Source organism: Petaurus breviceps, unplaced genomic scaffold (genome assembly GCF_028583685.1).
Source record: "Petaurus breviceps papuanus isolate PSGF00001 unplaced genomic scaffold, PetGlider_PUasm1.0 90416, whole genome shotgun sequence".
Taxonomy (NCBI): Eukaryota; Metazoa; Chordata; class Mammalia; order Diprotodontia; family Petauridae; genus Petaurus; species Petaurus breviceps.
The window spans coordinates 1817312-1889400 of NW_027187244.1; the positions used below are offsets into that span (position 1 = coordinate 1817312).

A 72089-nucleotide genomic window follows, 5' to 3' on the forward strand; every position below is an offset into this window, starting at 1 on the left:
TGATTGACTCTTTTTTGTTTGTTTGTTTTAACCAAAACCAAATGATTTTGATCTTTGTCAGGGTATAATACAGTTTGTCTGGATATGCTATTCCCCCTTTATTCTTAACCGATTTACAATTTTTCTCCTTCATAGTACAGACCTTGGATTTATCCAATTGTATTTTGTTATTTTATTAAGTTCTATGAAGTATTCTGTTAGTAGTTTCATTGGTATAAAATTAAGTATGTAAATTAACTTTGGGAGTATTGTCATTTTTATCATATTGGAACAGCCCAGCCATAAGCACTGAATATTCCTTAAACTACCTAAATTGCTCTTTATTTCTTTAAAAAGAACCTTATTGTATGATTTGATAGATTGATTTTCTACATTTTCATTGTCTCCTTCCCTCTCATAAAGCAATGTGTAATAGAGGAAGGAGAAAGTGAGAAGACTTGGACAAAAATTCTGAATCTGACACTTGTTATCAAGGGCAAATCTCACAGTTTTTAACTATTTCATGAAGATAGCCTCAGGTGGGAGATGGACTATGGGCTCCTGATATCTATCTTTGCCTTAGTTTCTTCTATATTGTAAAAGGTCCTGGGGCAAAACAAAGTTAAACAAGATTCCATAGTTACCTGCAAGAAGCTTGCACTCTAATAGGGAATAAAAGACCCACACGTGTGTACACACATACATACTTATATACATGAATATATATGTATATACATGTACACACACTAATATATATGTGTGCTTATCCAAAGAATATTGAAATTGTTTGAGTAGAATACTGCTTTTTTAAAAATCTCTTTTACTTATGAAAGTCCATTCTCTCAAAATGGACAATTCTAAATTATGGGAACCCTATTAAATGTTCAGAGTTTTCAGCCTGCTGAGATTAGAGCAATAAAACTCAATGGCAGGCTGTATTCAGAAATCTAGAGAGTAGTAAGTGTTCTTATTTTCAAAACATTTTAACCATAGATTGTAAATGTTGCCAGATTGGTTTGTTGATAAGGTCATAGCAATAATCATTTAAATTAATACCACATGACAATGTTCTAAGGTTACTTACCATGTACTGCTTTTAAAAGGACTTGACAAATTGAACTTATGGGCTGATTTTTTTTTCTTTCCTACAGTTATTATCATACAGATGATTGCTTGTCCTTTAGAGTACAGTGGTTGAAAAGTCCATGCTTCCTTCAGTTTCACAATGCATAGCAAAGAAACCAGTGAGAATGGAGTCTAAAAATGAGACACTAAGTTATTCTCTACATTCTGAACTGAATTCTAAGATATGATTCTTTCCAATTACTATTTTTTATGAAGCTGAAGAAATTCACCTTTTGGTGACTCAGTTGCCAAAAAAATAAAATAAAATAAAACAAATATTTTGAAAGCTGGAAGAGATCTCAGATATCCAACTTGTACATGTATCATGTCTAGAACATGCTTGCCAAGTGCCCATCCAGTCATACTTCAACATCTCCAGGAAGGGGAAATGAGGTTGGTCTAAACAGCCTCTGGAGGAAGCTGATTACATTTTGGGACAACTTTGGAAGTTTTCTTTGTTTGTTTTCTTTTATGAAGCTTAAATCTATCTCAATGTATCTTTTCCTCATTACAACTTTTACCTCCTGACATTGAAGGATTCTTGTAAGAGACGCAAGGCCAAGGAACCATTGGCAACTTGCTACCTGGCTTTCTCTTAATTTGCATTTTTACCTGTAACACCAGTTTACAGGCTATAGGGAAGTCCAACCCTGCTCAAACTCTGTTACAGTACCCTCTCACTAGTTCCTTCATACAACCTTCATTCTTCAACTCACCACCACTATCGGTCACCCTAACTATTGTTTCTTTATTTTTGCACATAAAATATTCTCTCTAAATATAGGACTTTCTCCCCTGCTAAAAGAAATGTAGAAACAATGAGAGGGTTGGGAGGAAGGTTTGCTGAGAACAGAATGTTTCCTTAAATCCTTCCAGTCTCCCTTCTTTCTTTGGAATAAGAGAAGTGTAACCTTTTAGTGTAACCCTTCTCTTCCTTTCCATTATCACCAACTCCATCCCACTCTTCACATAGGTTTAGGCCATTGATCTCCACAAGTAAAGAGAGTCCCATACCAATGAGATTTGGGTTTTGGGACTAGAATTACATTTGCATCAGTCTTCTCAAGACATAAATAAGCAGTCACAACATTGATTAGGGTTTGGAAAACTAGGTATTTTTTTTTCCTTCACACTATTGTGGTCATTGTGGAAATAGTATTCCTGGTTATGCTTACTTCATTCTGCATCAAACTATACAAGCTTCCTAACTTCTGCTGAATTCTTCATAATCCTCATTTCTTATAGCATTATATTATTTTGTCATATTCATATATGAAAGTTTGTTCACACTCCAAAAATGATGGTTATCCACTATTTCCCATATTTTATATTGCAAAAAGTATGCACGCACACACAAATATGCCTACACAGGTATATATATATATATATATACACACACACACACACACACACACACATGCACACACACATATATAAACACATACATATATATGTACACATATATACATACAGAGAGATACACATATGCATGCATGCATGCATACATATATATAAAGTAGGTATAGACCAACATCTCACATCATATACCAAGATAAGGTCAAAATGAATAAATTATTTAGAAATGAAGAATGATATCACAAGTAAATTAGGGGAGTGTGGAAAAAAATGTATCTGTCAGATCTATGGATAAGGAAAAAGTTTATGACCAAATAAGAGACAGAAGAGATTATGAAAGAAAAATAGGTAATTTTGATTACATGATATTTAAAAGCTTTTGTATAAACAGAAGTAATATAGCTAAAATTAGAAAGAAAACAAGAAACTGGGGGAAATTTTTGCAACAACTTTCTTTAACAAAAGTCTCATTTCCCAAATATATAGGAAACTGAATGAAGTTTTTATAAATAAGAGCCATTCCCCAGCTGATATATGGCCAAAAGATTTGAAGAAGTTTTAAGAAGAAAAAATCAAAGCTATTAATAGACACATAAAGAAAGAGTCTAAATAACTATTGAGTACATAAATGAAAAGTAAAATAATTCAGAGATAATACCTCACACATCTAATTGACTAATATGACAAAAAAGGAGGAGAGGATATGGAAGAAAAACTTGGACATTAATGCACTGTTGTTGGAGTTGTGAGCTAGTCCAACCATTCTGGAAAACAATTTGGAATTATGAACAAAGGAGTACAAAACTATCTATATCCTTTGACTTGGCAATAACTCTACTAGGTCTGTATCACAAAGAGATAAAAAAGAGAGAGAAAAGGTCTTATTTGTACAAAAAATTACTTATAGCAGCTATTTTTACTTTGGTGGCAAAGATTCTGAAAATAAAAAGCTGATATAGGTGGTTTTGTACTCCCAAATTTAAAATCTATTGCAATGTACTGTGACCAACACTATTTGAAAGTGAGAAAAAACAAAGAAAGAAATGGCAATAAAAATGAGATACACATGCTATACAGTTAAGTATATGAAATATCAGTTTATTTTATAGGAAATTAAAACTGGAAAAAGTTTATTGTAAAGTGAACATACTTTGGAATTAGCAGTTTATTGGAAAAGAGATTAGGACACACATACCATTATATATATATATATATATATATATATATATATATATGTATGTATGTATGTATGTATATACACACATATGTATGTATATATAAAATATATCAGTAAATTCCAGCTGTATAATAGTATTTGGAGGAAAAAAGATGACTATTCTTTTTTATTAAAGCAATCAGGGTTAAGTAACTTGTTCAAGGTTACACGGCCAGGTGTTTCTGGGTGGGTGCTAAGTGTCAGAGCCCAGAATCGATTCCCAGGTCGTCCCGACACTGGAGCCAGTACTCTTACTCGCTGTGCTAAAAGATGACTATTCTAAAGGATAGAACATGAGATAAAAGACTTTTTGACATAAAAATAATCATATAAAAGGTAAAAGAAAATAGAACAATTAATTTATCTTAGTTGTGAAAGGGAAATTACTGTATTTAAAATGTAGACTTATTGATTAAGGACACACACACATTTATGTCTCATGATAGCTAACACTAGGGAAAGGGGAGGGAAGAAAAAAGTTACATGATGATTTTAATATATATTTTGAAGGAATAACAAGTTGTACATAATAGATTTACAGTTTCATGTGTAATCATCTTCTTTCTTCTGATTCTTCTATATTATGGAAATGCTTCTTTTATTTCTTAAATTCAGAATAAAATAAAAATGCTTGTTTTATCTCTTAAATTCAGAATAAAATAAATGAATAGATAGCTAAATAAATGAATGAAAGAAGAAATGAATAAATAGATAAATGAAATTCATAATGGTAATTACCAAGCCAAGTGGTTAAAGAATAAGAAAAGAGTTTCCAAGAAGAAACACAAATTGTTAATGATTACTTTAAAAAATGTTCAAGTTCATTAATTAGAAATATATGTACATTTAAAGACCTTTGAGGGATCATACTATCAAATTGACAAAAAAATTTGTTAAAAGCAACAAAATTCAGAGTTGGCAAAGTTATGATAAAACAGGTAAATCCATTGATCACTGATGGTATTTCAGATGGTAGACTCCTTTCAATCATAAATTATAGATTTAGAGCTGGAACATATTTCAGAGTTCATTCATTCCATCCCCTTCAATTTTTACATATGAAGAAACTAAGACCTAGGGGATTAAGTGACTTGTTCTAGACGATACTGGTAATAATTGCCTGATGGGATTTGTACTCAATCTTCTAATTCTATGTCCTATGTAACATGCTGCCTTTTAAAGAACAATTTAGCTGAGAGGAGTAATAGTTATGAAAATAGCAGTAACTTCTGATTCAATGATTCCATTTTATGGATTCTGACTTGCTTATAAAAAAAATGTGTTTTTGTTTCAAAGACAAAAGCAGCAATATTTAAAATTGTAGAAAAACTGAAAGCAATTTAAATATGGAAAAAATAAGAGAATGGTTAAATAAATTGTGATATTAATTTAATTAATGCAATTGCATAAAAAAGAGTCATAACAGATAATATAAAGACTGACAAGTATGTAGGATTTAAAGAAATCTGAAAAGTTCTTTTCAAAATAAAGCGAAGTGAAAAAAGTAGCAGGAGAGCAGTATGAATATATGAGCAAAAGTGATTAGAAAAAAGACTATTGAAAGAAATTTAAGAGGGACTGAAAGTGTATGCTTTCTATACATTGAGATTAATTTCTTTTAATATACATATATAAAGCAAATTAATTAATTGTATTTATATTTATGATTAAAGTCACATTCTAAAATGTAATAGTCAATCAGATCTGATCTAATAGCTCTAGAGATGAAAAATAACTGAGAAATTTCTCCTATGGGATCACAAGAAAGAAGAAAGTAAGGAGGAAAGGAGGGAAGGAAAGAAGGAAGGAAGGAAGGAAGGAAGGGAGGGAGGGAGGGAGGGAGGGAGGGAGGAAGGAAGGAAGGGAGGGAGGGAGGGAGGAAGGAAGGGAGGGAGGGAGGGAGGGAGGAAGGAAGGGAGGGAGGGAAGGAGGGAGGGAGGGAGGGAGGAAGGAAGGAAGGAAGGAAGGAAGGAAGGAAGGAAGGAAGGAAGGAAGGAAGGAAGGAAGGAAGGGAGGGAGGGAGGGAGGGAGGAAGGAAGGAAGGAAGGAAAGAAGGAAGGAAGGAAGGAAGGAAGGAAGGAAGGAAGGAAAGAAGGAAGAAAGGAAAGGAGTAAAAAGGAAGGGAGGGGAAGAGAAAGAGGAAAGGAAAAGGAGGGAGATAAACAGAAAGAGAAAAAGACATAGGCAGGAAGTGGGTAAGTGATATAGATAGGAGAAAGAAATAGAAAGGAGAGATTAGGAAAGAGGGGAAGATTAAAAAGAGGAAGAGAGAGAGAAAAAGGGGCAGAGGAGGGGAAGAATCAGAGGGCGACAGGAAGAAAAAAAATGGAGGTTGGGAGAGAAAGGAAGGAAAAGGAAAATAAAATTAGAGACATTTTCCAAAAGTGGAATTTTCAAGCTGAGCAGAACTTTAGAGACTGTAGGATCCAGCCTTCTCATTTTGCATGTGAGGAATGAATCTCAGAAAGAAAAAAAAAAGCCTTAACAAGGTCAGACAATTGACAAGTGACAAGGCCAGAAAGGCAATCAAATCTTAGGACTTCTTGACTATCACTCTGCCCTTTACTATTCATGAAAATGCCAACTTCTCTACCTGGAAGACTCCACATTTAAATCATCCTGCTTTAAAGTGCTCTGTTCCTTGTTTCCTAAGGAAATCATCTTAGACCTCATTAGTTTTACAGCTTAAATTAGTCTAATTACAAGCTTTAGATAGGGACCGAAGCTCTAACAATGTATTACTTGGAAGCTTCATCAAATTTTATCACCAGATCCTACGATCTGTGAAAATTTCTCAGGCAGGATCATGTAGGGAATACAGAGTAGTATTGCTGGTGTGATTTGATGGGGTGCTGGGCAGGACTAAATGATATTAACCCCATTTTCTCTTATTCAATCATAATGGCTTCAGTCCTTTAGGTACCGAAAGCATTTTGTGTTGTTCCAACAATACCTTTAATAACTATGCTTGGAAGAAGGTATCCCACCTTAAATAAACACCTTAGAATAAGCAAACATGTTATTCTATTTATCTGTATTTATTCTTAGATTTTCATTCCTCTCCTGGCTATATTCCAAACCTCCTCTACCATGCCTCACTTTTTCAACCTGAAGCCTCATTCTAGCCCTGAAAGTCCTATTTTGCAAGTACACTTTACCCCTGTTGCCTCTCCCTCTAATTGGATGGCTTCTGCCAGAACATCCTTTTAAGAAGGGCACCCAGACCAACCATGTTTTGTTCCTCTCCAGGCTGCACTCTGAACTTGCTCTACTATGCCTTGCAATGGAAATCCCTGCCTCCTTTCCTCACTTTTTTTCATGTGTTGTCTTCCCCGATCAGAATATAAGCACATGAAATTTAGGGACTGTCTTTCTTCCTATTTAAATTTGTATTCCCCTTACTTAAAACAGAGTATGGCACATGGCAAGTGCTTAATAAAATTTTATCGACTGATGCAGATGAGTTTAATATACAATATTAAACTTATCTCAAAAGCCTTAGAGAGGCATCAGATCAAGTATTACATGTCTAAAGGCAAAAGTAGGGAAATAGGAAAAGTTTTGTGAAGAAGACATTTGAGTTTGGATTTAAAAAAAAGGAATTCATACATAGAAAGTTAAGGCAAAGGGAACAGATTGAGTAAAGATGCAGGCCTGCAAAAATAGACTGGATTAGAATTCAGCTCATCCTAACTCCAGACTTGGAGCTCTATTATATGTATATGTATACATATGCATATGTATGTATGTATACATATGTGTGTGCATGTGTATTTCACCCAGTTATCCAGTTTGGCTAGAACATAGAGAGTGTTAAGAATAATAGTAATATCTAATAAGATAAAAAAGTAGAATATGGCCAGATTGTGGGAAATCCTTGAATACAAGGCTGAGCATTGAACTTTATTCAGAAATGAATAGGGAGCTACTGAAGATTTCTAAAAAGAGGAGGAACTTGAAAAGTTCTATGCATAAGAACAATTATGTCAATGATATGAAGAATGAATTGGAGAAAGACATGACAGGAAGGTAATAGATTATCAGGCTGAAGGTCATATGTGAAAGAAAGTTACAAAGTGAAGAAGAGTTTATTGTAAGTAGACTGGTAGGGTAGGTTTCCATCAGACTCTCCATCACCAGAATGTTCACTGCAGGCTATGCATGGGCAGCCCTGCCAACAGATTGATGATCTATAGGCCCTGAACCAAAAATCCTCATTTACCATGTACCTCATCTTGGGCATTAACTTTTTAATTACTGGAATACATTGCAGACCCTATTGACTACCAATCAGAAATGTCTTTGAGCAATTGGCATCACAACCTAAAGACTAGGTGGACCCAAAGTCCTCCCTTGTAGAAGAGATTTTCATCCCCCTATAGGTTAAAAAAATACAGGGCAGTTAAGTTTTATTTTGTTTTTATATTATTTTTTCATCCTGAGGCTAGTGTAATAGGGAAATTCTCACAGTCTGAAAAATAAAGTTAAGCCTCATGACCTATCAATGCCATAGATGATAATATTCTTCATAAGTTATTAATTTTGTATAGATTATAATTTAGTGTGGTGGTAGGAACTGAGGGTTGCTGATATATGAGAAGCAAGACTTTAATTAGGAAAGGAAAACTTGTTAGAGATGTGAATACATTTTTTTTCTGTGGGATAGGAGGGATATCAGGAGTATAGGATGAATAGTACACATCTTTCATGTTGGTGTCTATAGAGTGGGATTGAACTTCTGATGCCCACAACCCATTTGTTTGTGGCTGACACCTATGTTTTGGTTTTATAAATGATGCTACGGGGGCAACTAGGTGGCACAGTGAATAGAGCACTGGCCCTGGAGTCAGGAGGACCTGAGCTCAAATGCGGCCTCACACACTTAACACTTACTAGCTGTGTGACCTTGGGCAAGTCACTTAACCCCAATTGTCCTGCCTTCCCCCCTCCAAAAAGACCAAAAAAAAAAAGAAAGAAAAAAGAAAATGATACTAGGAGTTGGTAAGACAAAATAGTCATGTAAAATTTATCCGTTAAACATATAATGTTAGTATTTACTAATAATGCTAGTAAAAAATATCTTAAGAGTCATGGCTTAAAATTTCAGTGGTCAGTACATATCCTATTTCTCTAATTCAATGGAATGTCAGAATCTTTAAGGCAGGGACTATTTCATTTTGTCTTTGTATCCCCAATACCTAGCACAGTGTGTGGCACATAGTAGAGGCGATTAGAGGGCACAGTGGATAGAAATCTACACCTATATTCAAGATGACCTGAGTTCAAATTTAACCCAAGTTATTAGCTGTAGTAGTAGGAGTATTTTTAATTGCTGATTTTTCTGTTGATAAATGCTGTGGCAGTCATTGCCATAAATAAAATATACAAAAAGAAAAGAGACCAATACAGAGATTTTTGTAAGGGTCCAGGCCTTTGAACTAGGCTATCTCAAATGTTAAAGATCTGTTTATCTATTTTATGTTATTGAAATGAAGTTTCTGCATTGTCAGCTAATCCTGATCAAATTAAAGATTCATCTAGAATTAGGATAGTATACCCCAGAAAAAAGTCTGCCCTCAAGGAATAATTAAAGCAAGATCTATAAACAAAAGTGTCAGTGTAGGAGGGAAACATATAGACATTTAAAAATTGTTAAAGGGATATCCTCACATCCTTAACTTCCATTACCATGGATTGTCCTCGGTAGGAAGTTTTAGAAGTGCTTTCCTTTCACTGTATCCATATCTAGTTCAGTTTAGCCTTTTAAGCATTTCTTTTACCTTCACATATGCAGGTATGTATTTTTACATATACATATATGTGATACATATACATATGTATCTAAATACACACACAGCAGACTGTGATAGAGGAAATAGACCAAGTATTTATTAAGCACTTCTAAGTGCTTTATAAATAGTATTTCATTTGATCCTTACAAGAACTGTATGAGGTAGGTGCTATTATTATCCCCATTTTACAGTTAAGGAAATTGAAGCATGTAGGAGGTGAGTAACTTGTCCAGGCTCACAAAGTCAGTGTCTGAGACTGGATTAGAATTCATGTCATCCTAACTCCAGATTCAGAGTTCTGTCCACTGTGCTATCTAACTTCCTCTTCATTTTAGAGGATTCAGAAATGTTTACATAGTGATATTGTGTTCTGCCAGGTTTGGGCCTGGAAATTACAAGCTAGCCTTTGTGTGATTTTGCTGCATCCATTTTTTTTTTAATTTGTTTTGAAACTGGGCAGTATTTGCTTTGATATTTTTCAATTCATGCAACTTGACATCATGGTACCTTTGAAGTCAAGCCTATTGTCAGATTTAGATATGTCACCAATTTTGTAAGACTTCACCAAACCTTTCCAGTTTTCCTATTGGGATGTGCCACACAAGAACATCATTATAGTTTAAGTATGTCTTTTGATGAGGGCTTAAATAAGTACATAGCTAAATTCTTTCCTTCTTGGTACATTTTTGATTTACCAACATGATTAACAATAATTCTTTGCACCAGTTTGATCTTCAAGTTTAGTGAATCTACTAAAATAGAAGTGTTCAACCTAAGTTAAAAATTCTAAGATCAAAACTAGGTCAAAATCAAATGGTGAGGAGTTCCAAGAGGTGTCAGTCCACCCAGTGAGTTCCAAAATTTATCATCATTTAAAGTATGTTGACGTTATGTGGCAGTTGATTAACCATCACAGATCTAATACATTGTTAGCAAATGTCCAATTAGTTTGCAGCTGTAACAGTCAGTAGATGATTCATCTACTGTTCCTCTTAAATGTTTTAAAACATCTCTCCAAAGCTTCCAGGCTCAGCTTCTAAGTTAATTTCCAATGTACTGCATGCTCATCATAGCAAAATCCAAAATAACCTGGACATCGGTGTAGAACAAATTAATGACAGCACAAAGTGAAGCAAAAGTATTGCATGATGGTGATAATACAGGGGAAATAGAAGAGCTTATAATGAATTGCAACCACTAAGCCCATTAAGTGGCATCCTTCAACCACTTTTACTTAAGTGTCCATGTTGCACAAGGTCTGATATGGTCCAGGTATAATCTGTTCTCTAGCCCTGTTTCTAGAAAGCAAATCACAAATTTCATTATAATTGGCATTTTTTAGTCCACAGTGGAGGCACATTTTTCTTTTGTATATCAAAATAATGTCAATTAATTGCTACAGTTTAATTTTAGTGCCGAAGTCTTCAACATTTTTTTTCTAAATACTGACTCACCATGACCCTTTCACGTTTCTGATTTATTATGGATATTCCCAATTCTTGGAAGCTGCATTATTTTTTTTTTTGCTTTTTTTTGGAGGGCAATTGGGGTTAAGTAACTTGTCCAAGGTTACATGGCTAGTTTTTGTGTGTGTGTGTGAGTGTTAAGTGTCTGAGGCCAGAATTGAACTCGGGTCCTCCTGACTCTGGGGCCAGCACTTTACTCACTGTGCCACCTAGCTGCCCTAACTTGCATTATTTTTAAGAAATGTTCTTTCTTTATCTTTAGTTGGAATCACTTGTCAGGGTACAATCACCTCTGAACTTCAAACCTTTTGTCATATGCATTCTATCCTCTAGATTTAAATATATAGCTTGTAACACAGTAATAACTACATAGTTCTTCAATAGGGTATACACACACACACACACACACATACACCCCTAGGCACACAATATACCTAAACACATATAAGTATATGTTTATAAATAAAAGTATGACCACAGTTTACATTATTGTGGTGCTTCAAAGTTTACAAAGTACTTTACATACATTATGCTCAACCCTCATAATTTAGTTTTTGGGTCATCAGATTTGTAGCTGCCAAACTGTCAAAGGCATCATCATCCTTTGTTTGTTTGTTTATTTTCCTATCTCTCCCAATAAACTGTTCTTATGTATATGGAATATCTTCTTTTTTAGATGGTTGCCCAAACTTTTCTATGTATTACAATTTTTTGAGTTCTTTACTCTTCCAATCTTGTTCAATTATCCAAATGTGTCTAATAGCCAAGTCTATTTTTTTAAATTAGGCCTGCATATATTTAGTTCCCTTAGATTCACACATGTATCTTCAAAATTAATGTTACAAGGGGCGGCCAGGTAGCACAGCGAGTAACAGCACCGGCCCCAGTGTCGGAATGACCTGGGGATCGAATCCAGGATCAGACACTTAGCACCCACTCAGAAATACCTGGCCATGTAACCTTGAGCAAGTTACTTAACCCCAATTGCTTAGGGGCAGCCAGGTGGCTCAGCGAGTAAGAGCATCGGCCCCAGTGTTGGGATGACCTAGGGATCAAATCTGGGCTCAGATACTTAGCACCACACCCAGAAATAACTGGCCTTGTAACCTTAAGCAAGTTACTTAACCCCAATTGCTATAAATAAATGAATGAATAAATGAATGAATTAATTAATTAACTAATTAATGCTACAAGGCTTATACTCTCCTGTTATGAAATTTTCAAAGTTTTGGGTTGTTATTTTAAAGCTAGGAATTCCTATAGCTTAATAAAAAAATCATTTTATTCATGTTCTGTTTTTCACTCTGTCACTTCCAAATAATGTACACCTACTGCATCCCCCAACCTCCCTCCACACAGATATATACAATTCTTCCATAGAATACCTCCACCATAACTGTAAGGTTAAACACATTGGTATAGAAACTTTATTGGACAGTTTAAATAACATTCTAGAGAGAAGGGAAGTGTGCATCAACATCAGTCCTGTGGAAAAAAGACCAGTTGTAAATTCATCTGAACGTGTGTGTATGCATGTATGCATACTTTCCATTGGTTCTTTATGTTTTATTCAATTTCTTTTTCTGAGATTGGGTTCCTTAGATTCTTTTTTTTTGTTGTTGTTGACTTAATCTGGATTTGTTAAATTTGATTAATATTTATCTATTTCATTTGTTTTAGTTTTGTTGGCAAGTAATTGGATACAGTGATTTCTGGTAATTTTTTTTATTTCTTCATTTATTGTGAATTCAAATATATTGTCGTTATCAATATGTATTTTTCTTTTCATTATTTAATTGTCTATTTGATTGAGTTTTTTTAAAAGCTTAATTTTATTTATTATTTCAATGTTATTGTTATTATTATATTATATTGTTATACTGTGCTTTAATGTCAGTCTTTCTACTTTCAGGTTTATTTTGAGTTTGTTAATTTATTGATTTCCCCATTTCTTAGATGTTATATTTATGGGTTTACTTTCACATTTTCATTAATATAAGTGCTTAGAAATTAACATTCCCCCAGCTCCCCTGCATTGGTGCCTCTTAATCTTCATCAAAGGGACTCTTGCAGCTGTTTAGCAAAAGAGATAAGGAAACATTAAGTCCAGGAGTCAGATGCCTGAGGACATGACTGACTGCCAAAATGGGAGAACAAACACGAGTCAGACTCAGGAAGAAAGTTAGAGAAAGTGAGAGAATTTATTCAAAAGTTGATTAAGACCCAAGTCCTAGAGTTATTAAACCAATGGTTATCCGTGATTCCTATTCCTTAACAGTTTCTGGAAAAACCCAAGTACAGTTCAAAATAAACCAGAGAGAAAATTAGATAGAGTATTTTAGGGATGGTTATTGTGAGATATTATGAAGCCAACATTCTAAAGTTTTGTAGTCCAGTAGCCACAGAAATTAGCAGTCATTAATTTCTTTTTTTTAATCAATATATTTTATATCACCTTCATTTCCAAATATATTAATTTTCCAATTCCCTAAAATAATGCTTTAGACACTTATAAGTGTCTGACTTATTTATATTTATAATTAACATTTATATTTACATGAGATATAAACAAGCTAATTAAGGATTGTTCACTTTCCAATTTTGGTCTTAGGACTTGAAACAATATTATGCACTTCCATAATTCAAGCAATATGTATTCTGAATCCAATTAAATCATATATTAATAATCATTTTTGGGACATTCGACCAAATGGAATTGAAAATTAGCTCAATCACATAGCTTTTAAGTAGGAATTTTATTTTAAAAATTCTAATAGTAAATAATAAGTATTATAGTCAGAAAGAGAAAACAAATATGAGATAAATATGGTCCAAATTTCATGATAGTAAGTGTACACAATACAGAGTATTAAGACAGAAACAGTTTAAAAGTAAAGTTCTTATGTAAAGAAAGTATAGAACAATAAATATACCATTCCCAGCGTATTTAAACCATTCTCATACAGTAGTTTAGGGTTGTTAATTCACCAGCACCTCCTTATGGCTACTATCAACATTCTGGTACATTTCCCTATTATTTATATCTCTCTATATCCATTTTATCTATAGTTATGCCTCTAGCAGTGTCTGTAATTGTATTCTATATTTATATGTCACATTTGTATATAAGTAATCTATTTCTATACTACTGATCTGTAAATATGTTAGTATCTGTATCAGCAATGCCATATTCACAATGCCTATGGAGATTACAAATATGCTGATATAATTATCCATTACAAAATACGTCATGCTTGCCATATGGGGAAATAAACTAGAAAATTTATTAAGATACCAAAAGACTGAGTCCCAAAACCAGAAAGTGAAAGCCATCAGAGTAGTTATGACATTGGCACAGGTAGATAAAGTAGAAAGCACCCACATTTTAAAGCCTTTAAAACAGAACAGGCTACCTCAGGCAAAGGTCCTCCTCTCCCCACGCACAGCAACCACCCAGCATCCTGGAAGCGGGCTCCCAGCAGCTCCGGCCCCTGGCAGTCCTCAGCAGGAGTCCTTAGCAGAAAGTCCTTAGCAGTCCTAGCTAAGGGCTTTGCGCTGCCGCTGCCTCTGCTGCTGCCGCAGCTGTCACCACCACCACCAGCCGCCTCAGGAACACTGGCTTGGCTTTCGCTTTCTCTGGCTTTCGCTTTCTCTGGCTCCGCCCCTTCCTGCTACGTCAGCACATCCAATGGGGCATGGAAGATCTTTAAATCCCATAACGCTTACAGTATCTATAGACAAAAATAAATAGACTACCTATATATAAATGAAAGAATAATGCCCTAGAGTGGGAATAGGGGCAATGCAACAAAAGAAGAGGGCAGTATCAGGTTGAATTGCTATTAAAAATTATAAAACAACTTTTACCAGAAACAAAGACCTATATTCTTAATACTGATAGTTTCTTGGTATTGTTGCATAGTTGTGAGTCGTGGAATATTACAGTCAGTCTCCAAATGATAAAGTATGACTGTCTGACTGTTGCTCAAAGGGCAAAAATTAGTCATATGGTTCATATGAGACAGGCAGCCATCAATGTATTACAAATAAAGTACTATGAAAACAATTAAATAAGATGTCATCAAAGAAATATAAGATCAATAAGAGCAAAGGACAATCAGTGGGCACCCTACGTATCAGGAGAAACCCAAGAAAGATCCTAGCACTTTGGGTGATGAGTACAAGGATTGGAGAGGAGCAGAGAAGGAGTAAGTAGAAAAGAGGAGAAGAAAATAAAGGGAATATAAAAGGAGTGGTGAGAGAGAGAAAAGGAAAGGAGAGGAGGGGAAAAGCAAGAAGAAAGGAAGAAAATAAGAAGAAAGGGGAAAGAAAAAGCAAAGCAAGGCAAGGTTTAGGGAATGTGATGCGAAGAAAGGAGAAGAGGCAGAAATGTACACAGTGAGATGGGAAAACACATGGGAAGATAAATTTGGCCTGAGCAAAAGGGACTTATCATAAGGGAATTAGTGGGAGATAAGGTTGGAAAAAGCATACAGGAAGGGGCTAGATGATGAAAGATCTTAAATGTCAGTGAAGAGAAATTGGATTTCATTCAGTAGACAAAGGGAAATCTTTAAAAATTTTCAGGAGAGTGATGTATATGATCAGAGCTGAAAGTTAAGGTTATTAGTTTTGTCTTGGTGTGTAGGGAAGATTGGAGTACAAATTGACTAGCTAATGGTCATTGTTTTCAAGTTGTAAAGTGATGAAAATCAGTACTAGCACGAGTGCAGTGTGAATAAAAAAGAACAGATGGATTCAGGAGACATAACAAAGAAGAAAATTGATGAGAAAATTAGTGACTGGAGGTGAAAGGGAAGCAAAAATTAACTGTGTGTATTGATTATAAAAAAATATTCCTTATTAGATACTACATAGCTCTGAGCAGACAACAAAATACTATGTAAAAGATAATCAACTCAATAAATTTACCTTTTCTTTTTTTCTCTCTTTTTTAAATTTTTTAATTGATTTGTTTGTTTCCTTTTAATTTACATGAATCAATTCCACAATTCCTTGAGTTTCACATTTTGTCCCCCTCTCTACCCTCCCCCCCATGATGGCATATAGTCAAGTATAGGATCTGTAAATACTTTCACATTATACATTAGTCAGGTTATAAAGATGGATTATATAAGATGGAATGAAAAATGGTAAAGAGGACATAAAACCAAACAAGTGAAGGAAACAGATCAGGTATTTTGCTTCCACCTGGATATAAACTCAGTTCTTTCTAGTTCTTTCTCTGGATACACACATTTCTCTCCATCATGAGTCTTTTGGGATTGACTTATATCACTGAATTGCTGAGAAGAGTCCAGTCTTATCAAAGATGGTCATCACTCATACGTCGTGTCTGAAATTTTGTATAAATTTCTCCTGGTTCTACTCTTCTCACTCAGCATCAGTTTGTATAAGTCTCTCCAGGTAAATATGAAGACCATCTGCTCCTCATTTCTTGCAACAAAATAGTATTCCATAACATGCATGTACCACAACTTGTTCAGCCATTCCCCAATTGATGGGCACCCCCTTAATTCCCAATTCTTTGCCACCACAAAAAGAGCTGCTATAAACATTTTTGTACATATGGGTCTTCCTCCCACTTCTATGATCTCTTTGGGATATAACCGTAGGAGTGGTATTGCTGGGTCAAAGGATATGAAAGTATTTATAGCCCTTTGGGCATAATTCCAGATTGCTCTCCATAAAGGCTGGATCAGTTCACAACTCCACCAACAATGCATTAATGTTCCAATTTGCCCACATCCTCTCTAGTATTTGTCATTTTCCTGTTTTGTCATCTTAGCCAATCTGACTGGTGAGATGTGGTACCTCAGAGTTGTTTTGATTTGCATTTCTCTAATCAATAGTGAATTAGAGCATTTCTTCATGTGCTTATAAATTTCTTTCTCTGAAAATTGCCTGTTCATATCCTTGGACCATTTATCAATTGGGGAATGACTTGTATTCTTATAAATTTGACTCAATTCTCTGTATATTTTAGAAATGAGTCCTTTGTCAGAGACATAGTTTGTAAAGATTCTTTCCCAATTAAATTTACCTTTTCGATAACAGCATATCCTACCTCCTAGATAAACCAGTCATTTATTCTTTTTCCACTGCCTATTCAGCTCCCAGACTCTACGTAGCTCAAATTAAACCCTTAAACTGTCTTGTTTCCTCATGGAAAGAAAAGTCCTTCTGGATTTTGTACTCCCATTTATAACTCAGCTACAAAGCTATATGATTTAGTGCTAGGTGGGGTCTAATTTTACATTTTTAAAGAAGGAAAGTGAAGCCCAGGGAAGTTAAATGACTTCCAAAGTTCACGTAGCCAGTTAAGTAACAGAGTCAGCTTGGGAACCCAGGTCCCTAAATGCAGTGGCCTATCCCAACTTGCAAGGGCCAATCTCCTCTTAACAAGCAGTGCTCTTTTTTCCATGAATAACTGGAGCTATAGTAAGATCATTCCCTGTGTCCTAGCATGCCGCCTGGACCCAGGAGTGTGCTAGCAAATGGTGGGATAGTGAGGAAGGAAATGTATGCACCTACACTTTTAAATGTAATTTGCATTAATGCTTCCTTATGTTTAGACAGTCAACAAAACAATAAATCAAGTCATAATTGGTAGGTTGGTATTCTGAGATATAAATACTCACACTGAACATTTAATATTTGGCTTTTACCAGTCAGTTAAAGTCAGTTCTAGCACATTCACACTGCTTCTAATGCTCCCTGACTCCTCTCTCCTCTTCTCCCCGCCACCATGTAAAAATATTCCTAGTAATGGCTCTGCTCTGCCAACTACTACCAAATAAAACTTTCAGGTAGCACACTCTTCACTTTCAGCCTGAGATCCAAGCTAATCTTCTAGTTCACTAAGTCCATTCCTCCCTGTTGTTCAAAGCAGAACAAATTGGCTATAGTAATCTTAGAGACCATCTATTTCAATTTTATCAGTTTACAGATGAGGAACCTGAGGCCCAGGGAGGTTAAGTGACTTGTCTATATCATCCTTTGTCATAGAGGTACAGAAGCCCAGTGAACTGTCACTTCCTGGCCCTATATAAGCCTCTCCTTTGCTAATCCTTGTTAAACAAATTATTTCCCAAGAGGAAAACCCACTTTACCTTTTGTCACTTCTTGGAATTTGTTCATCATCCATCTGCCCTTTAGTTTCCTAAATTCCTAATCCTTCTGTGCCACCCTCTTACATTGTACCCCTCTGGAATTCCCAGTTTGTTGTTTGTTAACTTTCCCCACAAACTTTCCATCTTCTTGCAGTCATAGAAATCTGACTACCTCAAAAGATACTAGATCTCTTGGCATTCTTTCCACTACTTGGGGGACTTTCTTTATAGTCTTCTGATGTTCTAGGAAAAGAGAAGAAATAAATATATACTCTTTGACCTTATTGCCCATTGTAGCCATCATTCGGTACCTCTCTCCCTTTAACTTCACACCATTAGTCTATATTGTTTTATACAATTCAATGTCACAATCATCTAGTGCCTCCTCCCACCCCACCAAGTCATTCTCCCTTCTTTATCAAGGAGTTCAGTGCCTGGTAATCTAGCTTCCAACCACATCAGTTAACTAAAATCTCTCTATGATTATAATATTATTTAACTATTTAATATGATAATTTCTCCCAATCATCTATCTTACATCTGCCTTTTTTATCTTGACCTCTTGGTGACTTTTGATCTGTCTTCCTTGCTACTCTTTCTTCTTCTGGCTTCTGTGACACTTTCTCATGATTCTCCTACCTATCTTACCACTACTTGGTCTTCTTTGCTGGATTATCATCCATTTCCTTATCCCTTAATTATGAGTGCTCCCCTGGATCCTGCTCCCCATGTGGGCTAATTATGGCTCAAGGTGTTGGCTCACCATCTTTCCATGACCAGCAAGGAAAAAGGGCATGATTACAGAGAAGTGACCCCCAAAGATTGCACAACCACCAATAATTAAGTCAAGCTGGTTAATCACTTTTCCCATGAGAAAACTGTATGCACCTGTCTCTGTTATAAAAACCCTTGCCCTAGGACAAATAAATGGACTACCCTGCCACACCCATGCATTTGGGCCCACCCCCTCGGTGCCTGGCATCATATATACATACACATTCCTTTTCCTTGGAGACCTCATCAGTTTCCTTGGGTTTATTTATCATATCTAAACAGACAGCTCTCAAATCTATATGTCTGGCCTAACCTTTCTCCTACTAGTCAATCACTGCCAAATACCTGGTATGGACATCTCCAGCAAATTGTTGGCATTCCAAACTCAACAACACCAAAACGGAACTCATTCTTTCTCCTGTCTCCAACCCTCCACTTTTCAAATTCCTTTATTTCTATTGAGGATACCAACAGTCTTCCAGTCACTCACATTCACAGCCTCGAGGTCATCCTTGACCCTTCCCCCTCCCACACCCCCTAATTCTAAATAGTTCTTAAGTCTGATCTCCACAACTCTTCCATCTGACCTGTACATTCACATTGCCTGAACCTTGTTCAGGCCCTCAGTTTTTCTCTGCCTACAGTGAGAAGCCTACTAAATGGCTAGCTTTCATCTAGTCTTCCTGATCTTCAACTCATCTTTCACAGGTTTCAATCTAATATTACTGAAGCCCAGGTATAAGCATTATCTCATCTCTGCTGAAAAATCTTCAGTAACTCCCTATTTTCTCTGAGGTATAATACAAATCTCTTAACTTGATGTTTAAAACCATTTACAATCTGGTGCGAGGCTACCTTTCCAGACATCTCATATTACCTCTCCTTCACAAACTCTGTGTTCCAGCCCAACAAACTTACTTGTTTTTCTGTGAATGCAATCTTCTATCTCCCATCCTTGCGCCTTCACACTTCCCACCTGAAATGTACTCCCTCTTCAGTTCTGCCTCTTAGATACCTCAGCTTCTTTCGAGGTTCAGCCTTAAGTAGTAGCTAGGTGATGCAATGGAGAGAGTGCTAGGCCTGGAATCAGGAAGATCTGAGTTCAGACTCAGTCTCAGACACTTAGCATCAATCAATAAACATTTAGTAAGCATCTGCACTGTGGTTAGTTTTGGGGATACAAAAAGAGCCAAAACACAAACCTTGCACTCTGGGAGCTTATAGTCTAACAAGAGAGACAGCATGTAAACAAATACAAACAAAACAGGCAATATAATTAACAGAGGAATGCACTAGACTTACCCTATAGAAGGTGCAGTTTTAATTGGGACCAAGGAGGTCAGTAGTTGGAGTCAAGGAGGAGAGCATTCCAGGCATTGAAAACAGCCAGAGAAAATGCCCAGAGTTCAAAATATGGAACTGGCAGGAGGCCAGTATCAATGGATCTAAGAGTTTGTAGTGGGGGAATATAAAAAGACTAGAAAGATAAGACAGTGCTAAGTTATGAAGAGCTTTGAATGTCAAACTGAGCATTTAGTAATTGATCCAGGAGTCAAGAGGGAGCAAGTGGAGTTTATTGAATGGGGAGTGGGGGTGCTAAAACCTTATCAGACCTGTTTGGCAATCTCATTAGCTCCCAAGGATTTAATAATCATCTCTATGCTGATGATTCTCAAATCTATCCATCCTGCCCCAAACTCTTTGCTGACCTCCAATTGGATGTCTAGTAGACATCTTAAACTCAATATACATAAAACAAAACTCACTATCTCTCCCCTTAAACTCCCCAGCACCCTTCTACCTCCCCTATTATTGTTGAGGACAATACCATCCTCACCCTCTCCTCAGGCTTGCCACCTTGGAGTCATCTTGCATTCCTCACTATTTCACACCTGTCATATCTGAATATTCCCCTCCTGTCCCTTAACATTGCCACCACTCTAGCCCAGGCCCTAGTCAGTTCACTCCTAGATTAGTGAAGTAGCAGACTGGTGGGCCTGCTTGCCTCAAGGTTCTCCCCACTCAAATCTATCCTCCATTCAGTCACTAAAGTGATTTCCATAAAATACAAGTCTGATAATGTGTAAACACCCACCCCACCCCATTCAATATACTCCTTCCCTATTACCTCCAGGATCAAATACTAAATACTCTTTTGGGCATTCAAAGTTCCTCATGCCATAGCACCTTCCTACCTTTCCAGTCTTTTTATACCTAAGGACCTAGGAGGCCACTTGTGGCCTCAAGGCCACAGGTTCCTCATCCCTGAGCTTAAACCACAGTAGGCACTTAATACTTATCGAATTGAATTGCAGCTATTTGCCCCATTTTAAAATATAAGAAAGCTTAAAAAAAAGTTATAGATTTGAATCATTAAGAGATTCTATGCTTTATAAAAACATCTATCACCCTGGTTCCTTTAAATATGTTCCAGTAGAATATTATTCAATTGGCAAAGATTTGATTTACAAGAAACTTTCTAATAATATATCTTTAAAGTGAGTTACAGCTGTGTACTGTAATTTACTTGTTCTAAAATAGAAAAGATTCCCTAATGATGTAAAAGTCAATGCATACATATAAAATAAGCAGCCTATTCCATACTTATTATTAGAATAACACAGAAAAACAATGCTGTAGAGCAGCATTTCTCAAAGTGTGGTCTGACGACCTCTTGGGGTTCCTGAGATATCTTTAGGAGACCTTGTGAGGCCAAAATTATTTTCATCATCATCATAAACTATTTTAATGTCTAATATAATAATTATTGATAGCTACAACTGACATAAACCAAAGCTCTTTGGGTGGTCCCCAATAATCTTTTAGAATATAAAGGGATTAAAAATAGAGAATAAAAAAAATGAGGACTCCTGCTATGGAGGAAAGAATACTTGGGTTCCATTCTTCTAGATAATTACTGTGGGACTTCAAGCAGGTCACTTTCCCTCTCTGTAGATCATTTTCTTTTTTCTTCTCTAAAATGAGAGGGTTTGACTAGATGTTCTCTAAGCTTCCTTCCAGCTCTAAAGCCTCTAATTTGTTACTTCAAATGAGGTAAGTGGAATGTGGTAAAAAGATGTGCAGAGACAGCAAGATAAATATTATTGAAACATGCTTATCCAATACTTCTCAGTTCTGGTGTTTTATTTAAATAGGACCCTGAAATGATTGCCTATATTCCCTTAACAGTAGCTACTCAGTGAAAAATGAAATGCTGTTAAAAATCAGTAAGGAGCACATGGACTTTGTCAAGAGATGGGGACACCTGGGAGAGGAAAAATAGGAGAGCCAGCTGTGTTCTGGAGGGTTCAGGCTGGGGAATGGTGAAGGTGTATGGTGGGTGTGGGGAAGACACAGCTGCTTGACATTCTACCGGTCTAGTTGAGAAAATCAGCTTAACAGGAACCTAGTAAAGCTTGAGTTTCCCTAGTTTATCTTTCAAAAATACAAGGTCACCTCCATGCTAAAATGAGGCATTAAAAAGGCATTTAATGAATTTATTGTTTTTGAGTAGTTTTAAATACTTCAAGAGACATTTTGGGGTTTTCTTGGAAAAGATGTTGGAGTGGTTTGCCATTTCCTTCTCCAGTTCATTTTAGAAATGAGGAAAACAGGGCTAACTGACTTACTCAGAGTCACACAGCTAGTAAGTATCTGAGGCCACATTTGAACTCAGGTTCTCCTGACTTTAGGGCCAGTGCTCTATCCACTATACAACCTAGCTGCCCAATTCAGTGAATCAATCCAGTCAAAAGTTAGAGTTATGCTTTCTGTGGTGGCAGGAACTGATCTTTGGGATATGCACAGCTCTTAGCTCCAAGGTAAAAAGAAGATAAGGGAGAAACTAAACTTCATTAGAATATCAGTTGAAGGTAGATCTTGAAGCTATGCGAAGAGCATCTCATCTTGAAGATGCCTATGATACCAACATATTAAATGATACTTAGCACCTTTCCCTCCCAACCAACCCCACTCCCTAGTATATCCAGTAATTTAATTTCAAGGTATTCTTTGGGTCCACTTCTACTCAAGCACATAGTTCATAAGCCATTGCTAAAATGTTTAACTTCAAATAATCAGTCATAGAATACAGACATGCCTTTTGGTCACCACTAGGTGTTGCTCTATAGAGCATGTGGTTGCAAAGCTTCTTTGGACCTCTGGCTTTTGCATTCAGATAAGAGAACTCTGACATCTATCTCCCTTTTAGTTTAGAGCCAAGAAGCTTAAGTTTCAACTCTTTCAATATGAGAAGTAGTTCTGTGGAAGCTCAGCATCAACCTAGATGAAACTCTTGGATGCTTTTTTTTTTTTTTCTCACAGGGTCTTTCCTATCAGTTCTTAGGACTTAGCTGTATGAGCTATTTTTTTTTTTGAGGGACAGCATTTATTTCCAAAGGTCAAGGTTTTTACAACACAGAACGGCCCTGAACACAGATTAACCTAAGTGGAGTCCACAGACATTTAAGGTCTCTGAAAACACTGTGTGAATAGGGCTAAATCAAAGTCCATAATCCCAGATGATTTTTTGCCTTAGGGTTAGAAATTCCTTATAATTTCTTATTAATATGTTATGGGTACTCTACCCTTCATATCCATTTGAGGGAGGGCTTAGCCAAAGAAATACCATAAAAAACATATATCTCAGGTTTCATTTTTCTCCCATTTCCCAGTTCTTCCAAGATTCTTTGAACCTCTAATCAAATTAAAGGCAGGAGTAAAAGACAAGAACACAGAGCCCAAGTAGAACTGAGCCTTTATGATCTCCATTTTGATTCTATGTTCAAAATATAATATATTCATATATATTACACACACACATATATATACATACAAACATAACACATCCATTATATTTGTGTGTATATCAGCAACTAGAAGTACATGATGATAGAAAAAAAGAGTATGACTGGTTACATACACACATATATAGATACATGCACATATATATAGTGATACAAATATTAAAAGAAGAGATAGCCCCTTCCCTCAAGGAGCTGATATTCTAATAGGGGTACATAACAGAAATAAGTAGAGAACGGGTTTTGTACTAGGCAGAAATCTGGGGGTGAAAGAAGAGAGGAATAGGTGCGTGGACTCATAGAGATTATGATTAGGTATATGATGAGATATCTAATTTGGTTTGTGAAACTGAAGCATGTCCTGGTGTCAGGGACAAGCCAGTAAATATAATGAAATAACAGTTAATTTGTATACACTTAGTTACCAATCAGCTTGAGTTGAACTGGTCCCAGCTTAGTTTTCTTGAACAAAGTCTGGTAAGTCTACAAGTATTTAATTCTTCCTAGTCTTCATCCAGCTTGACCACCATTATCCATATGGACAATGGATGTGAACGGCAAAACTCTAATGAAGGTTTCTGAGATTTTCAACTCTCAAATGTCAGTCTTCTGAGACACAAAATGGATGCATGTCTCTCCCCTATTCATTAAATCCTTGCATAGAAATTCTTCCTCAAAGTATTTTTTGAGTATTCTCCATGTATTTTTCAGGCACTAGAGAATGTTCAAAATAAAATTTCTCTAAAGTCACTGTTAAGCGTGAGGATCCAGCACTCTTGTGACACACACTGCTTCTAGTTTCTTTGTAAGCTTTGCATAAGAAGCATTCATGTTCAGTTACTGCCCTATAGTACACTAAAAACTCTAAATTCAATCCAATTGATCCTGATACATTAGAAAAAGTTTATTGAATGTAGACATTAGATTTAAGGTATCTATCTTTTTTTTTTTTTAAGCAATTGGGTTAAGTAACTTGCTCAAGGTTACACGGCCAGTTATTTCTGGGTGTGGTGCTAAGTATCTGGGCCCAGATTTGATCCCCAGGTCATCCCGACACTGGAGCCGGTGCTCTTACTCGCTGTGCTACCTGGCCGCTCCAAGGTATCTATCTTCTTGTTGACACTGGTGACTTCTTTGTACAACTTCATGCTCATACTAATATAGACCAAATATAGGTATTCAGTCTGAATTATACCCCATCCCCCCACCCCAGTGGAGCACTGTAGTGTTACAGGCACAGAAAATGTAGATTTGTAATGAGCACCCACAATTTGCTATCTTGAGCTACTCCTTTTTGTACATAGAACCTCTGGCAAAGGTATACAAACTTCAAAGTACTCTGTGGTCCTTTATATACTAAAAAAAAAAAAACACAGTTCACAAGTTCCCACCAATGCATCAGATTTAGAACAAAATTAGATCAAAGCAAAGAATAAAATGGAATGATGTAGTGAGAAAAATACCACTAGAACCTTTAAAACCATTAACCTGAGTTATATTCTTATATACCATCAGAGGGGGCAGCATGTAGAGCATGTGGAGCAAGGGTACATGAATATAGTTGATGAAACTGAGGTTCAGAGCAGTATGAAGAAATCATTAACTGGAGAAAAGGTATGGTTTTGGTGGGGCATCGGGTGTACCATCTTTTTTTTTTTTTAGTAGGATGGGGAGTTTGAGAGGTTCTGCCAAAGAAACTTTCACAAGGTCTTCATGGGTCCCAGTCATGCTAGTACTCAGTGTGTTCAGCCTTACAGAGCCAAATAGTTCTGTTTTTATAGAATGGTTAAAATAGAGAATAAACTCTATGAAGTAAGCACTAGGTTCTACAGGGACTTCTGACATCCGATAAAAGTATGTTTTAAAGTAATGTAGTCTTTATTAAATGTATTTATTGAAAATTTGCTATTTACAAAGATACTAGGCTACGTATTCAGGGATATATAAAAGCAAATGAGATGGCGTCTTTCCATCCTCAAGGAGCTTACAACCTAAAAGCATTGATTTTTTTAAAGTGAACAGTATGGCAAAATTTTGTATGGAACACATGTAAACACAAATAAAAATATATTCTTTTTTTTTAAATGCTTTATTAACTTCTGATTTACATCATTCGTTTCTGCCAGATTTTGAGTTACAAATTTTCTCCCCGTTTTTCCCCCAACCATCCCCCCAAAACAGCAGTCCCACAGGATATCCCCACCTCTGATCTGCTCTCTCCCATATTTTCTCCTATACCCGTTTCAACTTTTCCAGTAGGGCATGGTGGATCTCTATATTTCCCAATTACATGTAAAACAATATTGATAATAGTATATATATATTTAAACATTTGATTTTAAAACTTTGAATTCCAGATTCATTCCCTTCCTCCCTTATCACCCACCCTTACTGGAAGATAAGCAGTTCAGTATAGGTTGTACATGTGTGGCTAATGCAAAACAATAACATAGCAGATATATTGTAAAAGACTGACTATATTTCCCTCCCTCCTATCCCACATCCCATTTGTTCTATTCTCTACTTTGATCCTGTCCCTTTTCAAAAGTGGGTGCTTCCAACTTCCCTCCCCCCCAGCCTGCCCTCTCTTCCATCATCCCCCCTCACATCCCCTCCCCCCCCATTCTCCTGGAGGGTGAGATCCCCTATTTAGTGTGTATTTCCCTCCCTCCTCAAGCCAGATTCAATAGGAATAAGGTTGACCCATTCCCTTTTGCCTTCCTATTCTTCCCCTCCATTGTAACCATTTTCCCTTGCCTCTTCTGTATGAGATAGTTGCCCCACTCTGTCTCTCCCCATCTCCTCTCATTATATCCCTCTCACCTCTTAATTTCACCTTTTAAGTATCATCCCTTCCGGTTAAATTCATCCTGTGTCCTCTATCTATGTATACCTGTAAACATATATACACACATTCACATATGTATTCATATGCCTGCATACCCTCATTTAAAGACATATATATATAATATATGTATTTCTAATCCCTTCAACTACTGAGAAAAGTTTCATAAGTTACAATTATTGTTTTTCCATGTAGGAATGTTAATAGTTCAACTTTGGCCAAGTGGCTCAGCAAGCAAGAGCACCAGCCTCAGTACCGGGACGACCTGGATCAAATCCGGGCCCAGACACCCAGCACCACACCCAGAAACAACAACTGGCATTGCAACCCCGAGTAAGCCACTCAACCCCAATTGCTCAAAAAAAAAATAGTTCAACTTTGATAAGTTCCTTATGATTTCTTTTCCCTGTTTACCTTCTCATGCTTCTCTTGCTTCTTGTATCTGAATGTCAAATTTTCTATTCAGCTCTGGTTTTTCCAGCAAGAATGCTTGAAAGTCCTGTATTCCACTGAATGACCATATTTTCCCCTGAAACATGATACTCAGTTTTGCTGGGTAGGTGACTCTTGGTTTTAATCCCAGCTCCCTTGACCTCCGGAATATCACATTCCAGGCCCTTCGATCCCTCAGTGTAGAAGCTGCCAGATCCTGGGTTATCCTGATTGTGTTTCCACAATATTCAAATTGTTTCTTCCTGGCTGCTTGTAATATTCTTTCCTTAATCTGGGAATTCTGGATACTGGCTATAATATTCCTAGGAGTGTTCTTTTGGGGATCTTTTTCAGGAGGTGATCGGTGGATTCTTTCAACCTCTATTTTGCCCTCTCGTTCTAAAACATCAGGGCAGTTTTCTTTGAGAACTTCCTGGAGGATGCTTTCCAGGCTCTTACTTTGGTCATGGCTCTCAGGCAGTCCAATAATTTTAAAATTATCTCTCCTGGATCTATTTTCCAGGTCAGTGGTTTTTCCCATCAGATATTTCACATTGCCTTCTATTCTTTCATTTGTTTGGATCTGTTTAGCAGCATCTTGATTTCTCATAAAGTCATTAGCTTCCATTTGATCCAATCTAATTCTGAAGCAATGATTCTCCTCAGTGAGTTTTTGAGATTCTTTTTCCATCTGGCAAATTTGACTTTTTAAGGCATTCTTCTCCTCATTGCCTTTCTGAGCCTCCTTTGCCATTTGAGTCAGTCTGTTTTTTAAGGTATTATTTTCTTCAGTCAGGCTGTTGACTCTCATTTCATAATTTTCTTGCATTGTTCTCATTTCTCTTCCCAATTTTTCCTCCACTTCTCTTATCTGCTTCTTAAGGTCCTCTATGGCCTGTAACCAGCTTGTATTTTCCTTTGAAGCTTTTGGTGCAGGAGTTCTGACTTCACTGATTTCCTCCTGTTCCATGCCTTGCTCCTTATCCCCAAAATAGGAGTGTAATGTTGGAATCTTCTGTCTGCTTTGTTTCCTTTGCCTGCTCATTTTGCCACTCAATGATTTGACTTTGGGGCTTTTTGCCACAATAGGACTCTGCCACCAGACAGGGGAGTTTTCGTCCCAAACGCTGGGGTTTTCTCAGCTGCCAGAGGTATTAGATGGGCCCTCTCTGAGGTCTCCACACGCTCTGGCAAGCTGGACACACACCCCAGGACCTCCACCCTAGACTGCAATCCAGATCCAAGCAGGTTAAAGCAAGAGCAATTACCCCTCAGACTGGTGCTTGGTCCCCCTACACTCTGCAGGCCAGGAGCTGAAGCCGCCACATGGCGCTGGCAGGCTGTGCCGGCATCTCAGCGGTTTCTCGCCCTGGGGGTAAAAGCCAGGCACTCCCAAAGTGTGGTCATACTGGGTCCCAAAGTCCAGAATGCACTGTCCTCTCACCTTGTCCTTCGCATCTATGTGTTCATAAATCTGGAAATGGCCACAGCTGCTGCTTATCTGGAGTGCCTCTGGCTGGCGGCTGGTCAGGCCCGCCCTGGGGCTAAAGCCTTGGCATGGGACTGGGCTCGGCTCCCAGAGCGCTGCACTGGCCGATTCCTGCCGGCTTGCCGGGCTGTTCTCAGCGGGAGGTTAGCTTTTCTGTGTCATTTTGTGGGTTCTGCAGCTCCAAAGTTTGTTTAGAGTCCCCTTTTTACATGGATTGGGGAGGGTGGAAGCCAGAGCTGCAGGAGGGTCGTGCTTCTACTCCGCCATCTTGAATAAAAATATATTATGCTTTGAGGAAGTTGCTATGAAACTAATTAAAAACTTCTGTTTGATTCAAATGGGTTCAAAGCATTCAAGGAAAAGAAATAGTCAAAGCCCCAAGGGGGGAAAAAAAAACCTTTGCCTCTTACAGAAAACCATATAATAAAATAAAGAAATCAGCAGAATAAAATTATTTTCATGAAAATTAAGTATTCATTAAGAAAGAAGGAAGAAACATGGAAATCAAGAGGTACAAGTTCTCAAGTTAACTTATAAGAAAGCGGAATAAGGTGAATAAGAGATATAAGCAGTGACTAACAGAATAAGTACTGAGTGACTCTGGGCCTAGAGTCAGGGAGATCTGAGTTCAAATCTAGCCTCAGACATTTACTAGCTCTGTGACCCTGGGTAAATCACTTAACCTTATTTGTCTCAGGAAATGGCAAACCACTCTAGGAGTTTTGCCACCTCCCCCCAAAAAAGGAGTCACAAAGAGCTGGATATAACTGAAATAACTGAAAGACAGCATGCTCTGGCTGCTAGAAACTGAAGGTCTTTTAGATATAAGGAAGTCTCTTAGGTTAGAACATTCTTTATAAGAGAAATGAAAACCTAGATTTAGTTAAGCAGTGATTGATACATTGAGATTAAGGAGAGGGAACCAATTATATTTCTTTCAATATTTTTTCTCTTATATATTTGCATGTATACACACACATATATCTATATATAATATAGATATATATGCACATTTGTACATATGTAAAATATATGGGTGTCAGCTTAAGGAATTTTTATACTATTATCTTAACATATTGCTAAGGCAAATAAGAAATGAAGATTTCATCATATGCTTTAAAAATTAAAGGATTATAGATTTAGGGGTGGAAGGGATACCAGAGGAAATATAGGCAAATCTCCTCATTTCATAGATGAAATTTGGCCACAGAGGCTAAATTACTTGTTCAAGGTCACACAGGTATATTTCACGCATCTCAACTAACTACATGTGGCACAGCTGAGTTAAATAGGCTACTACTTTGAACAAGTACCACAATTATCTGGTAGAGGCTATTGCAAATGCAGGAATATTAAAGACTAGCTTATATTTTGTAATGTTTTCCAGTTAAAAAATACATATCTTCCTCACAACAACCCTGCAAGTAAGGAGTGAAAGTATAATTCCCATTTTATTATTTGCCCAGACAATTGAATTGACTTGCTTAAAATCACAGCATTTATAAGTATCAAGAATAGGACTCATACCAAGTTTTTTTTTAACTCACATTTAGTGATCTTTTCAATATACTATGATGTATCATACCTGGGTGGAGCCAAGCAATTTTAAGACAGCTTGACCTTCAAACCCAGACTTACTTCAGAGAAGGAAATGTCACACACAACTTTCCTTTAGTAACTTGATTAATTTTGTCTCCATAATATTGTTAGATTGCTTGAGGTCAAAGTTACCGTATGCACTTCCTCATAAGACCATACATAAGAGCCATGCATTTGGTTCCATTTTCAAAGCAGCTTTTTCTGGATCTGCAGTGACACTGAAGTTGCATATTGTGTTGTTAAGGGAATTAAGTGGTGCTAGGCCTAGAGTCAGGAGAACCTTAGTTTAAATCCAGCCTCAGACACTTATTATTTTTGCAACCTTAGGCAAGTTATTTAGTCTTGTTTGCCTCTTTTTTCTCATCTGTAAAATAAGGTAGAGAAAAAAAAAGGAAAACAACTCTAGTATCTTTGGGAATAAAACCCCAAAAGGAGTCACAAAGAGTCAGACACAACTGAAATGAATGAACAACATTGAAAATCATTCTCATTCTCATCAACCAGATTCTCTGAAAAGACTAGCAGCACCAAAAAAGCATTAAGAAAGAACAGTCTTTCTTGAAAATATGCAGATTGGTGCCAAAGACAAGACCCTAGGTTGTACATATGGAGGAGCTTAATATATCTCTGGTTTACATCATTAGGAAAAGTGAAGGAAATAGTACAGCACATTTGAGTTGCAAAATTAGATTACATATATATACACAAAATGAGGTTCAAAATGAAAGGATTGAACTAAACGATCCCTACATTCTCTTCTAACTCTACATCCTGTGGTCCTTCATTCATTCATTCAGACATTTATATGTTTGAGAACATATATCTTTTCTTTCCATCCAGTCTGCATTTTACATTAAAGATTTCATGGAATCACATAGAATGTCAAAGGTGCAAAGCCAAGCCCCCAAAATCATCTCCACATCTCAGTTTGCAGACAAAGTAACTGAGGATCAGAGAAGGGAAACCATGTGACCAAACTCACATTGCCAGTAAGTAGCATTACCAAGTCTCAGAACTCAGGTCTTTAAGTCCAGTGGTTTTCTCTTATAGCTCTGTTCAAATAATCATTGTTTTATGTTATCATATTAAATAAGGTTTATTGTGTTAAGCAGATATTCATTATGTTATTCGATTCCCATAATAACCTAATAAGTTATATGTGATACTAGTATGGTAGAATTTGAACCAAGGTCGCTCCTAAATCTAAGTCTAGGACAGTTTCTTCTACACCACACCATTACTTATTATTAAGTATATTTGTTCTTCTTGTAACACTTAGAATTCCCATTAATTTAATATTTTTTAAAATGCCTATAGTGGAAACTGGGTAAGGAAGAGGAAGAGAAAAAGTTTACTAAGATATTTCTCAAGGAACTTACAATCTACATAGGGGAGATAAGATATATATTCACATACATGTATATATACAATGCAATTTAGAACACAAATACCTAAGTACAAAGAATTATTAAGTTAGATGAGAAAAGCAATCTTACTCCCTTTTCACTCTCTTCTTTTATTTGAATGCTTCTTTTTTTCCTCGAGTCTTATTGAAGTCAAAGATTGTCTTAGGAAGCTTACAATCAGGATTAAATATTCATTTAAAGGGACACATTCACAAAATCATGGAAACAACATTGGGAGGGACTTGAGAGGCCTTCTAGCACCATCCTTACCTGAGCAACAATACTCTTGACCCCATCCGTGAGAATTTCCTTCACCCTCAGCTGTCATTTCCACAGTAAAGCACTACTACCCAAGGCAATCCATTTTACTTAGGAAGAATGCTAATTTTTTTGTTGTTGCTGATAATCACCTTACTGTACAGTTGCTTTCTAATTGAAATATTAACATGTTGGAGGATTTGGCTTTTCTGGTTCCTATTCCAAGTTTCTGTTTGGATTTTGGCAGAGGAAAATATAATTGACTTTTGGGGGCATAATTATGTTAATTGAACCAAAGAAAAGAAAGAAAAAAAGAGGCACTTTGAGGGTCAGCCAATTTAGTTTCAAAATCCTGTAGTGTTTTCTTTAAAAATAAAAAAACCTTTCAAGGCATAATCTGTAAATGTATATGATTGAGCTGGGCACTTTTCAAATACAAAACCTTGAAGTAATACACCTTGACAAATCTACTGTCACTTGAGAGCACATCTGCAATGTAGATAACAAAATCCAGGTACCCAACCTTGTTTTCTAGTAGAACATTATCGCCCCCTAGAGGTTCTAGTGAAAACTAATTTTCTCTCCCCAGGATTTCTGGAAAAAAAAAAATACATTCATTTTCTTCAACAACAACAAAATGAATTAAATTCCCCCAATGTGGCACTGTGCTTAATGATGGGTATACAAAATAGAAATAACATAGACTTTTCTCTCAAAAAGATACAAGCTGAAGGAAAAAAAGATAAGGATACAAACATCAAGGAATAAGTGCAAAGAAACAATGCAAAAATGGTGCAAAGGAGATAAAATGCTAGTAAGAAATGGAGGAGAGGAAGATCACTTTGATGGGGAGGGGAGTCATGGAACCAGGGGCAGGTCACAGCTGCCTGAGTTGAGCCTTGAACAGAAGGATGGAAAGATTTTAACTGATGGAGATGGGGGAAGATAGAAGTCTGCTAAAGGCCTTGAGAACTGTGTAAGCAAGATTTTGGAGCTGGGAGAGGGATGGACAAGAAATAATCATCTGACTAGAATACATAGCAATATAAGAAAAGTCCAGATGACACTTATTGCCCAGAAAATTATTTGAATTTTATACATCTAACTGATATAATGCTATTGCATGTTTTAGCGTCAATAAAAAGTATCTCCAGTGAGAAAATGCTTTTAAAACTGAGTATCTCTTGAACATGTTCCATTTGTGAAAGATACATTATTATAACAATCATGTGTCAATTTCAAACATATAATGCTATTTTAACTTGGTAAGAATATAACATTTTCTCAAAATGAAAATATTATTTTGATGTTTCTCTGTTTTTTTCTTAGATTCTGGATTTCTCTATCCTCATTACATCTAAACTGGATATATCTAAAGCCCATGCTTTTATTTTTTTAATTTATGATTCCATCAAAGTGGGGAACTCCCACTGTGGAAATACCCTCTGCTGATGCAGATTTATAATTAATCTCCTGATTGTCTTATACATTTCCCTTGGGTTATTAAGAGGTTGTTATTTTTCATGATTACTGAGGTACTAAGGCAATATTTAAATTCAGGTATTCTTGAATCTAATGCTAGGCACTCTTTAGCCCCTAGTGTAAAATGGAAAATATACAGTGAATACGTAGTAAAAGATTGTATGATACACAATTATGAATGTTCTAGGATTATAGTTAATAATGACTAATATTTATATTGTATTTCAAAGTACTGAAGGACTTTTCTCATGATTTCATTTGAAGTTCAGAGTAACTAAGTGAGAATAGGTATAAGAAGCATGTATTATTCACATTTATAATGAGTAACTTAGGAGCTTGTGTCCTTTTACTAACTGTACAGTTAGTAAGTTACTGGAGTCAGGATTTGAAACCAGAACTCTCCTGGCTCTAAGCCCTTTCAATTACTAAATCATATTTGCTTTTAATATCTCTAACTCCCTCCCATTTTCTGATTGATTACCCCCTTTTTAAAAACTGAAGTGACTCTGATGCAGCAATAAAGATTCCCAAAATAAAACTATTCACAAAAGAAATATTTTTGCAAAGAAAAATTAGAGAGCAGTAAAAAGTGAAAAAAATAAAAACTTAAATCTGTATCATTTGGGGTAAATAACTACCTTATCTCTAAAAAAGAGGAACTTAGATTAGATGGCTTTTAAGGTCCCTTCTATCTCTAAAAAATTACAATCTGAGTGATGAGTAAATAATGTTATTTTTCTATTTCAATGGGAGGATGTAGGTGGTGTTTGTTTCTAAACTAGCCTTGAGAAAACACAAAGTATTCTACATAATGAATATTTCTTTAAACGTGCTTCATCATTTCTACAGCAAACCTATAATCTACTAAACTGTAAGCTGCCTGAGGGCAAAAGTGCCTGTCATTGTTTCCTAAATATCCCACAGTATTGTGATTCCTACACAGTTGGTTCTCAAGTATATCTGTAGAATTGAATCTAATTTTTAAAAATTCAGTAGAACTTTACTAGTTTTTCTTTTATTATTATTTGAATATGGACTAAGCTTGAGTTTGGTTTCGTTAAACCTTTCTTTATAATGCGATTTAGCATAAGCAACAGTATGAGAAATACTTAAAATATAAAGCGTGAACTTTTCAAGAACATTCCAGCACCAGAGAAAGACACACATATATAATGAATTTATAAGCCAAATATAAACAAAAATCCTAAGTCTGAAATTTGCCTCTGCCACCTATTGTTCTGTGTGAACTTGGAAAAGCTACTTGCTGCCCACAGATCTCATTTGTAAAATGAGGGGATTGGAAATTATTTCTAAGATCCCTTCCAAATTGAAATTGTATTAAGCAAATCAAAAATTTTTAGTACAATGTATTTTTAAAACCTGGTTTGAGTTACTATTTCTCCTAAAAAGAAGTAACATTCTTTAAAAAATCTATAATTCAGATTGTCCTTTCCTTCCATTATTTCAATTTACTGTGGTATTGGCTGGAAACACATTTTTTATGCTTAAAAAAATATTGCAAACTTTGGTATATATAAGCTATGGAACACAGATTCATCTAACTGGAAGGACTCTTCAAAGTCTACTCCTTTCATGGATGAAGAAACAGGGACCTAATGAAGTAATATGACTGGCTCAAAGTTTTTAAAAAGTGTTAAGTCTGACCATGTTATACAACCCTATTCAGTAAATACCAGTGGCTCCTTTTCATCTCCAGAATGAAATATATAAAAACCTCTGATGTTCAAGGCCTTTCATAACCTGCCCTCCTCTCCTCTTCCTTTCCAGTCTTCTTATACCTTACACTCCTCCCAGGCCCCAAACTATTCCAATATCCAGAGATACTGCCTTCCTTGCTATTCCTTGAACAAGATACTCCATCTTCCAAACAGCATTTTCAGTGCTGACCTCCATGCTTAGAATGGTCTCCTTCATCTTTACCTCCTGGCTTCCCTTGATTTCTTCAAGTCTAAGCTAAATTTCCACCTCCTACCAGAGGCCTTTCTCAATTCTTCTCAATTCTAGTGCTTTTCCTCTCTTGATTATTTATCCTATATATTGTTGGGGGGGGGGGGGCTGCATGTGAAGACTTTCCCCCAGAAGAACAGGTAGATTAAAACAATTTGTTCCAAAGACTCTGAAGACAGCTAAAGCTTAGAACTTGGCCAGAAATTAAAGATGCCAAGGTTATACACTGCTTCCCATGTCATAACTAGTTATCTTGGCTTTTGTCATTCCACTGGACTTCAATGACTGGAAGAGAGTAAAACTGATAACTTCGTGTTCCTCTGCCTCACCTAAATCCAGTTCATGCATCAATCAAAATGTTAACCCCACGATGTCATTTATCCTCTTAAAAAAAAAAACACATTGCTTGTTTGTACATATTTGTTCGCATATCATTTTCCTCTAGTAGACTGTGTGTTCCTTCAGGGGAGGGTCTGTGTTTTATCTTTCTTTGTATCTCCAAAGCTTAGCATAGCTCCTGATACGTAAAACAGGTGCTTAATATTTATCGACAAAAAACAGGTGTCTTAACCAAGACATTAGTTCTATCACCTTGGGCTATAATCACTAAAGAATATCATAATTTAAAAAATATTTTTCTAATCTATTTCTTCTGCCAGGAGGTAAACAGTGTGGTTCTTAAAAAAAAAAAAAAAAAAAAGATTGCTTAGACCCACCATGCAGCTGCGGAATCCTACTACTGCTTCAGTCCAGTGAGATTGCCCTGTTCCAGGCTACCTACATGTTGAATTGTGACCACAGCTCCAAGTGTATCTGCACCTGTTGCTTTGTCACTTGCCCATTGTTACAGTACTTTGAAGTAGGTGTAAAAAAATAAAAGTAAAATGATATGAGTGATGTTTTTTGATTCAAGCATAAATTGGACTTATGTTAGGCAGAGTTGTGCTAAATCATTAGCTTCACTCTCTGAGTCCAGTGGCAAGCCAAAAGTCAAGATCACTGAGATGGTCAAGATGCAGAGGATGACTGGAGTCTTTGATGTCTAACCAAGCTCTCAACTCTCCACATGAGACAATATCCAGAGCTTAAAATCAGTCTACTTAACAGTTTTTCTAAAATGAATCTAATAATTTCTATCCTATCCATTTATTTGCAGTTAACATATAACAAAAGTCAATCTTTGAAATTTAGTGGTTTTTTTTTTTTGGTAAGACACTTGGATGTTGCCTATAAGTATATTGATATCATTATAAACATTAGATCTGAAATGAACTTTAAGAGATTAGTCACTTCATCTAAACCCACTTCAGGAAAACTGAGATAAGCTTATTCACTCAAGATTATAAGCAAGAGGGAAAGCTGTGTCATCTCCTATGTCCAAATCAAGGAATGATGACACATTTATATAGCACTTCAAGGCTTATAAAAGCATTCTATTGAATGAATGAAATTCCAATGAATTTCCATCCTGTGAAATAGATAGTGAATGTATGATTATACCCACTTATCAATAAGGAAACTGAGGTTGGTAGAGGAGAAATGATTTACCTGTGGTCAAACAACTAATCAATTTCTGAATCTGTGAATTCCTATCTTTTGTGACTCACATGCAGTGCTTACTAACAAAATCCAATATTCAAAATGTTGTGATTGTATTTATGTAGTGTGGTTCCTGGATGCTTCCGCTGGCTAGTAATACATGTCTGGTGCACTGAATAGGAGCATAATTGAAGGATTATCATTTTTGTTGTTTTAAACTCTATGTAAATCATTACCAATTAAAGTTCCATATGCTAGTCATGGTATTTCATAGATTCATAGATTTAGAGAAAGAATCACAGAAACTATCTAATCCAACTCCCTCATTTTACAGATGCAGGAAATTAGATACAGGTGACTTTCCTAGGGTTACAGAGATAGTAAGCATCAGACCCTGATGTCAATAACAAAACCAGTGATCTTCCATTTTTCCACATTGCTTAACTTTTTTTTTTTGGCTCAGACCTGTGATTTCCTTATATAGGAACGTCCCAGTGAGGAAACATTCTATTAATACATATGGATAACTATTTTGTAACATAAAGTCTTGGTTGCTAAGGCTATTGGGAATTTAAGGGACTTCCTCATGATCATATAACCAACACATATCAGAAATAGGGATTGAACTCAGGTCTATTTGAATCCAAGGCCAACTATGCATCCATTAACAATGCTTCTTAAATTGTGGATTGCGACTCTGTATGGGACCCACAGTTTAAGAAGTGTTGAAGGGGTCATGAGTGGACAAAGTTCAAGAGGCTGTGCACTAAGATATGCTGGCACTTCCTTGTTTCGAAACATCTGAGAACTCCAGAACTCAAGTAACACCAATAAAATATGCCTTCATACTTAGTTTTAGTTACCAACTAACATCATATATTAACTTTAACTTAACCCATCATCTCCTTCACAAACACAAAACTTTCACAATTTATAAAACTACAAAATAGTATCAACAAAATTTTAGGAAAACATATCAAATTTTATTAACAATATATTTTAATGCATTTGAATATAAGTACAACAAAATGGTATGGAAGTATTTACATAGTAATACATCATTGTTTTGTGAGGGTCACAAAAATACTCGATTCAGCACAACTCTTCCTCTACCCATCAACCTCTATTAATTTACATCATTTTGAAATAGGGTAGAACTTATTTTTAATTACAGAAATAAAACAAAACAAAATGAGTTGAGAATGACTCCTGAATGTTGCCACAATCAGTTTCCTTTTCAAGGTTTGATAAAGCATTTTTGTTCTTAATTAATCAAGTTCTTAGAGTTTTAAATAGTGATTAAGTGCCTTCTATGTGCAAGACACTGAAAAAAAGAAAAAAATACCTTCTGTCTTCAAGAAGTTTATATTCCATTGGAGGACACAAGCTTTAGAAAGATATATGAGGTCTAGGTCACTAACAGAAAGGGTGATGAAGAAAGAATTTCCTTAGGAGGTGGAACATAGGATAAGTCTTAAATGACACAAGTTTCTCAGAGGTCGAAGGTAGGTAGGAGAGGAATTAGTTCTAGGCATGGGGGGAGAGAGGTGGGTATCAGCCTTTGCAAGGGCATAAAGGAAGGACAACAGCTTAGCTTAAACAAATATTAATGAAAAGAAATATTGTGAAATAAGTCTGGCATGAATGTGGACTAACGTCAGACATGGAATGGCTTTAAATGTCAAGATAAAGAATTTATATTTTATAGAAGAGACAATAGAGAGGTGAGAGGAGCGGTGGGGAACCTGCTGCCTCAAGGTCACATGGGGCCTTCCAGGTCCTTGGGTGCAGCCTTCTGAGCCCAAAGTTTACAGAACAAATCCTTTTATTAAAGGGATTTGTTTCTGTGAAATTTGGATTCAGTCAAAGGGCCGCACTTGAGGGTGGTCACGTTTGGCCTCAAGGATGCAAGTTCTCCATCCCTGGTCTAGAGGTAGGGGGGTTACCTGGTTAGATTTTGCATGATATGATCTTTTTATATGATTAATGCAGTATTAGGTAGAAGACAAGGAATAAGCACAACTCTTATTTTAAAAGTTACTTCAGGGGTAGCTAGGTGGCACAGTGAATAGAGCACCAGAAATGGAGTCAGGAGGACCTGAGTTCAAATCCAACCTTGGTCACTTAACACTTACTAGCAGTGTGACTTGGGCAAGTCACTTAACCCCAATTGCCCTGCCTTCTCCCCTCCAAAAAAGAAAAAAAATATAAAATAAAAGTTACTTCAACTGCAAATCACTCTAACAGTGGTAGTACAGGGGCAAAAATTCAGCTCTTTTAAATTCAAATCCAGTGGTGTTATTTCCCCATTAGCTACATGTCTCTACTATGATGATCTAATTATTGAGTTTGACATCTATAGCTACAAATTTCCATAACGAATTTTTTACACTTTCAAAATGTTACCTATGAAAAATGATGTTCTCTTTCTTCGTTGTAAATTGAACAAACTATATAGTATGTTAACTTGCCTTCCTGTCTGGTATTATTTAGCATCCCAAATTAGCAATTTTTGAAGAATATTGTGGTTATTTATTCAGTTAATATTCAAGCCTTACTGAAACTACACAAATTATCCCATATATTCAGAAGTTAAAACAAGTTAGATTGGATTTATGTTCACTTAAAAATTAAACCATAATAATGATATTATATTTCTTTATACTATTACTTCATATTCAATGCTCAGGAATATGCTTAAGAAGAACTCTGATAGGGACGGCCAGGTAGCACAGTAAGAGCACCAGCCCCAGTGTCGGGATGACCTGAGGATCAAATCTGGGATCAGACACTTAGCACCCACCCAGAAACACCTGGCCATTAATCTTGAGCAAGTTACTTAACCCCAATTACTTTAAAAAAAAAAAAAAGGAAGAACTCTGATAACCAAGTATTAGAGAGCTGATAAAATATTTTTAGATTAAAAGCTCCTTATTTATTTTTAAGATTAAGCTAAGCCACTCTGTAAAGTGACAAGCCAATATCCAACAAAGTGCCATAACTATTTGTAGCTAGGATGTATTTAATTATCCAGAAAGGATAAACATTTTATTTTTAACAACAGGGGGTTCAATTTACCAGTCTGAGATTATTTTACTTTTCAAATTTTCATACATAAATTCTATAATTCAGTCATCTATCTTTTTTTATTTCTAGAACATTAACTTCTTTTCACAATGTAAAAAAAGTGACAAACTTTTACTGTATTTTTAAAATGGAAGGAAAAAACTTTTTTAAAGAAAAAACAAAACTGGGCAGGAAAGTAGTACAGTGAATTGAGCAAAACACCTGGAGCTCAAAACCAACCTCAGACATTTAACTAGCTATGTAACCCTGGGCAAATCACTCAACCTCTGTTTGCCTCAAATTCCTCATCTGTAAAAAGAAGGTAATAACAGCAGCAACCAGCCAGGGTTTATATGATGATGAAATGGGACAAAATCTGTAAAGTGCTTAGCAAGGTATCTGGGACTTAGTAGGCACTATATCAATTTTAGCTATTATTACTGTTGTTAATGACATAGCTCTCTACCACTTTGCCTTCTGAAATATTTGTATACTCTTCCCCTACAATTGCCTCTCATTATTCTTTATATAAATAGTATAATTCTAGATTGAGACAGAACTTGGATGTTGTTTCATGAGTGAGATTACAAAGTAGGGTCTATTACACTCTATTGGCTTCTTTAAAAATAAAATTAATGATATTCTGCTTCTGACTGGCCAAATTCTGAAAATTCAAACATAAACTTTATAAAGAAAAATGCATGATTAAATATCTCATTTAAAGACATTCGATGGATTATTTTCTAATATCTTCTGAAAACATAAGGCTTTGAAGATGGAGGGTCCTTTTATCATTATGCTATTCTTAGAATCTTCTGATGTATGCTTATTTATAAAAGGTGTCCCAAAAGTCTTAGTACATTAACACCTAAGATTTCTGGGTCACCCTGTATTAACTGCTTCATTAAAAAAAAAAATTACAGTATTTTCAAGCATATGTTTTTTAAATAAATATTTTAAAACTTTCATTACAATTCATTCTATCTCATGGATTTTATTTGGTCATGATTATACACAATCTATACAAAAACAGTTTCTGTGGATAAATTATATGGGATTGTAATTTAAAGAGTAGTCCATTAAACTAAAAATGTTTTCCTAACATATTAAAGTCTGTTTTGGACAAGGACACTGTTGAATTTACATCAAAGCTAACTGTGTCAACAAGCAACATTCCATCAGTTATGTCAAAAATCCTTATTTGATGTTAGACATTAAGAGATTTAATGCTTTGGAAGTTCCATTACATAAATCACAGATGTCAAACATGTGGCCAGCTCACAATACTGCTAAGTGCATCTGAACCAGATTAAAATGTAACTGGGAAATAAATATTTAACAAAATAAATAAAATATAATAGAGCATAGATAAGGTGAATATATTGTTTTCTAAGTCAGCATGTGGCCAGCAGGGGTCCTGAGCAATACCACTGAGACAAATGATCAGTGCCTAACTTAACAAAATCAGGAACAGATTTCTAAATAAACCAATACAGATATTGTTCAAATGGAACAGTAAAAATATTTAAATTACAGTCATTTAGGTTATCTTTAGACTTAACAATAATTACATATCAATATAATGCAATTTTAGAGTTGAAGGAAACATCACCTCATTTGACATTAAATTAAAATTTATATTAAATAAGTGAACTGAGTGTTTTCCTCCATCACAGTGAAGACTAAACTAAAAGAATGTATGGCTATTTCAAACCATGAACCTACTAAAGATACCACTGCAATATATCCTACTACCTAATATGCAAATATTGAAGCAAAGATAACAATTAGAATATATTAGAACATCTAATTAAAATTTCATCTACATTATTCTGATTTCCTCTTCTTTTCTCTTTCTGCTTTTCTTTTCTGTTGCAAGATCTTTAACTCAGTCATTACAGCCACTGTTTTACGCACCCATGTAATCTAAAAAATAAAATATCTGTGAGCAATACACATAACTGAAAATAAACTTGGAAGAGAAAATTAAACTTTATGAGTTTGTAATGCACATACCACAATGATCATAGCATTTAACAGCAACGGTGCTGAAAAAACCATGGAAATAAACATTCCTCTTGAATCAAAATATTGGTATTTAGAAAATAACCTATATGTAAAAAGCAAAAGAACAAATGTTAGCTGGAAAAACTTAAAATTCCCACACATCAAAATCATCTAAAGAGATATAAGGGCCAGTTTCTTACCACATTGTAAAACCAATTTCTGATCTATTTTTCCCCCTACCACCTTTCCTTTGGTAATAGGCCCATTATCAAGGTAATTAGAGGAACTGTGTTATCCAGAAATCAACAGACAAGAAAAATGGATAAAACAAGATTAGTAAAATAGACCATAGTAAGGATAAAAAAGAAAATAAACCTTCAGACCAAGCCTAAGAAAATGAACTTAACTAAAACCATCCATTTTAAAGTTACCTGTAGGTTACTACTAGCTTCAAATTCTGAACTTGATAAAAAAATTGTATAATAACTTATTATATTTATACACACATGTATATCATCCATAACTTGTGATTTCTTCTTAAAGACACAAATAGGGGGAGTCGGTTTATTTCATAGTGTATTCTTGTTCACCTTTTTCTCTTCTCCCTTTCCTATATACACATGCCAACAAACTTACAGACTTAGTATCTTCGAAGTGAAGACGAAAATGAGGGGGATGCAAGAAAATAATAGAATTTAAGATTTCAGGACAGGGAAATGAAAGTATATAGACTGGTAGTCTACTCAGAGATTTTATGTTTGCATATCATGAAGACTATCTTTAAAAGAGGAATCAAGATCATGCTGGAAACGGTGAGCACTGAATAACTTCACAAAGAATGAAACTGACTACAGTTTTCCCTTCCCTAACCCAAGCTCTAACCCTAAATCCTAATGCTAACCTTAATCCTAACCACTCTGGCTCTCACTGAATGGCCAATAATAGATCCTAACCCAAATCTCACTTTCTCATTGTTTGAGTTCTGATGGCTCAGAGGGAGTATAAATAGCAATTGTTTCTGTTCTGGCCAGAAACTCTGAAGGTCTTCCCCTGTCAGAATGATTCTTCTGTTAAGACAAACTAGGTCATTGTTTCCCTCAATTCTTACCAAGCCTTTACTGAATTACTGAATAGGTGTTGCCTCAGACAAACTGAGACCTGGACAAGACCTTAGCTTAAAAAGGCCAACGTCTACAAAATAGGAAAATGATAAATGTTGGAGAAGATTTGAGAACACTGGAACACTAATGCATTGTTGGTGGAGTTGTGAGCTGATCCAAACCATTCTGTAATTTGGAAGTAGGTCCACAGGGCTATAAAAATGTGCATACCCTTTGACCCAGCAATACCACTTCTAGGGTTGTAACCCAAAGAGATAATGAAATGGGAAAAGGATCCACAAGTACAAAAATATTTATAGCAACTCTTTTTTGTAGTGGCCAAGAATTAGAAATTGAGGGGATGCCCATCAACTGGGGAATGGCTGAACGAGTTGTGGTATATGAATGTAATGGAATACTATTGTGCTATAAAAAATGATGAGCAGGTAGACTCCAGAAAAACCAGGAAAGACTTACATGAACTGATGCTGATTGAAGTGAGAACTAGGAGAACACTGTACACAGTAACAGCAACATTGTACAATGACTAATTTTGATAGGCTTAGTTCTCAGCAATGCAAGAATCTAAGATAACTCCAAAAGACTCATGATGGAAAATGCTAGCCACAACCAGAAATGGAGTATGAATGCAGATCGAAGCATACTTATTCACTTTTTCTCTTTTTTTGCTTTGTTTCTTCTCTCTCATGGTTCCTCCCAGTCATTCTAATTCTTCTTTACAACAAGACTAATGGGAAAATATGTTTAATATGAATTTATATGTAGAGCCTTTACCAGATTGCACACTGTCTTGAGGGGGAGGGAAGGGAGAGGAGAAAATTTAGAACTCAAAATCTTATGGAACTGAATGTTGAAAACTAAAAATTAATAAAAAAAAAAAAAGAGGGTGGGAGGAGAAAAACAAACATATAAAATAAAAAAAAAAGAAGACCAAGGTCTCCCAGTGCATCTGGGGCCATCAGTGGTCATCCTGACCTATGTCTTGCCATTGTACTCTGAAGATTCTTCAGGAGAGAGTTAGGCTGATGACTTTTCACAGCATTACCTCACTTAAATCCAATTCATTTTCAAGTCAACACATCACCTTCCTGATGTCATTGGTTCCCTTCAAAAATGAAGGACTAACATGAGATCTATAACCATGCAACAAAGGATGGCCTATTGATCTAAACAAGAAAACCAAATGTGTAAACAACATCTATTGTCCATACTATGATATGCAGTTGGATAATTAGAGTTGGTCTATAAACACATATAGCTTAGACACTACAGACCAGATAATGGCCTGGGTGGAGAATTAAATAGGAGGAGCATTTGAGAAACCATATGACAATTCTGATAATCCCAAGCTGCTCCCTTCAGGAAAAAAAAAATTAAAAAGCTCATTGTTTAACACTGATTTTCTTCTGGTGATACTATACAGTTATCCCTTCCACATCCTATGGGTTAGTGGTGCAGCATCCCCAAGGTCTGGAAAATCCACATAAAATTTTTTGGCCCTCCCTTTGTGCCATAGAAGAAGACTGAATTATTATAGTATTAAGAGATAAAACATGTTGATATTATGAAATACCATATTATATATTTATATATATATATTACATATTTTATACATTTCTGAGTTTCTAAACTTTTTCTTGTGTCATATAATAGCTTTTTTGGTGTTGTCTACAGCTTCTACAAAGCTCCCCCAAAGTTCCCATTTAATTTCTTATGCCAACTAACAAAATAGTGAAACCATGAAGGGGAAAGTCATAATGCAGAAGGGATAATTGTATAACTAGAAGGCATGGCACCACACACTATCTGAAGACTCAAAATTAGAGGTAACACAAGGTGGCGAATAGACAGTTGCACAGTGGACCTCAAGGGCCCACAGAGCAAAGACTGATGTAAAAGAAATTTAGAAATTCTACTCAGAAAAGAAGTTGGGCTTGTCAGAGAGTAAAATTGAGGGAGTATAGATGGATAACTCATGCACTGCATTGATACTACATATTGTTAGAAGACGCACTGTAGTAAGTATATCCTCTGCATTGGATTTATGGGTGGACAGAGTATGGAATCACACTGGATGGAAAATATGGATAGATTCTGATCATGTATTCAATAATGAAGAGTCTTATGTTTATATTTTATAATACAGTTTCTATTTTATATTAATACTTATGATAATATAATATTTCTAGATTATATTGTATATAATTTGTTATAAAATATAAATATAATATAGTATAAATCATAAAAATCATTATATATTTTCGCAAATGCATACTACATAGTACTTATGACACATATATACTACTACTATAGTTACTCTTACTCCTACTATTGATAACGTAAAGTTGTTTTTAGTCTTTTCTGACCCATGACCCTTTTTCGGGGTTTTCTTGGCAAAGATATTGGAGTGGTTTGCCATTTCCTTCTCCAAATAATAATAACTTTTATACAGCACTTACTATGTGCCATGTACTATACTAAGAATTTTATAATTATTATCTCACTTGATTCTCATAACAACCCTGGAGATAAGTGCTATTATTAACCCCATTTTACACATGTGGTTAAGTGACCCATCCAGGTCATAAAAACTAAGTCTGAGTATGGATTTGAACTCAGATTTTCCTGTCTTCAGGCTCAGAACTCTACTATAACACCTAACTGCTGCTGCTGTTAATGCTCCTGCTACTACTTTGATGATGATGATGATTCTCTTCCTCAATCCAAGAATAATTCAATTCCACTTAAAATGTATTTGTAGTTTGTTGAAAGCAGAAATCACATCTTATGCTTCTAAATTTCCTATAATGATGGATAATAGTTGAAATTCAACAATATTTGCTGACTATTATTGCTTCCCATTAATCATTTTAAGAAAAAAGATTACTAAACTTATGAAAAAAAATTACAAAAGTCATTTCTAAGGCTTATTATAGGTATATATGTGTATACACACACACACACACACACATACACATTACATGATACTATAGGTATCACTGAAAATATGTCTTTGTGTCTTTCTTCATCTATAAAGTAGAAGTTATAGTTCCATTACTAGTCTCCCAGGATAGTTGTAAGAATAGTATTTTATAAATCTTAATGCATCTTATAAATGTGAATTATTATTATAACTATATATCTGGCACTTTTTCTTCTGTTTAATTACTCTGAAGTAACAGCTTTCATTAATCATTTCATAGGTCCAACATTAATTTTAGCCAAACACATACAGTTGTAATTTCTCAAATTTCGTTCAAATATTGTTACATTCCCTACCTTAACACATTATTAATTTTAAAATTAATTATTAAATTAACAGATTATAATGCCATATTTCTTCAAAGCAGTCATAATTTCTCAGTTCTTTTTATTCTCTTTTACCCTCTTTACTATGATTTGCATAAAACTTAGTAACATAGCTCAGGAAAGATCTTGGACTTTGCTCAGAGGTATCTATAGTACAAGAAAATGCTGCTGGTAAAGAAAACTGGTTTTTATGGTCTTGCCAGTTTCCAAAACATATTCAGCCTTTGTAATGGAAATGGAAATTTGAAGATCTTTCCTGCTCTTACTAGACCTAGGGGAGTTTGAAGACCTTTCCTGCTTTGAAAATAAATTCTGCCTCTAAAAGGCTGAATGTAATCACATGGAGCCTGTGATGGGAGGAGTTTGCTGAGGGGTAGAGCAGAGTCACAGGAAGCTGGGAGTCAGAGTTAGAAAAATGGTGGGAGAGAGAAGACACTTAAGCATGGAGAGAAAGAGGTTTGTGAATATTGATATTATACTGGTTTGTGGGAAGGCTGAAGGATGCTGTGGCTCTCTGTGTTGTTATGGCTTATTAACTTTTTTACTACTATGATGTAATCGGCTTACTGGTTTTGGGATTCAGTTTTGTGGTGTCTAAATAAATGTTTTGGTTCTGCCCTCTATATGGAGAATATGTTATATTTTGTGATCAGCACTATATGGCATTATTTATAGTCACAGTAAGTGCTATAAATACTGCACTGGCACTACAGCCTTTCAGTTGGGGAGAGAGAGAGAGAAAGAGAGACAGAGACAGAGAGAGAGAGAGAGAGAGAGAGAGAGAGAGAGAGAGAGAGAGAGAACCAATGAGGAAGCTGTAAAGAAATATACAAAATTATTTAAAATAGTACATAATATATAAAATTGTATTTTGTAAGCATATAAAATTATACAGTGCTTCTGTCCAGATGGAAAAAACAAGTCTGAAAAACAAGGCTGAATACTCCAAAGCAGTGATGTCAAACAATAAAGGGAGGTGGGAGTGGAGTTTAGAAAATCTCACAATTACATTATCTATGCCGTACTGTCTTTATTTTGTTATACATTTCCCAATTATATTTTAAACTGGTAAAGGTCACAGAAGGGAGTTTTGGGTTGCTTGTGGCAAGGGCAGTGAGTTTGACATTTCTGTCCCAAAGCATCATCAACAAAATGAAAAAATCTTGTAATTAGCTCCCAGAACTCTAATTGAGGAGAATTAGAGGAATGTTATAAAGTACTATGTCAAAGACATATAAATTTAAATCATTTTTACCTCCAATTCATAGCGGCCAGTTCATTGATATATTCAGCACAATAGACTAAAATCACTGAAAAAAAAGAAAGAAAACAAGTAATAATAAAAATGACTTTGACATGAATAATTATTATAAGGTATTAATAATTAAATATATATTTTAAAAACTAGACTTTTTAAAGAATTAGCATAAGGAAAAATACTAGAATAAGAAACTGAATATATCAAGAGTCTTATAGGAAACAATTCTATATTCAGAAGGAACAATAAAGAGTAAATAAAAGAATCTATTACAGCATCGACTATGTATTAGGCACTCTGCTAACCATTTTACAAGTACTGTCTCATTTGATCCTCTCAACAATTCTGTGAAGTAGGTACTGTTATTATCTTCATTTTATAGTTGGGGAATCTGAGGCAAACTGAGGTTAAATGACTTGCCCAAGGATTATATAGCTACTGAGGATGGATTTGAATTTAGGTCTTTTTGACTCCCAGTCCAGACCTCTAGTCTCTGAGTCACCTACCTGCCTCATAAATACAGAGGGAAAGTATGATGAGTCATAGCCATCCTACATGGGACCTTTAAGAATGAAAGATTTAGAGCCAACACAGACTTTAGAGATAATGTTTAATGTCCTCATTTTATAAATGAAGGCACTAAGGGTCAGAGATGTTAAATAACTTACTCAAGCTAGACCTAGAGTGGTTTGCCACTGTGGACAGCTAGACCTAGAATTCAGTGTTCTTATACCACACTGCCCTGAGCAAACTACATTACTCCTAAAATGTGTTTAACAGTAAAGTTTAAGATAATAATTGTAAAATGCTTAGCACAGGCCCTGGCACATAGTAAGCACTATATAAATATTAGCTATTATTATTAGCTATCATTAGCCTATTCATAGTTTTCATTTTATCCTGGCTAGCACTAACATTCTATCCTAACACTCTATCTATCTGGGGTAGGGAGGTTCTAAAATTGTGATTTCATGTAAGGAAATTCCACTTTGGAAACTTCCTTCATCAATGCTGAAATAATGGAACTCCTCTGCACTAAAAGTCTTAAGAGAGTTGCCTAGGAGTACTGAGAGATTAGGGGACTTGCCCACAACCACACTGCCAGTGAGAATTGGAACTAGGTATTCCTGACTCGAAAGTCAGGTCTCTATTCACTATACCAACAATGCATCTCAAAATTTTAATTCATATATAATTAGAGAGTTGTACTCTAGAGCAACAATTGTCTTTGTTTTACACGGAAATAAAATGAAGACAAAATCATGTGGGAATGGAACACAAAGGAAGAAGTTGTTATCTAGCAGTTTTAAGTGTATAGCTTACTTGTCCAATAAGATTATAAAACTCCATGAAGGCAGAAATAGTGTATTTTTTTTTATCAGCTTCTCTTCTTTCATACAAACAGCAAAAAACAAAGTTTAGTATAGTATCTAGTAACAGTTTGGAAGATACTAGGTAAAATAAATACTTGTTGAACTATAGCCACTCAGTTCAATTCACTGCCTTAATCAACTATAAGACTTATTCATTCATTGTCCAATAAGCATTTAAGAACATGCAATGTACAAAAACTAAATTCAAGTCAACAATGATTTATTAAGTATCTACTATGTATATTATAGTAGGCTTATAGTATTTCATTTATAATTAATAGAAAAATATGGTAAGTGGGTCTGGACATTTTCATAAAGTATAGTTATTTCAATACTTAAATAAATGATTTCACCAGTGTAGATACTCTCCTCTTCTAATGTCATACTTCTGCTTCTCAGGAGATGGTCTTCATGAAATGTTCTGGATAAAAAAAAATGATATCCAACCCTCTGGCAATACATTTATTTCTCCAATAAGCTACTGGATTCCTACTTAAAACATTTTCAATTTGATGGGGATTACCAGCATTTGGGTCACTCCACTCCCCCATCAAGTATACCTGTAGAAATTAGAAGCAACTAACATGGGGCAGCTAGGTGGTGCAGTGAATGGTGTACCAGTCCTGGAGTCAGTAGGACCTGAGTTCAAATCCAGCCTCAGCCATTTGACACAATTACTAGTCATGTAACTTTGGGCAAGTCACTTAACCCCAATTACCCTCCAAAAATAAAAAGCAACTAATATTTCACATAGATAGTATAGCTTTAGCCCCAAATACTGATTTTTCACTCACCCAAACACAGGAAATGTCCAATCTGAAGTCGGTATCTTTGGAAAGTAAAGTATGTGAGCAACAGGCAAAGTATGTGGAAGCCTAAAAGTCCCAGCAACCATGGCTCAGACCAGTCAGTGTGCTATAATATAAGGATTAAACATCATAAACTTATTACTATCAAATCAATATGAGGTATCAATGGACCAGTTACCAGTCCTCATGCAGAACAATACCCTGAGAATCATTACTTGAGCAATAATTCTTTTACTTTGGACTAAGAGAAAAATCTCTTTACTTGTAAATGCCTCCTCTGATATTTAGCAATGCTTTATGAGTCTTCCTAGTTCAAGAAGTACACACAAGGAAAAGCAGGGGAGAAGAATACTGGAGAAAAGAAGTAGAGAAATAGGGGGAAAATAACCGAAAATGAAATAAGGGTGCAAAGGGTGGGTGCTTTGGGAAAGAGCATCATGAGATCTGGGGATCCTACTCTAAAGTATGTACATTAATGTAGGGTGAAAATGGGACATCACTTTGAGAGGTAGTAGAAGGTATAAAGCACACAGAGAGGAGCAAGACATCTTTTCTATAGGTGCTTTAACATGGTAAGTATTTAATAAATCCTTTTCCATTCATTCATTTACATTGTGGTACTAAAACATACTAAAACTATATGCATCTCTTTCTATCAGGCTTTTGAGGGAGAGGCAAATTCAATGCCACAGAAAGAACAATGGTTTAGTATGTCTGAACTGGGCTGTATTTTAGACTGTAAAGGTTCTCTGGACATCATCTTGTCAAATGCCCTCATTTCACAGATGGGGAAACTTAGTCTCAGATAATTGAAGTAAACTGTCCTAATTCATAAAGCTACTTAGTAATAAAACCAGTACTTGGACCCAGGTATCCAGATTCCAAAGCCATTGTTCTTTACATAATGTTGAACCTGTGAATTTTGCTGACTGGAAAAAATAGTGGTACCTTTAATAGAAATGGAATTTCCTTACAAACTAAATGGCTGGTCAGATGAAGGAACTTTAGTGATTTAATGAACAAGGTACTAGCCTGAGTACTAAGGGATTACAGGAGTCTTTTCTGAGCCATACCTTGCTCTTTTGGAAAATGAGGCAGTTAGACTGGAAACTGGAGGGATTTTATGTCATGCACCCCTTTGGCAAATTGGTTTAGTCTATGAACCACTTTCTCAGAATATTATTTTTAAATGCATAAAATAGAAGGAAATCAATTACAGTGAAATGAAGTTCTCAAAATATGTTTTTAAAAAGTTCACAAACCGCACATTAAGCAGTTCTGGACTAGATGATTAATTATTAGTTATACTGTAACATATAATATATTATCATAGGATCAAAGGATTGAGAGGTAGAAGATATTTTTGAGATAAAAGAAACAATCTTAAGTGTTTTTTTTCCTACCTTTTCTTTGAATTACTGTGCTAATTTATTAGCACAGTAAAAGGCATAGTGCTTAATAAATGCTTGTTTCTTAACTGATTGAAGGAGACATCAAAAGTAGTTATGCCAAATGGAATCTTATTTTGAATCTTCTTTACAATAAAAGTGGTCATATAGTCTTTGCTTGAAGAGATCAAGGAGAACCTACTTTCCAACATATTCCAGGACATTTTTTTTCCTACTAGGAAAGAACATTTTTCTAATGCTAACTCAAAATTAACTTCTCTGTACTAAATCAAATGTGAAGGTACTGATAATCCCACTAAGGTTTCTTCATCTGCCCAACCATTTAGTTTGTATGGCAAGTCCTTATTTCTATTCAAGGTACTACTATTTTTCCAGTCCACTAAATTCACAGGTTCAGTATTACTAACCCTTGACTCCTCACTCCACCATTTAGCTGCCAAATTTTATTTCTATCTCTACAACATCTCTCACATTTTACTTTCTTTCTACTTATATGGCCAGCACCTACATTTTAGGCCCTCCTCATCTCCTATCTAGACTACTGAAACAATATTCTATTTTGTTTCCTTCAATCCATGGGGAACATAGCTGCTAGTGATTTTCCTAAAACACAATTCTGAACATGTCACTTGCTCATGTCTCAGTAAACCCTAATGACACGCCAATGCCTCTAGGATAAAAAAAAAATAAAATAAAATCTTCTGGTTTGGCATTTACAACTTTTCACAAGCTGGCTCAAACTTACTTCCCATCCTTATCATACATTGCTCTTGTTCCTGCAGTCTTTGATTCAGCCAAACTGGCCTTCTTAATATTCATCACATATGATACTCCATCTCCTTGCATTTAATAATAATATTCCTCACATATGATACTCCATGCCTTTGTATTGACTGTCCAGGCCTGGAATGAACTCACTCCTACATCATTTCTTAGAATTCCTTGCTTTCTTTCAACAATCAATTCAAGTACCAACTTTTATACATGAAGCTTTTTCTGATTCCTATAGTTGCTAGTGCCTTCCCTCCCAAAATTATCTTCCATTTTTTTTTAATGTATTCCATCGCTGAAGTCCTGAAGACCAGGATTCAAATCCCACCTCTGACATATTTTCAATGTGAGTCTAAGCAAGCCATTTAAACTCTCAGTGCCCCAGATAACTCTCCAATTAATTGCAGAGAAAGAGTTGACCAAAAATGGTGTAGAGGGTACTTTTTCACCCAGGAATTTCCTATTTTTATGAAATCAACAGTCCCTATCTATACATGTATATGTATACACACATACATGCATATATACATACACATACATGTACACACATATATACATATACCCATATACACACACATATTGTTGTCTGCCCTGATTGAATCCTTGAGCTCAGAGACTGTTTTATTTTTATTTTTGTATCCCCAGCAACCTATTTGCCCAGCTCTAACTTTTCTAACTCCAGTCTTGCATCTCTAACCACCTATTGAACATCCTGGACTGGATGGTTCCCAGACACCTTAAATTCAACTTGTTCAAAACTGAAGTATTCTATTTCTCCCAAAATGGCCCCTTTTCATAATTTCCCTATTACCACCAGTGAACAAATATTGTTGTTACTTAGGCTTGCAAAGACCAGGTGTCATCCTCAACTTTTCACTCTTGCTCACCCTCCCAACATTCAATCAGTTGTCAAGTCCTTTCAATTCTACCTTCATAACATATATGACATGATACCTCCTGTCCTCTAACATTGTCCACATACCAGTATAAGGTCCTCAGACTGGAATACTGCAATAGCCTTCTGGTTGGTCTGTGATCCTCAAGTGTTTCCCTATTGCAATCTATCTACTGACTCAGCCTACAAACTGATTTTCCTAGATGCAGGCCTCATTATGTCACTCCCAAATTCAATCAATTCCAAGGGTTCTTTATTAACCCCAGGAACCAAATACAGGGAGTCCCAAAGGTTTTAAAACTGCACTTAGGACACCCTAAACTAGCTTTTAAATTCCTTCATAACCCGCCCCCCTGCTACCTTTACAATCTTCTTACAGTTTATTCCCCTCCATGTACTCTATAACCCAGTGACATTGACCTCCTCATTGTTTTTCAAACAAGGCACTCCTCCCGACTGACCATGTTCACTGACTGCCCCCCCCCATGCCTGAAACTCTCCCCTCATCTCATCTCTTGATTTTCCTTCAAATCTCAGCTAAAATACCTGCAAAAGATCCTCTTTTATCTTAGTATCATCCCCACAAGATCATCTCCAATTTATTCTGTATTATCTTGTTTGTACATAACTGTTTTCATATTGTCTTCCTCCACTAGCTGTGAATTTGTAAAGCAGGACTCCTCTCCCTCCACCCCCCTTTTGTAGCATTTACTAAGTAAAATGCTAGTTGAACTTGATTTCTTGACTTGTCAGCTCCTTGACTGACAGAAGCCTGAGGCCCAGAATGGCCAAGTAACTCACATAACCTGTCAAGAAAAAGAACTGAAGCCCAATTTTCTGATTGCGGGTTCAGGGTTCATAGGAAAGTATCATACATTTAGCAATGGAGTTGATTCTAAAGGTCATGTAGTCCAAAAACCCTCACTTTAACAGATGAGGAAGCCTTAGCTCCAGAGAATACCCAGTTGATAATACAGTGTAGAGTGCTGGATTTGGAATCCTCAGTCCTGGGATCAAATTTTGTCTCTGCCACTTAATACCTGTGTGATTCTAGGCAAGGTATTTAAGCTGGCTCTCTAATGTCCTGAATCCATTCCATTCAACAAGTGTTTTATTAACACGTGTTTTATCATCATTATTATTATATTCAAAGTAGCTGGTAGAGCCATGAGGACAAAAACAGAGCAGTGCGCGCTCTCACGGGACTTAGAAGATCCCAAGTCATATTGCCAAAGTCAAGGTTCCAAATTTTAATTCAAGTCCTCTGACAAATTCAATGCTCTTTCAATTAAAAAAAACGTGTTTTTTTTTTTTTAAATTAAACAGCTTTTCCCAACATCAAGATACCTTTCTCTAAAATCTCAACTCTAAACTGCAGGGGGGGCGCGAATGGATGCCTGGCTCGCCACTCGGAGAGAAAGCTGGAATGGTCCTTTTTCAGATGGCCCAGGGAGATGGAAGGCGCAGAGTCTCGGTTCTAAGACCCTGCTTCAGAGGCCTCTGTTCACTGAACCTTCCACAAGTCACTGGGTTCTCGGCTGTGGGCTCAGTTTCTCCGAGCCCACCCACCCCCTCCGTTGCCAGGAAGGCAGTTGCATGGGGCGCCCGCCTTCCCCGGAAGCGGCTCTGCTTCTCCCTCCTCAAGCCCTGGCACCTCCCCCACCTCCCCCCGTCCCCAGGGAGTTGGAGCCAGGCAAGAGCACGGCTCCACCACCCCCTTCCGGAACCTGGCCGGGGCCAACTAACCGTGATCACCCGGTGGAATCCCATCGGAATAGGCTCGGACTGTGGCTGCATCTTCTCAGCCAAAAGCAATAGCCCCTACAGAGGTGAGGGTCGACCACAGCAAGGGATCACGTAGTCGTTACGTTACCAATCACCTCCGAGACTTTGCCCATCCTAGGCCCCGCCCCTCCCGATCACAGGCCGTTGTCATTCTAACCTACGCGGTCTTGGATGTCTCGCGAGATCTGAGATTTCGCTCTTCAACTCTCAAGAGATGTCATGAAGGGTCCATTGCTTTCTGAGTTAGAAATGATCATTTTCGTCTTTTGTCGGTGTTCGCGATTTATTCCGTTCCATGGAGCAAACATTTATTAAGTCTTTAAAAATAAATAAATAATAGAATAAATTAAACATGTATTTTATATGCTGGGCAACGTGCCTTCAGCGGCGGATCCACTATCTTCACCTTCTCTTCCCCCAAGGATGCTATTCTTGGGAATAAACTGAAACATAAATAGTTCGAAGCTTAGAATGTTGTTACGATAAGTTAATTATTGGCACCTTTTGTTGATGATTATTGTATATCTATTATTGTTGGACTGTTGGAATGAAACTTACTTTGGAAAATAATAAAAGGAAGCTATTGGATTGATCTATTTGTTCTTAAACTTATTTTGTGTCATAAACCCTGTTGTGAGTCTGTTGAAGCCTATGCACTCTTCTGAGTAACCCTTTTAAATTAAGGGAATATTAAATTTCAGCTAGAGATTGATGAAAATAAAGATAGCATATTATGCATGTATGTATATATGGATACACATATGTATATATGTGTATAGTATATATGCATGTGTATATGTCTGTGTTCGTGTGTGTATTCCCTTCAGATTCAAATATCACCATCTCTCCCGCTCTGAAATCTATCCATGAATCCCTAGATTAAGAACATCTGGAGTAAGTCCTCCTCCTGCCTATTAAATTATAGATATATGAATAGAAGTAGATATCTTTATTTATCTATATTTACCTATATGCATATATATATATATATATATAATACATGTGTATACCCATATTCAAAGTTTTATTAGTCACCTGTAATGTAATGCCAAGCAAAGGCAACTTCCCAAGGTTCAGAATACCAGCATAGGTTCTCTCCATTTTATTCAGTGACAAATTAAGAACAGAGGGAATCAAAATATGACATCATTCAAAATACAGCATTTGCTAAGTGTGATTAAATAATCTCCAATTACTACCCCACCCCAGGACCTTACATTCATTCAATCAATTACAAAGTCCCTGTTCTAAATACTACTCCACCCCTAGGCTATACCTTCATTTAGTCCACCACAAAGCCCCTCTTCTCAAATGGAGATTATTTTCCAATCATAAGTAAAGTACATTCATTTGTTCAATCATAGAACACAAAAAGGTCAAAAGTTCCCTACCCTTGGATCACAATTGAATCTACCCCAGAGTTACATCAAGTTTAAGCACAGCACTTAATACCCAAATGGAGGTGTTTTCTTCGTCTTGACACCAGGCAAGTTCTCAGCAATCTTTGTTCCTGGGGAGACAAAGCTTAGCAAGGCCACAAGATACATTGCCAGTCTCTTCATTAATTCATCCTCTGTCTGCAGAACAGTCCTAGGACCCCTGAAAACATTAGCAAAACCCTCTCCCAGGATTTCTGCAAACATACAACAAGAAAATCCTTCTTCAGGGCTTCTGAACCAACAGAAAGGTTCCCAGACCCCTGCAACAACAACACTGCCCTTCACCAGTGGACAGTATTCACTCTGTCTGCAGGACAGTCTCAGGAGCTCTTAACCAACAGCCAGGTTTCAGTACTTCTTCAACAACAGGACTGTCTTTCACCAGTGGACAAATCTGGCAAAAGAACATCAAAACAGACAGACAAAATACCAGCAAAACAGCCATGTGTCCTCAGTCCTTGGCAGCTCCGGGGGCAGGTCTCAAAAGTCCAGGGCAATTCAAAGTGGCCCTCAACAATCCTCTCAGTCTCTCTCTGCCTCCACAAGGGTGCTGCTTCCAAAAAGTTCTTCTGCCTCTCTCCTGTGTCTCTCCAAATCTATGTCACCAGCTCCTCCCAGTTCAGGACTTTCTTTTCACTTCAATAAGTCCATCCCACAGGTGGGATTAACAAACTCTGGGTTTTAACACAATCAAACCAAAAACCAAGCAAATGCAGGGGAATCTTTAAATGCCATTACTATTACATCACCATATGCCAGGCACTGTTGACTAAAGGTGATAAAAAGACAAAAGTCTTCTTCAAATTGTTTATGACCTGTCACCAAATGAAAGTGGGAAATAATTTAAAGGCAGTTTTTTTATTTTTATTTTGTAAGTCATCCAATGAAATGTTCCGTTCCTCTGATTGCTTGGTGGCATGAAGTGATTGTGCATTCCGGAAATGAAAATAACCCTAAGGTTTCCCTTCACACTCTGCAAACTGACAAAGATGACCGAAAAAAGGAAAAGAAAATATCCAATGTTGAAAGGGTATGGAATGATAGGCAAATTAATATATTGTTGGTGGAGTTGTGAGATGGTGCAAAGATTATGGAAACCAATTTGGGATTAGTCAAATTAAGTGTCTAAAATGTTAATACTGATTTGAACCAGAAATTCCATTACTAGAATTATACTCCAAGGAATCTTTCAATAACAAAGTCCTCAGATACACCAAAATATTTATAGAGGCAGTGTGTGACAAAAAAGAATTAGAAACAAAGTCCATTGATTGAGGAATGGCTAAATAAATTGTGGTACATGAACATAATGGCGTATTACTGAGCTGTAAGAAATTATATATGCGACGAACATGAAGAAATATGGAAAGATCTACATGAATTAACGCAGATTAAAGTAAGCAGAACAAAGAAAACAACATACATAATAATAACTAAAAATATGGAAACAAAAGGGGAAAAAAACACAAACAAAAAATAAGTTAATTTAACAAAATTCTAAAGATCAAGCTCTACTCGAAGAGATATGAAAAGACCCCCCTCTCCCCCACCCACCCATGGTGGTAGGGGGTCCACATTGCACTTGTTTTTGGTCTTTCTCAACATTTTTTCCTCTTAAAAATATTTGTTAAATGCATTGGCTCTTTGGGAGGAGACGGGGGAAAGATACTGGAAATAATTATAATGATATAAGAAACAAAAGGGCAAAAAAAACTTTTAAAAAATGTTCTTAGCACTGTTTTGGATGTATAAAATATTATTTTGTTTCATTATTATCTCTAGTTATCTACTCTTTGTTCTTTGACCTACCAATTCTTTAGGAATATATTATTTAGTCTATAATTTTTTATCACTTCTTCAATGGCCCTTTAAAGAAAATAATTTTATGGTGCGGCAGTAAGTAAAAATGTTTCAACTTTTCTGTATTTAAGAACACAACTCCCATGGGCTATCTTGTTCAAATGACAAAACATATTTCACCTAAAAAACTATTTTACAGAAAACACAGGAGACAAACACTCATGTGGAGGTCAGGAGAAGTAATACAAGGACACTCTCAAGGTCTCTGAAAAACTTTAGAATCAATTGCTTGACATGAGAGATTCTGGCAAAGGACAGCCCAGCATGGCATGCCCACGTCAAAGAAGGTGCTGTGCTCAAATGAGCGAAGCAGAATTTCAGTAGCTCAAAAGAAATGTGAGAAATGCAAATTTAGAGACATATTCACCTCAAATATTCATATGGACTGTTTGTGCCCCACCTGTGGTAGAGTGTTCTCAACTCATATTGATCTGATCAGCCATATTTGGACACATTGTATCTTGTCTCCAACATAGTGATGCCATTTTGGTCCTCTTTGAGAGTGAAGAAAAACAACCAACCATTTGTTTGCTAGAGCTTTATGCTTTAATCTACTATCAATTTATGTAAATGTGACATGTACTATGGAGAAATATGCTCTGTCTAATAGGTGTTTCTGGATTCCCCGTTCAACTTCTAGCAGATGTGTATGTGTAGTAGTATGACAAATTTAAGCCCTCTGTTTTCTATTGCAAATGATTCTGAATAAACTGGCATCTTCTTTCTTTTTTTTTGTTCTCTTTCTTTCTCTTCCTTCCTTCTTTTCTTTCATTCCTTCTTTCTTTTTTCTTTCTCTTCCTTCCTTCCTTCCTTCCTTCCTTCCTTCCTTCCTTCCTTCCTTCCTTCCTTCCTTCCTTCCTTCCTTCCTTCCTTCTTTCCTTCCTTCTTTTCTTCCTTCCTCCCTTTCTTCCTTCCTTCCAGTATTTAAACCATTGTTTCATTTCTTCTAGGAATTCTAGTTGACATTGTGGTTCACCTGGTTTCTTCTCTGAGATTTTCTTTGTAGATGTCTTAGAGCTATATTCTAGTTTTGTATTTTGGGCATCTTTGGCCTTGTAGTTCTTTATTAGTAGAGCCTTTTCCATTAACTCATTCTTCTAGCCTTACTTACTGAATTGTGATTTTGTGTTTGAACTCAGCATTTCTGGATGAAATGCTAGGTCTCTTGTTTGGTTCTAATTTATATCCCCTGGGATTCTTCTCCTGTTTGGGGAGAAGGGCATATTGATAACTGCTTTCTTCAAGAACTGGCCCAGAGTTTGGCTCAGTTCAGAGATCTTCAAACTTTCGGTAATGTATAAACAATCTAGTGTAGGGTGCCATAGCAAAAACCCAGAACTTCCAGTTTAAAAAAAAATACTGCAAGTAGCCAGTAAGACAATACTCTAGAAAAAAGCCATAACAGGCATTATGACACAAGATATAGAAGCTACTTGGGGTGGCTAGGTGGCGCAGTGAATAGAGCACAGGCCCTGGAGTCAGGAGAACCTGAGTTCAAATCCAACCTCAGACACAACACAAAAACTAGCCATGTGACCTTAGGCAAGTCACTTAACTCCAACTGCCCTCCAAAAAGCAAAAAAAAAAAAAAAAAAAGCTATAGAAGCTACCACCTTAAAGAAGAGGAGGGAAGGAAATTTCATATTCCTCAAGGCAAAAGATATATACTTACATCACAGAACAACTTATCCAGGAAGTACAGTATTATAAGGGTTAAATGGATCTTTAAGGAAATATAAGATTTCCAAGCATTGCAAATGAAATTGTTATTTCCCAATAACTTCCATATTTTTCTTCCATTAGAAATAGTTATACTATTTTGCTTCTCAAAACAGATTTCTTTTAACTTGGAATTACAATTTAAATATTTTAACTTAATACATTTTAGTAATTTTTCTCCAACTCATAGATGCAGTTTATCTGTTCAGCATTAAATGTTCAGCATTAAAACCATAGTTATATACACCAAATACATTCAATTCTAATAACGGGATGTTAGTTCAGAGAGGAATATAGGAATTATTGTTCAATAAAATGTCAATTTATCTTAACCAGATAGATGAACTAAATAACTAAACCAGTTAGGAATTTCTAGTAATAAATCACCTTATTTTTTTTTCTTGTAAGATATAAAATAAGAGAAAGCTTTGTTAAAAGGAAAATTGCAGACTTAAAATCCCCAAATTAACACTTCAGAATTAATCTTGAGAAAACTATTTGATTTTTTCCCCTTTTAATTGGAAAATTAGTATTCAGAAGCTCATTCTGATTTTTGTGCATTCATAATTTTAATCTCTTTGCCATAAACCAAATATATCTTGGAAGGAGATAGAGTCTTGTCAATTGATAAACATTTATTAAGCACTTATGTGTCAGGCTCTCTGTTAAGTGCCAGGGATACAAAGGCAAAATACAGTCCCTGCTTTTAAGGAGCTCATAATTGAATGATGGGGAAAACATACTAAGAACTAGGTTCAAATAAGCTATAAACAGAATAAATTGTAAATAACCAACAGTGGAAGGCACTAGAATTAAGGAGGACCAGGAAACACTTCCTTTAGAAGGTAGAATTTTTGCTGGAACTTGAAGGAAGCCAGGGAAGCCAAGATGCAGAGATGAAGAAGAAGAGCATTGGAGGCATGGAAGATAGCCAGTAATTGAATCTGTGTAATTTAATGGTAGAGACTGGGATGGTCCAGGTGAAAACAATGAAAGGAGTTCAGTGGTTGGAGAGCCAAGGTGAAATGGAAGTTAAAAGGATTATTGAGTATTTAGGTAGGCTTGGATGGGCCAGATAGCTCAGGCTAAATGCCAGTATGGGAAATTTCTGGGGCTGGATTGCTTTCAGAGAAGTGGTCTTTTCTTTTTTGGAGGGCAGTTGGGGTTAAGTGACTTGCCCAAGGTCACATGGCTAGTTTTTTTGTTAAGTGTCTAAGGCCAGATTTGAACTCAGGTTCTCCTGACTCCAGGGCCGGTGGTCTATTTACTGCACCACCTAGCCACCCTGATGTGGTCTTTTCTTTATAGGGGTCTGGGTCCTATCACCCCATCATGACCACTACAAATTTATGTTACATATCTTCAACTGGGTCCTCACTGCTGCAAGACAATAATTTAATGCCTCTTTAATCAACTCAATATCCTAGTCTCTATAGTGACTCTTCCAAACTTTTTCATCCTTCTTACGGATGATGATAGCCAAGACCAAAGGTATACCATCTTTGTGTATATGTTAGGTGGTGTGGTGGAATAGGTCACGTGAAATGAGTAAGCTTAGGAACTGAGAGGTTCTAGTGTCCAAGGGAGTACAATATACACATTAAAGTCCCCTAGTTTAAGGTCAAGAGTTGCAAATGAGGGAAAAGCTGTGAACCAGGTATTAAAGAGGATAAGAAGGGGAATGTCCTGGATATTGATAAACAATAGCTATCAAAATTTTCATAGGGTGATAAATGTATATTGAGTAAACCTCCTCAAAAGAGAGAGATTAATGAGTGATACTGATAGAGGGAAAACCTAGAAGTAGTAATGGGTAAAAAAGGACTATTTCTTTTTGAGTGTGTGGACATTTTTTCTAATTTATTAGTTTATTAATTTTTAGTTTTCAACATTCATTTCCATAAATTTTAAATTTTCTCCCATTCCCTCCCCCTTCACTCCCGAAGATAATATGCAATATGATATGGCTCTACCCATACATTCCTATTAAACACATTTTCACATTAGTCATATTGCATAGAAGAATTATAATGAATGGGAGAGACCACGAGAAAGAAAAAACAAAACAAAAAAGAAAATGGGTCAGTTTCTCTTTGCATTCCAACTCCATAGTTCTTTCTCTGGATGCATCCTGGCAAGGAAAAGGAGTATTTCGACTCCCCCACCTGGACCACTGAGTGGGGGACAGGCAATAAATCATGAAAGTATAGTCAGTGCTGAAAAGAGACTGTGTTATCAAGAAAGCCATGAGCTTGAAAGGAAGGAGTGGGGAAAGAAAAGATGAAAGATGAAAGCTAGTTTGTTATGGAGTAGACCTTCCAGACAGCCTAGTAAAAGGGGTAGATAACTTTAGAGTGGGACATTGGTAGGGAGAGGTTTGATTGAGAGTAATTGGAATAAGGGATTAGTCACTGGGAAATAAAGAATGATGTTTGAATGGTAGTTTAAGGCTCAGGAAAGCTGGGCTGGGGAGTCTGACCGTTGGGGAATTTGTAAAATATTGAGGAATGAATTGTCTCAGGGTCAGACCAGGTGACAAGTTCAGGGAGCTAAAGGAATGGTAAAGTAATGTATTGATCTTTCTCTTCTTCCCTGGAAGTGAGGTGTGACAATGATTTTGATGCCTCTACTTAAATTAATCAGTATTTCTCAGTTCATTGTTATTTGATGAGTATCGATGGTTGTATTAGTGAATTACAGAATAGGATCAAATTTAAGTTAGTTATGTGTGTTAATGATGTTTGAATAAGACTTATATATGTTAGGATCAAATAACCTCTTATGTATCAGTGATATTGATATTATATATTAGTGGTATTTTTGTATATTTTAGGAAAAAAATCATATAATTCTCTGTTCTATAGAAGTGCAATTATATTTAACTCAGAAGCTTGCTGATTGCAGCATCAGCCCTCCTCATCCCTGTGAATCACTGGCACCTTTCCATTGTGGCCTTTTCTTTCACCCACCACTTCCTTATTTCATAAGATAACACAACCCAAAACCCAGATGGTTGATTTCCTATTGAAACTTCTATTGAGGTGGCTGGTAGAATGCCTTTACCAGGAAAAAAAATTGTGGTTAATGATGTAAAATCCTGTTGAGAAAGTGGTTATGATTGATTGACATTTCCCTTAGCCACTATAAGATTTCCCCACTTCTGAAACTGACCAATCAGTGAATTGTAATACCCCTTTTTAGTTTTAGTATTCTCCTAAGTGTGTAAAAGTAGCTAGCACCCAAGGGGTGGGGTCCTTGATCATGAGGAAGAACTTGGACCCAATTAATTAGGGACCATTGAACTCCCTAATAAATTGATTAATCATGCCTGGAGTTCTCATTGACTTTTGTTATAGACTGGATTTTTTTTAGCCTATAGAGGGATCTATTATTTCATAAAATGTTTCTCCTCTTCCTGAAGAAGGCAGGCGACCAGGCAGGAGACCTGGTGAAAAGGTATATTGTTTTTCCCCCTTACCTTAAATACAGGAGACTGATGCAATATGCAATGATTTCTTCTTTTCCCATGAGACTTAGTTCCTTCTTTCAGAATGAAAAATATAGATAAAACAGGTCTTTAAAAATGAACTGAAACAGCAGATGATTCATAAGCCTTAAAGTTTCTTGCTTAAAATGTATTCGAAATTAACTTAACTCAAAGTGGTCTAAAATAGTCAATCCTCAACTTTTCTGGGGGTAACATTCCAAGAAAATGGTGCTAAAGTAAAAAATGAAAATGTTGATACATTGAACCTATGGGAAATAGGGAATTAGGTCCCTGTAACCACCAAAAATCTTTTGCTAAAAATTGCTGAAAATATACTCTTCTGCATATAATTTGTCATAACAAAACATTATTTCTGATAATATGTGAAGAGGTTACCCATAAAGAGGGTTAAGGTTGCTCTGGAGACCCCAAAATACCAACAGCTGGGTCCTGCCGAATGAATTCAACTCAAGTCTTCTCTCAGTCAAAGAAAAGTAAAGTTTATTAAAATTTCACTTGCATTAGACACAGAGTAAGTCTGTGCTAGGTCATTCCATGGCGCTCTCACTATTCTATGGCACTCTCACAAACATGAGGACAGGATGGGGTCTTATATATAGAAGGTTGTGGGAGGAATCTATAGCTGGTCTGGGGAGGAGTTGGGGGAGGGTCAATGAGTGATTAATGTTTGGAGGTTGCTGGAGGCTACAGACTATGGTGGGCTAGGCCAGTTCAAGGGTGTATTGATATTTTGATAGGCTCAAGGGTGGGAAGTAGATGAACAATGGAGGCCTAGGCTAGTAACTAGGCTAGAGTTAGTAGTTAGTAGTTAGTAACTAGGCTAGAGGTCTGAGCCCACACACAATGTAAGGCTTATTGCCTCATGCAAATGCCTCATCAAATGAGACAATTTAATCAAGAGTCAAAGGGAGGTTCCCAGAGCCTGTACCTCAAGGACTCAAGGTTAGCTCAAGGGGGTTCCCAGAGCCCATAATCAATATGCACTTCTCCTAACAGAATAACCATGAAATAACCTATAAAATGTAGTGCACAACATAAAATCAACATCATGCAAAACTTTTTTGTCATTACTAATTCCCTAGAATTCTGTGATCTTTTTGCTCACATATCATTAAATAAAATAATTTCATGCAATATTCACTTTTCATAATGCACGAAATCTATAATATTATAAATACTATATAGCAAATAAAAATTTTAAAACTAAAACTTTTTTTTTTAATTTATAGCAGCTCTTTTTGTGGTGGCAAAGAACTGGAAATTACGGGGATGCCCATCAATTGGGGAATGGCTAAATAAGTTGTGGTATATGAATGTAATGGAATATTATTGTGTAATAAGAAATGAGCAGCAGACAGACTTTGTATTTACCTGGAGAGACTTATACAAACTGATGCTGAATGAGAAGAGCAGAACCAGGAGAAATCTGTACACAACTACAGACACAACGTATGTATAATGACAAACTTTGATAGAGTGGACTCTTCTCAGCAATGCAAGGTTTTAAGACAATTCTAAAAGACTCATGATGGAAAAAGATGTCTACATTCAGAGAAAGAACTAGAAAGAACTAGAGAGAACACAGTTTGAATGCAGATTGAAGCAAACTACCTGCTCTCTCTCTTTTTCTTGTTTGGTTTTGTTTCCTCTTTCCCATTGTTCATTCCATCTGTTACAATCCTTCTTTACAACCCGACTAATATCTAATGTGAAAGTATTTGCAGATCCTATACTTGATTGCAAGGTGCCATGGGGAGGAGGGGAGGGAAGAAAGGGAGGGGAAGAAAATTTGAAACTCAAGGGAATGTGGAACTGAATCTTGTAAACTAAAAGTAAACAAACAAATTAATAAAGATAACATTTTACTTTAAAAAAAAAAAACTAAACCATTTTTTTAAACTTCATCTTATCTTCCACTGTGTCAGATGGCAGTGTGAGGGCATTGTACTATAGTGCTGTAAACCTCTCTACCTTGATTGCCTTCTGAAAACAAAGACAAAGGTTTCTGGGACTTTAGTTGCTGCTATAGCAGTACAGAGTTTGGTAAGGTCTTAATGTCACCTTATTTGCCCAAAAGACTTATATTACATTTTGGGGGCATAATTGTAACACAAAACTCCAGTTTTAAAGGCAAATAATGAAAATAAGCAATGAATGCATGGGGAGCTCTTTATTCTATGATAGCAGAATGAACAAGACATAGAAGTGCCTAGTAAGGTATCAGACACTCTACAAATATGCACAAATCACAACTCTTTTTTTCCCTTCTTTTGTGAATACCCACAAATATATAGGTTTGCCAATAAAAAAAGTGAAATTGAAATTATCAATAAATTCAGATGACAAAAGCAAACTTATGGTATTCATACATCCTCAAAATCAAAATATATAGTTTTCTTGAAACATCTATACCAGGTATTTTTTTTTTCTTATAAGATACACAAATGTTGAGGATTGTCTACATACATATAAATAAATTCATATAACAATTAAAAGAGAATTTTTCCTAGAATTCATATACTCTCACAATCAAAATATATACTTTTCCTGAGACATCTACATCAGATATTAATCTTTGTTTCCTTTTTATGAGGGAGAAGGGTATAATCTTCCTTTCCTTCCTTCCTTCCTTCCTTCCTTCCTTCCTTCCTTCCTTCCTTCCTTCCTTCCTTCCTTCCTTCCTTCCTTCCTTCCTTCCTTCCTTCCTTTTTCAATTTTCCTCTTGGAAAAGTCTGAGCATAAAATTAACCTGTTTTGACTTTTCCTCTTAAAAACTCATACTTTGTTATCCATATAGAGACAGCCTGTAGAATGAATATGTGTGTATGTATATACACATTTACACATACATATATGTGTGCTTGTATATATGTGTATACCTACATACATATATGTGTATGTATACATATATGTGATAAAAGAATTTCTGACAGCTTTTTATCGACATTTACTTGAGATAAGCATGTGACAGCTACACTACATAAAATCAAGCTTGAGATATCAACTAGAGGTTCAGTGTTAACTTGCTAGTTTCTTGTTTTGTCTGAGATATTCACCTTCTGCCATCTGTTCTTTGATCTATCAATTATTATCTTCTCTTATTTGCTCTTTGAAATTCTATCATGCCCATTCTGCTTATATAACCTTTGTGTACAATGAAGCCTGAACTCTGAGAATAATAAACTTTGGTGATTTTTTTTTCTATCTCTTCACTGTTGATTGTGCAGTAGGCAACTATACATAGTAGGCATAATCCATGGATCTTAATACAATTTAGTCACAATTATTGGTGAAGCATATGTGACAGACTGATTGGATCAAGATAGAATTTTCTAGTCCAGTAATGTAGTCCACACAAGATAGATTTTACTGAAAGATTTATCAGCAGAAAAAGTCAATTGCCCCTTAAAGTTGCTCTCCTATCTGGAAAATCACAAAGACAAGGTAGTGTTCAGTGTACTTTCCTGGGTTGTCTATTTATCTCTTTAACCTTAAAAATGACATAAACTACTGGATTCTGCAGTAACCAGTCTGTCAGCTGTTGAACTAAATCATAATATCATGCTAATCAGAAATAGAAAGTAAGGACTGGGCTGAGAAACTTTTGAGTCTTAATCAGGAAAGCCTCCTATTTTTTCCCCCTTTTTTTCTGCTTGAGTACTACTACACTGGACTAGAAATCATCTGACTCCTATGCCCTTTCACTTTATTTTCTAAAGGTAAATAAGCAAGAGACAAGTTTGTCATTTTATCTACCTGTCATGGGTAATTACTGTACTGTCTTAACCATCCTCCCTATCTAAATTCCTAGGAAGTCCTGGTCTGGTCTGGTATTATGGAAATCTTGATTAGTCAGTAGGAGTCCCTTGCACTAATGATATAAATCTAGCATGTTAATTTTGCTTCAAGTGGTCAATGACTTGTAACAGTGGTCTGATTCTGGTAATTCTGGTTTGTGGAGATTTTCCTATAGATTCAGAAGTTAAATTAGTCTTGGTCAGATCTCCTTCTGCTATGGTTATCTGGTCAATTTATTTTTCCTAGACATCTACCTTTAGGTTATGTTTTGACTTTTGACTAAACAGAAGAAAATTCTCTTTGAAGATGTCTGGCCAAAGTGTGGCTTTGATATCATTGTGAAAATGTCTAGATGGGGTTAACTTCTGCAACTTGATATTCTCAGGCCTGAGGAGGATCTTTTGAATTTGAAACATTGCCTCTGCTCTCTCTAGGGTCTACAATTATTGCAACTATGATGCTAAACTCACCTTCCCAATAAAAAAGAACTTCTACCTAACTTTGATTAAACATTCAGTAGGACATAAGTTTTAAGAAAAGGTAGGAAAAAACTGGGAACTTTTTCTAAGGAAAGTTTCAAAGCTTTCAAAAACGTAATAATTTCAGATGTTTTTTTAATTGGGCAGGGAGGGCAGGGGTTACAAATTCTGGCCAGGTTGGCAATTCAAAAAGGGAGAATGAAATAACATGAAAAAGATTTTCCTTTGCAGAAATGTAGACAATCATAAACTATTTAAAAACTATATTTTGAGCTGAAAAATATTTGTAAGTCAAATTATGAAAGTTTGAAAGATCCTAATGAGTTTGGGGCTTGTAACTCCTTAAGACATTTTCGTGCAAACCTCCATCGTTGTTTTTTTTTTTAGTTCCCTGGATAATGACAAAAAATGCCCAGTCCTCAAATAAAAACAAAAGTAGTCTCTAGCAGAAGCAAAAAAAAATATTAAAAAATGTTTTAATACTTTTCAACCTTCTTTGATGCTTAAGAACCACCCATTATTATTTCTTTTCCATCTTGAAAAGAAGATTCATTTAAGTCAGGAAGCAAGTTATTTGAGAATAAACAAGATTTAATTTTAGATGTTACCCTACCACTGTGTTTCTTTTGTGAATAATTTAACAGAACTTAATTGCCTTGGTAAATTAGAACAAAATCAACAAAAAACAATTGGAATAGACTGTAGATAGTCTTTTATAAAGTAAAGAAAGGCCTCTTCCAATATAGAATCTGTGGTCCTATCATGTTTTTGAATAAATCATAGACTAAAGGTCATTTCCTATTTATACAACCTACTAACTATTTGACTTTTCCTTTCTGGTTTCTTCTCTGGAGAGATGTTTTCACCAAACTCATAGAAGCTTCAGGCTGATCAAGAAACAATAAACATTTTGTAATTAATTGGTATTGCTTAAGAAAATGTATCTATTCTGCAAAGAAGAAATTTAGTAGAATGCAGAAAACTAATAATGGGGATAAGTTTGAAAAATGATTGGGAAATATAAATACACGAGCAGTTGAAAAAGTCGTGAAAGTACATGAAGTGTTGAATGAGAGTGTAGAAAGAAAGATTCAATTTTGAAAATTTCCAGGGCTTCAATCATGGGAAGAAAAAGAAAGTTTAAGGAAGTTTTAGACCCCATGAAAATAATAGAAGGATAAGAAGATTTCCTGTAAATTTGTGAATTCTAATTAAAAGACTGCTTGTTATAGTTAGCTTTGAGATTTCTCATGATTTCTGAGTTTCATTTCAGCAATATAGATATTCTTATTGATATAGAAATGTATCTGGAATCATCTAGCATGATTTAAATTTGACATTATTATATTCAGTTATGATTACCAAATAGAGAGTATATAAAAACATTTTCAGTATGAAATTTTTTGAATAAAACATTTAAAATTTCTTTCCTTGTAGGACCAATAGAAAGCCATATCCTAATCTTTATGTATGAACTATATAATTATAATTACATTACAATGTAATGAGGATTGTGTATGCATTTCCCAAATTTCAGAAAAGCTGAAAATGTTCCCCAAACAAATGCTACATTATTCTTTGGCAGTATACTTACTGAAGGTAGGACCTAAAATTTGAAGTACTGGCAATGAATGATCCTTAGAAAATTCAAAGTTCTATATGATATTTTCAACTATAAATCTAGATTTGATTTGATAAGTCCTAAACAAAATCATAATATAGTCTCACTTAAAGTGAGATGCGATTTTCCTATGAAGATGATTATTGTATTTGGATCTTTATAAGTAAAATAGGCCCTGGTGGAAAATATACTTAAATTTGGAATTAATATAAAATGTCTATAGTCTGCAAGAATAAGGAATGTAAGTATAACATTTCTAACAAAATTAAGCTCACTGGGAATGTCCACATACTAAATATCTTAAACTTCAAAACATTTAAACTTATTCTTGGTCTTGATAAATTAATCTGGAAAATTATTATCCATAGGATAGTTGATCTATACTCTGAATGATAATGTTTTTGGCTACTTTTATAACTATAAGTAAAACCAGATCATAATTACCCTATGCTGATCTCTGAATAAAAGTAGTAGAGAATGACTACATTTATAGAAAACTGATTTTTTTTTCCTAAGAAAATTCAGAAATACATGTAATTGGAATAATGTTCTTTGACAGCAGTACATTTTGCTTTGGCTTTATGTTTTGCATCCATGATCTTGTTTTATGTTAGTATTATTATTAATACTATCATGTTAGTATGCTTAATTTCTTGTATTTTGATTTTGAAAAAAAAAACATCTTATAAAAGAAATGCTGTTAAATTGAGGTATCATATATAGAGTATAATGCCTTTTTGGAGGCTAACTGCTCTTTTTATTTGAAATCTGTAATTTTATAATTTTGAACTGCTACTGATCAGAAAATTTTATCTAGAAGGCAGAGTACCCTTCTGGTTTAAGATTATCTTTAATATTTAAGATTATCTTTAATATTTAAATAGCTATATTCTGGTTTGTCAGAGCTAACTTGCTTGCTAGAGAAGTTTCATTGTCTGTGTGAGACTTTGCTAGACTATCTGGATTTTTAACCCTGGTAAAAATATAAATCCTTATAAGCTGGGGAGAGGGGGAAGTTACAGGAAAGATATATGAAAATGAGAGACTTTTGAAATCTAGCCTAAGACTAGAGATAATTTCTGTACTAAGCCCACCCCTCAGGCAAATATTATCCTGTTAAAGAGGGAGGTGGCTTTAGTTGTTTATAGCATAGATATAGTTTATTTGATGTATTATCTGACTACTGATTATATAAATTGTGAACCTGAACTAGGAATAATATTGAAGCAGGTTTAAGCAAGAGTGATTACCCCTCAGATTGGCCGCTTGGCTCCCCTACATTCTGCAGGCCAGGAGCTGAAGCTGCCACCTGATGCTGGCTTCTCGCCCCGGGCACAAAGGCCGACGCACTCCCACTTATTGGGTCCCAAAGTCCAGACTGCACTGACCTCTCACTTTGTCTTTCACATCTATGTGTTGATAATTCTGTATAGCCAGAGCTGCTGTTTATCTGGAGTCCCTGCAGCTGGTGGCTGGTCAGACCCACCATAGGGCTAAAACCTTCCGCTCACACGCAGCCTGGGTTTGGCTCTCAGAGCCCAGCGCTGGCCGATTCCTGCCGAGCTGCCAGGCTTTCCTTACTGGAAGGTTAGCTTCTCTGTGTCATTTTGTGGGTTCTGCAGCTCCAAAGTTTGTTCAGAGTCCTCTTTTAACATTGATTGAGGAAGGTGGAACCCAGAGCAGCTCAGAGGTCCTGCTTCTACTCTGCCATCTTGACTCTGCCCCCCCACCTTCCTGATTTCATAATCCTCTTTTTTTTAATGCTTTATTAACTTCTGATTTACATCATTCATTTCCACCAGATTTTGATTTTGAGTTACGAATTTTCTTCCCGTTTTCCCCTACCCACTGCCCCAAAATAGCAGTCCCACAGGATATCCCCTCCTCCAATCTGCTCTCTCCCATATTTTCTCCCATACCCCTTTCTACTTTTCCAGTGGATCTCAAATGTCAAATTTTCTATTCAACACTGTTTTTTTTTCAGCAAGAATGCTTGAAAATCTGCTATTCCACTGAATGACCATATTTTGCTCTGAAACATGATACTTAGTTTTGCTGGATAGGTGATTCTTGGTTTTAATCCCAGCTCCTTTGCCCTCCGGAATATCATATTCCAAACCCTTTGATGCCTCAGTGTAGAAGCTGCAGATTCTGGGTTATCCTGATTGTGTTTCCACAATATTCAAATTGTTTCTTCCTGGCTGCTTGTAATATTCTCTCCTTCATCTAGGAATTCCAGGACCTGGCTATCATATTCCTAGGAGTTTTCTTTTTGGGATCTTTTTCAGGAGGTGATCGGTGGATTCTTTCAACCTCTATTTTGCCCTCTGGTACTAAAACATCAGGGCAGTTTTTTTGAGAACTTCCTGGAGGATGATTTCTAGGTTCTTACTTTGGTCATGGCTTTCAGGTAGTCCAATAATTTTTAAATTGTCTCTCCTGGATCTATTTTTCCAGGTCAGTGCTTTTCCCCATGAGATATTTCACATTGCCTTCTATTCTTTCATTTGTTTGGATCTGTTTAACAGCATCTTGATTTCTCATAAAGTCATTAGCTTCCATCTGCTCCAATCTAATTCTGAAGCAATGATTCTCCTCATTGAGTTTTTGAGATTCTTTTTCCATCTGGCAAATTTGGCTTTTTAAGGCATTCTTCTCCTCATTGCCTTTTTGGGCCTCCTTTGCCATTTGAGTCAGTCTGTTTTTTAAGGTATTATTTTCCTCAGTCAGGCTGTTGACTCTCATTTCATAATTTTCTTGTATTGTTTTCATTTCTCTTCCCAATTTTTCCTCCACTTCTCTTATTTGGTTTTCAAAATCTTTCTTAAGGTCCTTTGAAGCTCTTGGTGCAGGAGTTCTGACTTCACTGTCTTTCCTCCTGTTCCATGCTTTGATCCTTTTTGTGCCCAAAATAGGAGTGTATTGTTGGAATCTTCTGTCTGCTTTGTTTCCTTTGCTTGCTCATTTTGCCACTCAATTACTTGACCTTTGGGCTTTTTGCCACAGTAGGACTCTGCCACCAGACAGGGGACCTTTCGTCCCAAACGCTGGGGTTTTCTCAGCTGCTGGAGCTATTAGATGGGTGCCCTCTCTGAGGTCTCCACACGCTCTGGCAAGCTGGACACACACCCCAGAACCTCCACCCTAGACTGCAATCCAGATCCAAGCAGGTTAAAGCAAGAGCAATTACCCCTCAGACTG

At 36.0% G+C, this 72089-nt stretch overlaps 1 protein-coding gene across 1 annotated transcript; it reads right to left on the bottom strand.

Annotated features, from left to right (window-relative positions):
* Positions 1 to 37622: 37622 nt before the first annotated feature.
* TMEM18 (transmembrane protein 18) lies at positions 37623 to 54616 on the bottom strand. Its single transcript, XM_069108654.1, has 5 exons — positions 54426 to 54616; positions 49590 to 49710; positions 47420 to 47474; positions 41744 to 41837; positions 37623 to 41653 (listed from the first exon to the last, which is right to left on the bottom strand). Exons 1-5 carry the CDS (start codon positions 54474 to 54476, stop codon positions 41555 to 41557), a joined length of 420 nt encoding a protein of 139 aa, XP_068964755.1. The 5' UTR covers positions 54477 to 54616; the 3' UTR covers positions 37623 to 41554.
* Positions 54617 to 72089: the final 17473 nt, after the last annotated feature.

Bases quoted from the DNA above. Each gene is read 5' to 3' on its own strand.
- TMEM18 (XM_069108654.1), bottom strand. From the start codon at position 54,476: ATGCAGCCACAGTCCGAGCCTATTCCGATGGGATTCCACCGGGTGATC. The intron at 41,838-47,419 runs GTAAAAATGATT...TTTTACATATAG, and splicing joins CTGGCCGCTATGAATTGGAG to GTTATTTTCTAAATACCAAT. The intron at 41,654-41,743 runs GTATGTGCATTA...TTTATTTTTTAG, and splicing joins TAAATGCTATGATCATTGTG to ATTACATGGGTGCGTAAAAC.